General features: G+C 35.3%; 3 protein-coding genes and 1 long non-coding RNA gene across 7 annotated transcripts in view; 2 read left to right on the forward strand and 2 right to left on the reverse strand.

The window, feature by feature from the left end:
- Positions 1-3,539: 3,539 nt before the first annotated feature.
- Positions 3,540-31,711, reverse strand: LOC100372129 (uncharacterized). The gene is given in 43 exon segments (XM_085498399.1): positions 3,540-3,872; positions 4,670-4,732; positions 5,643-5,808; positions 5,933-5,947; positions 6,229-6,399; positions 6,650-6,796; positions 7,898-8,134; positions 8,498-8,641; positions 9,386-9,532; positions 11,728-11,868; positions 12,333-12,473; positions 13,395-13,535; positions 13,874-14,014; positions 14,474-14,614; positions 15,083-15,223; positions 15,378-15,518; positions 15,899-16,039; positions 16,499-16,639; positions 16,906-16,909; positions 17,055-17,213; positions 17,215-17,228; positions 17,564-17,704; positions 18,043-18,183; positions 18,643-18,783; positions 19,251-19,391; positions 19,546-19,686; positions 20,146-20,286; positions 20,748-20,888; positions 21,348-21,488; positions 21,957-22,058; positions 22,414-22,554; positions 22,892-23,032; positions 23,492-23,632; positions 24,100-24,240; positions 24,702-24,842; positions 25,355-25,495; positions 25,961-26,062; positions 26,374-26,514; positions 27,274-27,426; positions 27,936-27,989; positions 29,823-29,957; positions 31,137-31,400; positions 31,642-31,711. Coding segments are annotated over 43 exon segments (5,538 nt in total). The 3' UTR covers positions 3,540-3,865.
- Positions 31,712-34,738: 3,027 nt separating this feature from the next.
- On the reverse strand, positions 34,739-42,491 carry LOC100371462 (CMP-N-acetylneuraminate-beta-1,4-galactoside alpha-2,3-sialyltransferase-like). The gene is made up of 9 exons (XM_006816640.3): positions 42,351-42,491; positions 41,916-42,099; positions 40,717-40,794; positions 40,365-40,465; positions 39,791-39,854; positions 37,082-37,177; positions 36,441-36,618; positions 35,636-35,758; positions 34,739-35,220 (listed from the first exon to the last, which is right to left on the reverse strand). The coding sequence occupies exons 2-9, from the start codon at positions 42,095-42,097 to the stop codon at positions 34,978-34,980; spliced, it is 1,065 nt and encodes a 354-aa protein (XP_006816703.2). The 5' UTR covers positions 42,098-42,099; positions 42,351-42,491; the 3' UTR covers positions 34,739-34,977.
- Positions 42,492-53,997: 11,506 nt separating this feature from the next.
- Positions 53,998-56,348, forward strand: LOC146747366 (uncharacterized). Its single transcript, XR_014929218.1, has 2 exons — positions 53,998-54,595; positions 55,119-56,348. It is a non-coding gene; the product is annotated as an uncharacterized LOC146747366 (long non-coding RNA).
- A 12,672-nt stretch (positions 56,349-69,020) lies between these two features.
- LOC100371617 (protein mesh-like) overlaps positions 69,021-72,089 on the forward strand; it is a 219,881-nt gene continuing 216,812 nt past the window's right edge. For 3 of the 4 annotated variants that reach the window (XR_014929109.1, XM_085498086.1, XM_085498087.1), the window contains exons 1-2: positions 69,021-69,219; positions 71,612-71,823. Coding sequence is in view for 2 of the 4 variants with exons in the window: in XM_085498086.1 (XP_085354212.1) it covers positions 69,135-69,219; positions 71,612-71,823 (297 nt within the window). In the remaining 2 variants the exon portion in view is untranslated. Of the gene's footprint in view, positions 69,220-71,611; positions 71,824-72,089 lie in introns of those variants that run through there. The other variant, XM_085498088.1, reaches the window with a different exon arrangement.

Raw genomic sequence — 72,089 nt, forward strand, 5'->3', positions numbered from 1 at the left:
TTGAGAGAAGACTTGTATGCAAGATATATAGGCTTTGTAGTTAGGGTACTCTTATATACAATACTCAGATTCTGCACTGGTGTTGAGAGAGGACTTGTATACAAGATATATAAGCCTTGTAGTTAGGGTACTCGTATATACAATATTTGACTCTGCAATGGGGTTGAGAGAGAACTTGTATACAAGATATATAGGAATTGTAGTTAGGGTACTCGTATATACAATACACAGATTCTGCATTTGTGTTGAGAAAGACTTGTATATAAGGTATATAGGTCTTGTAGTTAGCTTACTCGTATATACAATACTCAGACTCTGCTTTGGTGTTGAGAGAGGACTTGTATACAAGATATATAGGCATTGTAGTTAGGGTACTCGTATATACAATACTCAGATTCTGCATTGGTGTTGAGAGAGGACTTGTATATAAGGCATATAGGCCTTGTAGTTAGGGTACTCGTATATACAATACTCAGACTCTGTATTGGAGTTGAGAGAGAACTTGTATATATGATATATGGGCCTTGTAGTAAGGGTACTCGTATATACAATACTCAGATTCTGCATTGGTGTTGAGAGAGGACTTGTATATAAGTTATATATGCCTTGTAGTTAGGGTACTCGTGTATACAATATTTGACTCTGCATTGGGGTTGAGAGAGAACTTGTATACAAGATACATAGGCCCTGTAGTTAGGGTACTCGTATATACAATACTCAGACTCTACATTGGTGTTGAGAGAGGACTTGTATACAAGATATATAGGTCTTGTAGATAGGGTACTCGTATATACAATACTCAGACTCTGCATTGGTGTTAAGAGAGGACTTGTATACAAGATATATATGCCTTGTAGTTAGGGTACTCTTGTATACAATACTCAGATTCTGCATTGGTGTTGAGAGATGACTTGTATATAACATATATATGCCTTGTAGTTAGGGTACTCGTATATACAATACTCAGACTCTGCATTGGGGTTGAGAGAGAACTTGTATACAAGATACATAGGCCTTGTAGTTAGGGTACTCTTATATACAATACTCAGACTCTGCATTGGTGTTGAGAGGTGACTTGTATATATGATATATAGGCCTTGTAGTTAGGGTACTCGTATATACAATATTTGACTCTGCTTTGGTGTTGAGAGAGGAATTGTATATATGATATATAGGCATTGTAGTTAGGGTACTCGTATAAAAAGTACTCAAGTTCTGCATTGGTGTTGAGAGATGACTTGTATATAAGATATATAGGCCTTGTATTTAGGGTACTCGTATATGCAATATTTGACTCTACATTGGTGTTGAGAGAGGACTTCTATATATGATATATAGGCCTTGTAGTTAGGGTACTCGTATATACAATACTCATATTCTGTATTGGTGTTGAGAGAGAACTTGTATATATGATATATAGGCCTTGTAGTTAGGGGACTCCTATATATAATACTCAGATTCTGCATTAGTGTTGAGAGATGACTTATATATAGTATATATAGGCCTTGTAGTTAGGGTACTCGTATATACAATACACAGATTCTGTATTGGTGTTGAGAGAGGAATTGTATATATGATATATAGGCATTGTAGTTAGCGTACTCCTATATATAATACTCAGATTCTGCATTAGTGTTGAGAGAGGACTTGTATACAATATATATATGCCTTGTAGTTAGGGTACTCGTATATACAATATTTGATTCTGCATTGTGTTGAGAGAGGACTTGAATATATGATATATAGGCCTTGTATTAGGGTACTCGTATAAACTATACTCAGGTTCTGCATTGGTGTTGAGAGATGACTTATATATAGTATATATAGGCCTTGTAGTTAGGGTACTCCCATATATAATACTCAGATTCTGAATTAGTGTTGAGAGGGGACTTGTATACAATATATATATGCCTTGTAGTTAGGGTACTCGTATATACACTAATCAGACTCTGCATTGGTGTTGAGAGAGGACTTGTATACAAGATATATAGGCCTTGTAGTTAGGGTACTCGTATATACAATACTTAGACTCTGCATTGGTGTTAAGAGAGGACTTGTATATAAGATATATATGCCTTGTAGTTAGGGTACTCGTATATACAATACTCAGATTCTGCATTGGTGTTGAGAGAGGACTTGTATATAAGATATATATGCCTTGTAGTTAGGGTACTCGTATATACAATACTCAGACTCTGCATTGGTGTTGAGAGAGGACTTTTATATATCATATATAGGCCTTGTAGTTAGGGTACTCGTATATACAATACTCAGACTCTGCATTGGTGTTGAGAGAGGACTTGTATATATGATATATAGGCCTTGTAGTCAGGGTACTCGTATATACAATACTCAGACACTGCATTGGTGTTGAGAGATGACTTTTATATATGATATATAGGCATTGTAGTTAGGGTACTCGTATATACAATACTCAGACTCTGCATTGGTGTTGAGAGATGACTTGTATATATGATATATAGGCCTTGTAGTCAGGGTACTCGTATATACAATACTCAAGTTCTGCATTGGTGTTGGGAGATGACTTATATATAGTATATATAGGCCTTGTAGTTAGGGTACTCGTATATACAATACACAGATTCTGTATTGGTGTTGAGAGAGGAATTGTATATATGATATATAGGCCTTGTAGTTAGGGTACTTGTATATACAATACTCGGACTATGCATTGGTGTTGGAAGAAGACTTGTGTATAAGATATATAGGCCTTATAGTTATAGTACTCGTATATACAATACTCAGATTCTGCATTGGTGTTGAGAGAGGACTTGTATATATGATATATATGCATGGTTGTTAGAGTACTCGTAGTTATATACAATATAATATATAGGTCTGTATTGGTGTTGGGAGAGGAATGCTGTGAACGGCATACCTCACACCGATAACATCGTCGTTGCGAACAGCATCACTCACACCCATCACATAAACGCTGTGAACAGCATCACTCACACCCATAATATGAACGTTGTGAACTACATCACTCACACCTATTACATCATCGCTGTGAATGGCTTCAATTACACCCATAATATCAACCTTGTGTACGTCATCACTCAAACCCATAATATCAACGTTGTGAACGACATCACTCACACCCATAACATCAAGGCTGTGAACGGCATCACTCACACTATAACATCAACGCTGGAGCGGCATACCTCACACCGATAACATCGTCGTTGTGAATGGCATCACTCACACCCATTACATCGACGCTGTGAACAGCATCACTCACACCCATAATATGAACGTTGTGAACGACATCACTCACACCTATTACATCAACCCTGTGAGCGGCTTCACTCACACCTATAATATCATCGCTGTGAATGCCATCACTCACACCTACTACATCAACGTTGTGAACGGCATCACTCATACCCATTTCATTAACGCTGTGAATGGCATCACTCACACCCATAATGATGTTAGCTTTACACATATACCGTCAACACGTGCTGTAATGGTTTCATTAGAATTATTGTCAGTTATGAAACAAATAATAGCCAATGTTCATGTGATTATTGAAAGTGTATTTAATGCTCAATTGTGCTACAACGTCATTATCATTACCAGGTTATTATTATTGGAATTATATTTAATTGACATGTGGTATAAGCTCGCAATTCAATAACAATACATATGTTATGTTTTTGATTTTTTTTTTAAACTTAGACTATATCTACCCTCCGAAAAATAACAAAATTGTAATAAGACTTCATGTGGGTAAATTCCCACAAGGAAAAGAGTGAAGAAAAATTATTATTATTTTCAGCACAACATTTGGTGCCATTTTCCTTATTACACGATGTAAACATCATACTCGGGGTCCATGAATTCAATAACTGAAACATACAAACAAAAATTATAGGTATATTATAGATACAGTCGTATGGCAAACATTAACATAATAAATGTTCACTTCATGTCTAATTAATGGTGATTTTAGTATTAGCAGTAAAAGTCTACATCAAAAGTATAATTACAATCTTTTTTTAAATGGTCCCTACAAAATAGCATTCATTCAATTATTTTGGATACTCATAATAAAAACACTTAACAATAGAATAGAATACTTTTTGTTGAGAAAGTGAAAAAAAATACAATAAATAAAAATGCTAGTTTGATCTTTATAACATAGAAAACTAAAAATTGAAATTATAGTATATTGTCATAAATAAACATAGACGTTACACATACTTTCTTTTGGTAATGGGATTTTAGAATATATTTTAGGCTGAGGTTAATATCGGAAAGAACAAACTGTCAAAAATATATTTATTTTGGTTTTTCAAAGAATTTGAATTTAATATTACAGAGTGCAAATTCTACGGAAAGGTTAATTCCTTTCTCCTTCTCCTTCCTTGAACTGAGAGTCCAAGCCAAGGCGCACTGACAATTTAAATCTATACATGGCCAAAGTGGATGGACTTGATCAAGACATGGGAGATATATTTCATATCGACATGTAATTAGTTAAGATGATGCACGTGAGACGGATTGTTAATCTCGAATTTCTAGATCAGAACATACTTGACATTCCTATGTTGCTAACTATACTAAACATCAACACACTTTGCCCTATTGTAACATATGGCTTTATAGCAGGAACATTATACTAGAAATTTCACAGAATACGCACCTGTCACATGCCATGTTTTCAATTCCTTCATCATCAGTGACAGTCCAAAATACGTTTTCCATGCTTAAAAACAAAATAGAACTTCAATTAGACAAGGGGCATTTAATAAATGGTTTGCAACTTGTTTACGCTACTACCAAAATGCTGAAAAAATATAACACGACAATAAGTTCGTGGCAGTAAGAGATATTAGAAATAGCATCGTAGATGACTATCAACTTTATTGATCATGCTATTTAAGGTATAAACAGAAGAAAGCTAGTTAACAATTCTGTGATTCAGACATTCTCTAAACGTTATGCTATTACGACAACTTATACAACATCTGAAAGGTTAACTGTGTCTGAAAACGGCAGTGCGTATGCTTTAACAAGATTTGTTTCAGAGATTTTCCAACTGACAATTTTGTGACCATTCAAAACGTAGTTGTCAAACACGTGAAGTACCAGTAAATTGCAGAAGCTGTTCGTAACGATGTATTATAGACGATTACAAGGGACTGTTAATGATACGTATGTAGTTATCTGGTCGTACCTAGAACAGAAAACGCCATCGTCTAGTCTATAAAGTAACGAACATCCAGGACAATTCAAAGGTCAATCGCGTGAAAGTAAAAGTTAAAAATGTTTCATTGGTTAATCCCTTGAACACACATTGGCATGCTCTATGCATTACCCATTCGGTTACATCCACGATTTCGATATTTAAGTTGCCATATTAGCATGCTGAGCGCCTTCCAGAGAATATCTGAATCACAGATCGATTACACCGCGTTTTAATCCGTTGTAATCTTAATTATGTTACCCCATTCACCTGTTCCATTGCATCCAAATTCATATCGGCTGCACGTCGATGTACTAAGAAGAAATATCATTTGCCTACGATATTACTTAAGATATAATTGCTTATCCTAAAAATACTAAACAGTATATCCACATAGGTGACTAATGACTACAATGGAAATATAAGATACCTGTATTCGTCATTTGCAGACCGTCTTGCTCTTCTTTTCCATTGCAGTCGAGCAAAATATACGACGACACTGGCTGCAATAATCAGTGCAATTGTACCAAATAAAGCAACGAGGAAATACACGTGCAACCCCACTTCCCCGGCAGACACAGCAGAGTGACTAAAATCTGTAGTGAACAAAATTTGTAATGTAATTCAAATTGCAAAAATTACAAATATTGCTACGATTCAAGTTCGTATTGCTTATATAAACCCACAGTATAAGAAATATACATTAAAAAGATAACATACCTGCAACTGTAAAAACTGCAATATAAAAAGATAGAAGTAGTATAACATGCAATTACATCTATAATGTAAAACATATATATATATATATATATATATGTACCAGTGCTACAGTCCAAAGGGACATACACATATACACATATATGGTTGATATATCAACATCACTGGACGACATATTTGTTTATATTCATTTGTTGTAGTTGAACATAATGGTGCTCAAAATGTAAATGCCATTGTATAGATACAGTTACTTGTTGATTTAAAATCGACAAAAATAATCATTATCGGTAGTCTTATACCTGGGGACAAACATGCGTAGCCAGTTGTGGGACAGCCAGTAGGGCAACATTTTGCCTGATCTTCGCAATCAAAGTCATTTGAGCACAATACTTCACATATATCACTCCGTCCTTCGCCAGTTGTGGGACAATATCCCTCTTTTTCTTCAGAAACAAGTATTATCTCCATGACTTGGTGGTAAAACAAATCACGTGAAGTAAAAAAATAAATACCCAATGCACACATTCACGTTATGATTGTTATGGCCTTATCCCGTAATTTCACACATTCTTTGATTGAACGTCTAAAGGTGTTTAAAGTTATATTTAGCAAAAGAGAATAGAATTTTCACAAAAGCAATTACCGGAATTCAGTTGAATACTTCTGTCCATACTATACCTTCCCTTGCTGCGTGTTTTGGTAGTATAAACTGATGCTTACCTGGTAAAACGCATGTGTAACCACATCCATTGTAACAGCATTTCAAATCATCACCGCAATCCTCATCAGCCGTGCAATTGTGTTGACAAACTCCTACTTCCTCAGAGTTTGCAGGACAAGTCCCAGCTTTGGGAATATATACCCTAACTGCAAATAGGAAACGCGATGATGGTAACCAATCACAATATAGTAATAACCATATATAGAAATATCATTATATTAGTATGCATAAGACTAGTATATATTCAACTTATATATATTCAATATTTGTACCTTTGTTTGCAGGTACAATTGTCTAAATAGTTTACGCAAAAGAATGTCATATATGTTTTAATATGTCCCTAAACTATACAAATTATATACCATATTGCTTACGTCATATTTCAATTTCGCAAAGAAAATCTTTCGATAACCCGATAAGGATAAACCATTAAAAATAACATAAATGTTAGTAACTCTGAGCTGTGTATTGAGTCAATGACATCATATGATTGTTTTTATTATTTCTCAAACACACATAGTATAATGTGAGTATACTGTTTATGTGTACTATTTGTCGATATTTATTATGATGGTATTTAAAAACATGTATTGCATACGTGTCACCAAATACTTTAACTACTTTCCATGTTGCGATCAAACATACAGCAATAGTTTAAATAACCGATATATGCGATATGTGCAAATTGATTTAAATAATCCCAATATGCAATATCTAAAGTATGATTACTCATAATAATAATAATGAATTTATTGCATCCTTAGAAATAATTTCCATTGGTTGAACAGCAATAAAATGTTAGTAATAAAGTACAATACATATAATGTTAACAAGTAAATACCTCGATGTTGAAAAGTGTGTCAAGAGCTAATTAAACAACATTTGTTATCGCCCTCATATCTTCGCAGAACAACGCATGTTTATGTACACATATGTCCGTGTTTCCCTACCAAAACATTGACATTATTTAGATCCAGATACGCTATGACCAGCATGACCGTGCACTACGCCGTAGCGTCTGCTGCACAATGGTACCGTCTTAAATAAAAACATGATTTACTACAAATGTATCAACTCATTAAGCGCATAGTGGGCAAAACCGTACAAATTGGTCAATACATCATTAGTATACCCAACCAATACAATTGCGTACAGTTTGTTTGTATCATGAGCAATTATTTCTACCTCTACGCATGCTGGTTATCCGTGTGCTTAATAGAATATACAATTCAAAAAATGTATATTACCTGGACCCTGACAAGTATGACCACAGCCAGTTGAACAGCATTTATTCTCACCATTGCAGTCGCTGTCAGTCTGGCAGTTGTGTACACATGCACCAGATGTGCCTTCCTCTATGACTGGACATTGCCATGACGTGGATGAACCCATAGCATCACCACGGTCAGTACCTCTCTCGCCAACAACTTCACGTCCTCTCCCTGAATCTGCCTCATCTCGTCCTACACCACCGCGACCTCTGCCTAATCAAATAAATTACAATCGTTATGGAAATGGGAAATGGTGAAACAAAATAGCTTGGGAAGACTATACAAATATGTAACAGTCAATGCCACGTGCATATCGTTAACAAAAATGCAATTAATACTTGTCTGGGAACTATAATTTAAAATATATACAGATGAGCGTCGTGTGTTTGACCAAGTCGAATCTAAGAAACATTACCAAATTATTTATATTATCTTATTTTATTTATATCAATTGTTAATGTCTCCGCCTAATCAAAAACTGATGTCAGTGTGTTTAGAAAATTTAAAGTTGATGAAGAAAAAAAATAGTTCATTTCACGCGTGTTAAGATAAACTGTCAATATATTGAGTAAATACCTGGTGCTATGCAGGTTAAACCACATCCGTTAAAGCAGCATTTGTAGTTTCCTGTACAGTCATCGTCATGGTAGCACTCACTTACACAGGAACCCACTACTCCATCGTCTATGGCTGGACACCAACCAAGTTTTGTACCACGTGCTTATGCAATGAACATACAAGAGTGTTAATGATTCGAACTATAATAATACGTATAAGATATATAACGTCTGACTCAAGTTAAAGCGTCGAAACCACAGTTCGATGAACTATATTGCGGAATGGTTTTCTAGTACACATAGTGATTGTTTAATGTGGTTTCGAGTCAAAAAGATTTTATTTCAAAAAGCACTTTGTGAACAGTGTGCAATTTAGAATAACTGAGTAATATAATACCCGTTCCATCCACTGTATGCAATTATTTATTTAACAAGGATTGCCATTTGTTTCCCTTAATTACAGTACCAAGATTGTCAATGTTGTTTTGTACTTTCATGATTTCAAATGGTGCCTCGCACTTTCTGTACGTTCTAGTTCTTTTGTAATCTGCTATTTATTGCTAATATTAAATCTGAGAGCTAATGTCCACTGTCACATGTGTTTGACAGTTTAACATGCCCTCCGACTGGACGCCATATTCTCTATTCCAAATGCCACGAACCAGCCAAGTTGGCAGCATTATTAATTACAAGAAACGAGTTCGAATTCATGACCATGGCTTCGTTACGCTATATGTGTGACTGTGATGTACAAGCGCGATGTGAAAATATGACGTCACATACAACATGCAAAATACATGTTGCCCGTGTTTTTTTTCAGTACACTCAAACAATAATGACATTCTCCAATATAAATAGTTTATTTGTTGACTCGTATTTTCTTAACTAAACATTTAATTTTCAATACCTGGATTCATGCAAACATGTCCACATCCAGTTGAGCAACACTTCTGCTCATCTTGGCAATCACTGTCGATTGTACAGGTCTCTATACATTGTTCGGCATATGGATGTACTGTCGGGCAAGTCCCTGGTTTTTGTATTAAAGGCTCAACTACGAGAAGTCAATGGTAATCGTAAGCAAATTAATGAATACTAAATTAACGACCACGGCGACTGTGATCATAATACGATCAATGAAATAAACGCACCATACGTCACATATTCATCGTTTCTTATTTTCGCTGCGTAGATTTACGTTTTGCGTTCTGTATTTATGTGTGTTATGGTATGTGTGCAGCATGATACATTGAAATCCACATACAATAAAAGAAAATTGTCACATACATTATACATTTTCGTATAACGTTCTGGATATACTCTCATAAAATGTTATTTTAATCGATGATTTGTAAATTCTTTTTTTTTTCTTATGCCATTATGCTTACATGATTTGGTGATAAGTACAATTTTATTTATACAATTTTATAATTCTATCAAATCCTTTTCGTAAAAGTATGGTCTTGTATTTTGATTGAGGCCCTCTAGGTGAGATAAGTTTCTTTACTTTCCCTTCGTTTCGTGTCGACGAGGACGCTATTACAAGAGTAATGGTTACTGATTGGCCTGTTCGGTATGTATTCAAATGAGTCTATTATCAGCTGTCTGGTGTATTAGGCAGCATTAAAAATGTTGTTGAAAGATAATTACAGTGTAGCTGACATTCTTGGCTGGACAGCCACAATGTGGTTTTGGTGCTACTGATCTGTACCATTGTGTTCAAACAACTGTGGTTTTATTGTTCCTGGGTTTGAATATGAGAATTGATTTCTGATCTATGTTCGCTGTTGTATGGTCAAAATGGTTTAACGTCATGCTGGCGAGATGTATAATAATAACAGTATTTTGGCAAGTTTCGCTGTTATATATTTGACTTAAACTACCGGTTTATTGAATACTTTTGGAATTAGTTTGAGGCGTCTTTTTCTGTTTATTATGTATATGGTGCACCGAAGAGTCATTGTCATACTGACCGGGGATTAAAAACAGAACTCTGATGGCCTTTTGCAATATACTATATTGACTGCACTGAATGGCATTTATCCTGTCTACAATACTTTCACACGCAACGTAACATTACCGTAATTGGTATAGTACAGGTGTGATGGTTCAAATACCAAAATGGCAACAGTAACAGAAAGACTTCCCTGGCGGCGATGATAACATACGAACGCGGAGCCAACAGATGAGGTTTCAACTGGTACTGGTATTATTATACTCTGCAAACATCAAGTACAATAACGCAGTAAAACTCCACTACTTCAATAACTAGATACTTAAACTCCAATGCAATTCAACGAGATCTCCGACCTGAACACAGTGCTGAACAACTCCCCTATATATACTCCCACTGTCTATAAATATACCATTACATCAGCATACATAATGAGTCTGGAACTTACTACAAATTTCTAGAATGTTCCATTACCTTCTATTGCCTTCTACAGTGTTCTATTACCTATTCAACCAGTTTCTAAAATCTAGAATATTCCACCCAGATACAGTACGGTTCTAGAACATTCTCAGTGACACGGAAGTGGTAAACAAGTCGTACGCGACAAATACCTGATATATAGAAATCCAACAAAGCAAAGGAAAAAGCTGAAATTCTGAATTTATTTACACAGACCTTGAATTTGACAAACAACGTCAGTAAACGAAACAAGTGGCATACATATGTATCAATCAGAAAAGACGTTAAAATACTAGCACATGTCACTGAAAATGATATCGAACATGCGCAAACTATATAAAGTAAAACTCACGGTTATTTAAGTTATGATTATGGTTTATAGGAGTTTCATTGATTATTGAGCAATGAAGATCGAGGCAGCAAAAAAGTTCACGCTTGATACATCGATCATTGGCGCAAATTCGCAAAAACTTCGCTGCTCTTTTTTACAATTACGCCATACAAAACTGTCCCGATAAAATCATTACAGCAACTGTAAGATATTATAAAATTTTCAGACAACGTTTTCGGTGTCATCAAAAACTCATTATTAAAACTATGACACAAATTTCAATTGGGGTGGAATATTTCTCTGGCGCAGTACAAATATTTTCAAAATATACATTTTCTAATCAACATGAAAGATTACTCAGACCAACCATTAATTTATTTGTATTGTTATTGGTAGTATTAAAACTTACAAAATCAGAGAGAAAAGGGTGACATGATGCACAATTACAAATAATGTAGAATTATACTTTATACTTGATATCGTTTATTATTGGGTCTACCCTTACCTGGAGTCATGCATATATGCCCACAACCATTGGAGCAGCATTTAGTGTCTCCTTCACAGTCATAATCATTTCCACAACCCTCTAAGCATATTCCGGTGCCACCTTCAAGCTCAGGACAATTTCCTGGTTTAACATCAGAAACTAAAGCAAACGAAATGTACTCCTTGTTTAGACAGTCATTTGGACGGTACTTTTATACATTGCACAAAACAACTGATTTTTCATTCTGTATTCTTGTAATAACAGCTAAATTATCCACGTATGTGTCAATAAGCTATGTGTCTATACACTATTACTACTGCCTCGGCTAGCCAATTCAATAAGCTTGTCATTCGAAACTCATGGATAAGACTAGGACACGAATTTTAACTAGGGGGTAGAATATTTCTCTGGCGCAGTACAAACATTTAATGATCAAAAAAAAAACAAATGAATGCATAGAGTGATCATTCATTTATTTGTGTTGTAATTGGCAGTAATAAAACTTACATAATCATGAGAGAAAAGGGCGACACGAAGTACAATTACTGCAACATCTGTAAAATAAATGTAAAATTATACTTTAAAAATCGTTTATATTTTCATATTAATGAGTCTACACTTACCCGGAGTCATACATGTATGCCCACAACCATTGGAGCAGCATTTAGTGTTTCCTTCACAGTCATAATCATTCCCACATCCCTCTAAGCATATTCCGGTGCCACCTTCAAGTTCGGGGCAATGTCCTGGTTTAACATCAGGAACTGAAGCAAACGAAACATATTACTTGTTAGGACAGTCATTTGTACGGTACATTTAGACATGGCACTATAATAAGTGATCTTTCATCGTTTATTCTTGTTATAGAAGCCCAATATTCTACGTATGTGTCAATAAACTATTACTACTGTTTCGGCAAGCTGATATCATAAGCTGGTCATTAGAAACTCAATGATAAGACTAGATTACGAATTTCAGTTAGGGGTGGAGAATATTTCTCTAGCTCTGTACAAATATTTTCAAAATATACATTTATTGATCAAAAAGAAATGAATGTATAGAGTGACCATTAATAGATTTTACTAAGACTAGTACACGAATTTCAATTGGGGAGGGGTGGAATATTAATCTGGCGCAGTACAAATATTTTCAAAACAAAAAATAAATCTAGTATTATACTTTAAAATCGTTTTTATTTTTATTTTTATATTGATGTCCTACATTACACTTACCTGCTATACATGTATGCCCACAACCATTGGAGCAGCATTTCGTGTCGTTTTCACAGTCATGATTATTCCCACATCCCTCCAAGCATGTTCCGATACCACCTTTATATCTCAGGACAATTTCAAGGTTTAACATCAGGAACTGATGTTTGGACATTCATTCGGACGGTACTTTTAATCATTGCACAAATACAACTGATTTTTCATTTCATAGATATGACTAGGACACTCTGGCGAAGTACAAATATTTCCAAAATATATATTTTGTAATCAAAACGAAAAAACTGCACAGAGCAGACATTTATATATTTGTATTGTTATTGGCAGTATTTAAACTTACAAAATCATGACAGAAAAGGACGTCAGGATGTACAATTACTGCAATATCTGTAAAATTTATGTAGAATTATACTTTAAAAATCGTTTATATTTTCATATTAACGGGTCTATTTTTACCTGGAGTTATACATATATGTCCACAGCCATTGGAGCAGCATTTAGTGTCTCCTTCACAGTCATAATCATTCACACATCCCTCTAAGCATATTCCTGTGCCACCTTCAAGATCGGGACAATGTCCTGATTTAACATCAGGAACTGAAGGAAAAGAAATGTATTTCGTGTTTGGACAGTCATTTAGATAGTACATTTAGACATGGTACTATAATAACTGATCTTTCCTTGGTTATTCTTGCAATAGCAGCGATATAATCTACGTATGTGTCAATAAATTGTTACTACTGTCTCAGCAAGCTGATATCATAAGCTGGCCATTAGAAACTCAGTGATAAGACTAGGACACGAATTTCAATTAGGGAGGGGTAGCATACTTCTCTAGCGCAGTGCAAATATTTTCAAAATATACATTTCTTGATCAAAAAGAAATAAATCTAGGATATTGATATTTTTATATTCATGTTCTACATTGCACTTACCCGGAGTCATACATGTATGCCCACAACCATTGGAGCAGCATTTCGTGTCTCCTTCACAGTCATAATCATTCCCACATCCCTCTAAGCATATTCCGGTGCCACCTTCAAGCTCAGGACAATTTCCTGGTTTAACATCAGAAACTAAAGCAAACGAAATGTACTCCTTGTTTAGACAGTCATTTGGACGGTACTTTTATATATTGCACAAAACAACTGATTTTTCATTCTTTATTTTTGTATTAACAGCTAAATTATCTACATACTTGTCAATAAACTTTTACTACTGCCTCGCCTAGACAATTCAATAAGCTTGTCATTCGAAACTCATTGATAAGACTAGGACACAAATTTTAACTAGGGAATGGAATATTTCATTGGCGCAGTACAAACATTTTCAAAATAAACATTTAGTGATCAAAATGAAATGAATGCATAGAGTGACCATTAATCTATTTGTGCTGTAATTGGCAGTATTAAAACTTACAAAATCATGAGAGAAAAGGGCGACACGAAGTACAATTACTGAGATATATGAAAAATAAATGTAGAATTATACTTTGAAAATCGTTTATATTTTCATATTGATAAATCTACACTTACCCGGAGTCATGCATATATGCCCACAACCATTGGAGCAGCATTTAGTGTCTCCTTCACAGTCATAATCATTCCCACATCCCTCTAAGCATATTCCGGTGCCATCTTCAAGCTCGGGACAATGTCCTGGTTTAACATCAGGAACTTAAGCAAACGAAATATATTACTTGTTAGGACAGTCATTTGTACGGTACATTTAGACATGGCACTATAATAAGTGATCTTTCATTGTTTATTCTTGTCATAGAAGCCCAATAATTTACGTATGTGTCAATAAACTATTACTACTGTCTCGGCAAGCTGATATCATAAGCCGGTCATTAGACACTCAATGATAAGACTAGGACACGAATTTCAATTAGGGAGGGGTAGCATACTCCTCTAGCGCAGTACAAATATTTTAAAAATATACATTTATTGATAAAAAAGGAATGAATGTATAGAGTGACCATTAATAGATTTTACTAAGACTAGCACACGAATTTCAATTGGGGAGGGGTGGAATATTAATTTGGCGCAGTACAAATATTTTCAAAACAAAAAAATAAATCTAGGTTTCTACTTTAAAAATCGTTTTTTTATTTTTATATTGATGTTCTACATTGCATTTACCTGGAGCCATACATGTATGCCCACAACCATTGGAGCAGCATTTCGTGTCTCCTTCACAGTCATAATCATTCTCACATTCCTCCAAGCATATTCCGATGACACCTACAAGCTCGGGACAATGTCCTGGTTTAACATCAGGAACTGAAGCAAACGAAATGTACTCCTTGTTAGTACATTCATTTGGATAGTACATTTAGACAATGCACTAAGTGATCCTACATTGTTTATTCTTGTTATAGAAGCCTAATAATCTACGTATGTGTCACTAAACTATAATGTTTTACATTACACTTACCCGGAGTCATACATATATGCCCACAACCATTGGAGCAGCATTTCGTGTCTCCTTCACAGTCATAATCATTTCCACATCCCTCTAAACATATTCCGATATCACCTTCAAGCTCGGGACAATTTCCTGGTTTAACATCAGGAACTGAAGCAAACGAAATGTATCACTTGTTAGGACAGTCATTTGGACGGTACATTTATACATTGCACAAAACGGCTAGCCAATTCAATAAGCTTGTCATTCGAAACTCATTGATACGACTCGGACACGAATTTTAACTAGGGGATGGAATATTTCTCTGGCGCAGTACAACCATTTTCAAAATAAACATTTAGTGATCAAAATGAAATGAATGCATAGAGTGACCATTAATTTATTTGTGTTGTAATTGGCAATATTATAACTTGCAAAATCATTAGAGAAAAGGGCGACACGAAGTACAATTACTGCAATATCCGAAAAATAAATGCAAAATTATACTTCAAAAATCGTTTATATTTTCATATTATTGGGTCTACACTTACCCGGAGTCATGCATATATGCCCACAACCATTGGAGCAGCATTTAGTGTCTCCTTCACAGTCATAATCATTCCCACATCCCTCTAAGCATATTCCTGTACCACCTTCTAACTCAGGACAATTTCCTGGTTTAACATCAGGAACTGAAGCGAACGAAATATATTACTTGTTTAGACAGTCATTTGGACGGTACTTTTATACATTGCACAAAACAACTGATTTTTCATTTTGTATTCTTGTAATAACAGCTAAATTATCTACATATGTGTCAATAAACTGTTACTACTGCCTCGGCTGGCCAATTCAATGAGCTTGTCATTCGAAACTCATTGATGAGACTAGGACACGAATTTTAACTTGGAAATGGAATATTTCTCTGGCGCAGTACAAACATTTTCAAAATAAACATTTAGTGATCAAAATGAAATTAATGCATAGAGTGACCATTAGTCTATTTGTGCTGTAATTGGCAGTATTAAAACTTACATAATCATGAGAGAAAAGGGCGACACAAAATACAATTACTGCAATATCTGAAAAATAAATCTGGAATTATACTTCAAAAATCGTTCATATTTTCATATTAATGAGTCTACACTTACCCGGAGTCATGCATATATGCCCACAACCATTGGAGCAGCACTTCGTGCCTCCTTCACAGTCATAATCATTCCCACATCCCTCCAAGCATATCCCTGTACCACCTTCTAGCTCAGGACATTTTCCTGGTTTAACATCAGGAACTGAAGTAAACGAAATATATTACTTGTTAGGACAGTCATTTGGACGGTACATTTAGACATGGCACTATAATAAGTGATCTTTCATTGTTTATTCTTGTCATATGAGCCCAATATTCTACGTATGTGTCAATAAACTATTACTACTGTTTCGGCAAGCTGATATCATAAGCTGGCCATTAGAAACTCAATGATAAGACTAGATTACGAATTTCAGTTAGGGGTGGAGAATATTTCTCCTGCTCTGTACAAATATTTTCAAAATATACATTTCTTGATCAAAAAGAAATGAATGTATAGAGTGACCATTAATAGATTTTACTAAGACTAGAACACGAATTTCAATTGGGGAGGGGTGGAATATTAATCTGGCCCAGTACAAATATTTTCAAAGCAAAACATAAATCTAGTATTATACTTTAAAATCGTTTTTATTTTTATTTTTGTATTGATGTTCTACATTACACTTACCTGGAGCTATACATGTATGCCCACAACCATTGGAGCAGCATTTCGTGTCTTTTTCACAGTCATAATTATTCCCACATACTTCCAAGCATGTTCCGATACCACCTTTATATCTCAGGACAATTTCAAGGTTTAACATCAGGAACTGATGTTTGGACATTCATTCGGACGGTACTTTTAATCATTGCACAAATACAACTGATTTTTCATTTCATAGATATGACTAGCACACTCTGGCGTAGTACAAATATTTCCAAAATATATATTTTGTAATCAAAACGAAAAAACTGCACAGAGCAGACATTTATATATTTGTATTGTTATTGGCAGTATTTAAACTTACAAAATCATGACAGAAAAGGACGTCAGGATGTACAAATACTGCAATATCTGTAAAATTTATGTAGAATTATACTTTAAAAATCGTTTATATTTTCATATTAACGGGTCTATTTTTACCTGGAGTTATACATATATGTCCACAGCCATTGGAGCAGCATTTAGTGTCTCCTTCACAGTCATAATCATTCCCACATTCCTCTAAGCATATTCCTGTGCCACCTTCAAGCTCGGGACAATGTCCTGGTTTAACATCAGGAACTGAAGGAAAAGAAATGTATTTCGTGTTTGGACAGTCATTTAGATAGTACATTTAGACATGGTACTATAATAACTGATGTTTCCTTGGTTATTCTCGCAATAGCAGCGATATAATCTACGTATGTGTCAATAAATTGTTACTACTGTCTCAGCAAGCTGATATCATAAGCTGGCCATTAGAAACTCAATGATAAGACTAGGACACGAATTTCAATTAGGGATGGGTAGCATACTTCTCTAGCGCTGTACAAATATTTTCAAAATATACATTTCGTGATCAAAAAGAAATAAATCTAGGATATTTATATTTCTATATTCATGTTCTACATTGCACTTACCCGGAGTCATACATGTATGCCCACAACCATTGGAGCAGCATTTCGTGTCACCTTCACAGTCATAATCATTCCCACATCCCTCTAAACATATTCCGATATCACCTTCAAGCTCGGGACAATCTCCTGGTTTAACATCAGGAACTGAAGCAAACGAAATGTATCACTTGTTTACACAGTCATTTGGACGGTACTTTTATATATTGCACAAAACAACTGATTTTTCATTCTTTATTTTTGTATTAACAGCTAAATTATCTACATAATTGTCAATAAACTTTTACTACTGCCTCGCCTAGACAATTCAATAAGCTTGTCATTCGAAACTCATTGATAAGACTAGGACACAAATTTTAACTTGGGAATGGAATATTTCATTGGCGCAGTACAAACATTTTCAAAATAAACATTTAGTGATCAAAATGAAATGAATGCATAGAGTGACCATTAATCTATTTGTGTTGTAATTGGCAGTATTAAAACTTAAAAAATCATGAGAGAAAAGGGCGACACGAAGTACAATTACTGAGATATATGAAAATTAAATGTAGAATTATACTTTGAAAATCGTTTATATTTTCATATTGATGAATCTACACTTACCCGGAGTCATGCATATATGCCCACAACCATTGGAGCAGCATTTAGTGTCTCCTTCACAGTCATAATCATTCCCACATCCCTCTAAGCATATTCCGGTGCCATCTTCAAGCTCGGGACAATGTCCTGGTTTAACATCAGGAACTGAAGCAAACGAAATATATTACTTGTTAGGACAGTCATTTGGATAGTACATTTAGACATGGCACTATAATAAGTGATCTTTCATTGTTTATTCTTGTCATAGAAGCCCAATAATCTACGTATGTGTCAATAAACTATTACTACTGTCTCGGCAAGCTGATATCATAATCTGGCCATTAGAAACTCAATGATAAGACTAGGACACGAATTTCAATTAGGGAGGGGTAGCATACTTCTCTAGCGCAGTACAAATATTTTAAAAACATACATTTATTGATAAAAAAGGAATGAATGTATAGAGTGACCATTAATATATTTTACTAAGACTAGAACACGAATTTCAATTGGGGAGGTGTGGAATATTAATTTGGCGCAGTACAAATATTTTCAAAACAAAAAAATAAATCTAGGTTTCTACTTTAAAAATCGTTTTTTATGTTTATATTGATGTTCTACATTGCATTTACCTGGAGCCATACATGTATGCCCACAACCATTGGAGCAGCATTTCGTGTCCCCTTCACAGTCATAATCATTCCCACATCCCTCCAAGCATATTCCGATGACACCTACAAGCTCGGGACAATGTCCTGGTTTAACATCAGGAACTGAAGCAAACGAAATGCACTCCTTGTTAGTACATTCATTTGGATAGTACATTTAGACAATGCACTAAGTGATCTTACATTGTTTTTTCTTGTTATAGAAGCCTAATAATCTACGTATATGTCACTAAACTATTATGGTTTACATTACACTTACCCGGAGTCATACATATATGCCCACAACCATTGGAGCAGCATTTCGTGTCTCCTTCACAGTCATAATCATTCCCACATCCCTCTAAACATATTCCGATATCACCTTCAAGCTCTGGACAATCTCCTGGTTTAACATCAGGAACTGAAGCAAACGAAATGTATCACTTGTTAGGACAGTCATTTGGACGGTACATTTATACATTGCACAAAACAACTGATTTTTCATTTTGTATTTTTGCAATAACAGCTAAATTATCTACATATGTGTCAATAAACTATTACTACTGCCTCGGCTGGCCAATTCAATAAGCTTGTCATTCGAAACTCATTGATACGACTAGGACACGAATTTTAACTAGGGGGTGGAATATTTCTCTGCTGCAGTACAAACATTTATAAAATAAACATTTAGTGATCAAAATGAAATGAATGCATAGAGTGACCATTAATTTATTTGTGTTGTAATTGGCAGTATTAAAACTTACAAAATCATGATAGAAAGGGGAAACACGAAGTACAATTACTGAAATGTCTGAAAAATAAATGCAGAATTATACTTTGAAAATTGTTTATATTTTCATATTATTGGGTCTACACTTACCCGGAGTCATGCATATATGCCCACAACCATTGGAGCAGCATTTAGTGTCTCCTTCACAGTCATAATCATTCCCACATCCCTCTAAGCATATTCCTGTGCCACTTTCAAGCGCGGGACAATGTCCTGGTTTAACATAAGGAACTGAAGGAAAAGAAATGTATTTTCTTGTTTGACAGTAATTTGAATGGTACTTTAAGACATTGCCCCTAAACAGCTGATTTTTCATTATTTATTCATGTAATATCATCTAAATTATCTACCTATGTGTCAATACACTATTACTACTGCCTCAGCTAGCCAATTCAATAAGCTTGTCATTCGAAACTCATTGATAAGACTAGAACACGAATTTTAACTAGGGGGTAGAATATTTCTCTGGCGCAGTAAAAACATTTTAAAAATAAACATTTAGTGATCAAAAAAGAAATGAATGCATAGAGTGACCATTAATCTATTTGTGCTGTAATTGGCAGTATTAAAACTTACAGAATCATGAGAGAAAAGGGCGACACGAAGTACAATTTCTGCAACATCTGTAAAATAAATGTAAAATTATACTTTAAAAATCGTTTATGTTTTCATATTATTGAGTCTACACTTACCCGGGGTCATGCATATATGCCCACAACCATTGGAGCAGCATTTAGTGTCTCCTTCACAGTCATAATCATTCCCACATCCCTCTAAGCATATTCCTGTACCACCTTCTAACTCAGGACAATCTCCTGGTTTAACATCAGGAACTGAAGCAAACGAAATATATTACTTGTTTAGACAGTCATTTGGACGGTACTTTTATACATTGCACAACACAACTGATTTTTCATTTTGTATTCTTGTAATAACAGCTAAATTATCTACATATGTGTCAATAAACTGTTACTACTGCCTCGGCTGGCCAATTCAATAAGCTTGTCATTCGAAACTCATTGATGAGACTAGAACACGAATTTTAACTTGGGAATGGAATATTTCTCTGGCGCAGTACAAACATTTTCAAAATAAACATTTAGTGATCAAAATGAAATGAATGCATAGAGTGACCATTAGTCTATTTGTGCTGTAATTGCCAGTATTAAAACTTACATAATCATGAGAGAAAAGGGTGACACAAAATACAATTACTGCAATATCTGAAAAATAAATCTGGAATTATACTTCAAAAATCGTTCATATTTTCATATTAATGAGTCTACACTTACCCGGAGTCATGCATATATGCCCACAACCATTGGAGCAGCACTTCGTGCCTCCTTCACAGTCATAATCATTCCCACATCCCTCCAAGCATATCCCTGTACCACCTTCTAGCTCAGGACATTTTCCTGGTTTAACATCAGGAACTGAAGTAAACGAAATATATTACTTGTTAGGACAGTCATTTTGACGGTACATTTAGACATGGCACTATAATAAGTGATCTTTCATTGTTTATTCTTGTTATAGAAGCCCAATATTCTACGTATGTGTCAATAAACTATTACTACTGTCTCGGCAAGCTGATATCATAAGCCAGTCAATAGAAACTCAATGATAAGACTAGGACACGAATTTCAGTTAGGGGTGGAGAATAATTCTCTAGCTCTGTACAAATATTTTCAAAATATACATTTATTGATCAAAAAGAAATGAATGTATAGAGTGACCATTAATAGATTTTACTAAGACTAGTACACGAATTTCAATTGGGGAGGGGTGGAATATTAATCTGGCGCAGTACAAATATTTTCAAAACAAAAAATAAATCTAGTATTATACTTCAAAATCGTTTTTATTTTTATTATTGTATTGATGTTCTACATTACACTTACCTTGAGCTATATATGTATGCCCACAACCATTGGAGCAGCATTTCGTGTATTTTTCACAGTCATAATTATTCCCACATACTTCCAAGCATGTTCCGATACCACCTTTATATCTCAGGACAATTTCAAGTTTTAACATCAGGAACTGATGTTTGGACATTCATTCGGACGGTACTTTTAATCATTGCACAAATACAACTGATTTTTCATTTCATAGATATGACTAGGACACTCTGGCGTAGTACAAATATTTCCAAAATATATATTTTGTCATCAAAACGAAAAAAACTGCACAGAGCAGACATGTATATATTTGTATTGTTATTGGCAGTATTTAAACTTACAAAATCATGACAGAAAAGGACGTCAGGATGTACAATTACTGCAATATCTGTAAAATTTATGTAGAATTATACTTTAAAAATCGTTTATATTTTCATATTAACGGGTCTATTGTTACCTGGAGTCATACATATATGTCCACAGCCATTGGAGCAGCATTTAGTGTCTCCTTCACAGTCATAATCATTCCCACATTCCTCTAAGCATATTCCTGTGCCACCTTCAAGCTCGGGACAATGTCCTGGTTTAACATCAGGAACTGAAGGAAAAGAAATGTATTTCGTGTTTGACAGTCATTTAGATAGTACATTTAGACATGGTACTATAATAACTGATCTTTCCTTGGTTATTCTTGCAATAGCAGCGATATAATCTACGTATGTGTCAATAAATTGTTACTACTGTCTCAGCAAGCTGATATCATAAGCTGGCCATTAGAAACTCAATGATAAGACTAGGACACGAATTTCAATTAGGGAGGGGTAGCATACTTCTCTAGCGCAGTACAAATATTTTCAAAATATACATTTCTTGATCAAAAAGAAATAAATCTAGGATATTTATATTTCTATATTCATGTTCTACATTGCACTTACCCGGAGTCATACATGTATGCCCACAACCATTGGAGCAGCATTTCGTGTCTCCTTCACAGTCATAATCATTCCCACATCCCTCTAAGCATATTCCGGTGCCACCTTCATTCTCAGGACAATTTCCTGCTTTAACATCAGAAACTAAAGCAAACGAAATGTACTCCTTGTTTAGACAGTCATTTGGACGGTACTTTTATATATTGCACAAAACAACTGATTTTTCATTCTTTATTTTTGTATTAACAGCTAAATTATCTACATAATTGTCAATAAACTTTTACTACTGCCTCGCCTAGACAATTCAATAAGCTTGTCATTCGAAACTCATTGATAAGACTAGGACACAAATTTTAACTTGGGAATGGAATATTTCATTGGCGCAGTACAAACATTTTCAAAATAAACATTTAGTGATCAAAATGAAATGAATGTATAGAGTGACCATTAATCTATTTGTGCTGTAATTGGCAGTATTAAAACTTACAAAATCATGAGAGAAAAGGGCGACACGAAGTACAATTACTGAGATATATGAAAATTAAATGTAGAATTATACTTTGAAAATCGTTTATATTTTCATATTGATGAATCTACACTTACCCGGAGTCATGCATATATGCCCACAACCATTGGAGCAGCATTTAGTGTCTCCTTCACAGTCATAATCATTCCCACATCCCTCTAAGCATATTCCGGTGCCATCTTCAAGCTCGGGACAATGTCCTGGTTTAACATCAGGAACTGAAGCAAACGAAATATATTACTTGTTAGGACAGTCATTTGTACGGTACATTTAGACATGGCACTATAATAAGTGATCTTTCATTGTTTATTCTTGTCATAGAAGCCCAATAATCTACGTATGTGTCAATAAACTATTACTACTGTCTCGGCAAGCTGATATCATAAGCCGGTCATTAGAAACTCAATGATAAGACTAGGACACGAATTTCAATTAGGGAGGGGTAGCATACTTCTCTAGCGCAGTACAAATATATTAAAAATATACATTTATTGATAAAAAAGGAATGAATGTATAGAGTGACCATTAATAGATTTTACTAAGACTAGAACACGAATTTCAATTAGGGAGGGGTGGAATATTAATTTGGCGCAGTACAAATATTTTCAAAACAAAAAAATAAATCTAGGTTTCTACTTTAAAAATCGTTTTTTATTTTTATATTGATGTTCTACATTGCATTTACCTGGAGCCATACATGTATGCCCACAACCATTGGAGCAGCATTTCGTGTCTCCGTCACAGTCATAATCATTCCCACATCCCTCCAAGCATATTCCGATGACACCTACAAGCTCGGGACAATGTCCTGGTTTAACATAAGGAACTGAAGGAAAAGAAATGTATTTTCTTGTTTGACAGTAATTTGAATGGTACTTTAAGACAATGCCCCTAAACAGCTGATTTTTCATTCTTTATTCATGTAATATCATCTAAATTATCTACCTATGTGTCAATATACTATTACTACTGCCTCAGCTAGCCAATTCAATAAGCTTGTCATTCGAAACTCATTGATAAGACTAGAACACGAATTTTAACTAGGGGGTAGAATATTTCTCTGGCACAGCAAAAACATGTTAAAAAAATACATTTAGTGATCAAAAAAGAAATGAATGCATAGAGTGACCATTAATCTATTTGTGCTGTAATTGGCAGTATTAAAACTTACAGAATCATTAGAGAAAAGGGCGACACGAAGTACAATTACTGCAACATCTGTAAAATAAATGTAAAATAATACTTTAAAAATCGTTTATATTTTCATATTATTGAGTCTACACTTACCCGGAGTCATGCATATATGCCCACAACCATTGGAGCAGCATTTAGTGTCTCCTTCACAGTCATAATCATTCCCGCATCCCTCTAAGCATATTCCTGTACCACCTTCTAACTCAGGACAATTTCCTGGTTTAACATCAGGAACTGAAGTAAACGAAATATATTACTTGTTAGGACAGTCATTTGGACGGTACTTTTATACATTTCACAAAACAACTGATTTTTCATTCTTTATTCTTGTAATAACAGCTAAATTATCCACGTATGTGTCAATAAGCTATTACTACTTTCTCGGCAAGCTGGCCATTAGAAACTCAATGATAAGACTAGAACACGAATTTTAATTAGGAAGGGGTAGCATACTTCTCTAGCGCAATACAATTATTTAAAAAAAATACATTTATTGATTAGGGAGGGGTAGCATACTTCTCTGGCGCTGTACAAATATTTTCAAAATATACATTGATTGATAAAAAGGAGTGAATGTATAGAGTGACCATTAATATATTTTACTAAGACTAGTAAACGAATTTCAATTGGGGAGGGGTGGAATATTAATCTGGCGCAGTACAAATATTTTCAAAACAAAAAATAAATCTAGTATTATACTTTAAAATCATTTTTATTTTCATATTGATGTTCTACATTACACTTACCTGGAGCCATACATGTATGCCCACAACAATTGGAGCAGCACTTCGTGCCTCCTTCACAGTCATAATCATTCCCACATCCCTCCAAGCATATTCCTGTACCACCTTCTAGCTCAGGACAATTTCCTGGTTTAACATCAGGAACTGAAGTAAACGAATTATATTACTTGTTAGGACAGTCATTTGTACGGTACACTTAGACATGGCACTATAATAAGTGATCTTTCATTGTTTATTCTTGTCATAGAAGCCCAATATTCTACGTATGTGTCAATAAATTGTTACTACTGTCTCAGCAAGCTGATATCATAAGCTGGCCATTAGAAACTCAATGATAAGACTAGGACACGAATTTCAATTAGGGATGGGTAGCATACTTCTCTAGCGCAGTACAAATATTTTAAAAATATACATTTATTGATAAAAAAGGAATGAATGTATAGAGTGACCATAATATATTTTACTAAGACTAGTACACGAATTTCAATTGGGGAGGGGTGGAAAATTAATCTGGCGCAGTACAAATATTTTCAAAACAAAAAAATAAATCTAGGTTTCTACTTTAAAAATCGTTTTTATTTTTATATTGATGTTCTACATTGCATTTACCTGTAGCCATACATGTATGCCCACAACCATTAGAGCAGCATTTCGTGTCTCCTTCACAGTCATAATCATTCCCACATCCCTGCAAGCATATTCCGATGACACCTCGGATAGCCAATTCAATAAGCTTGTCATTCGAAACTCATTGATATGACTAGGACACGAATGTTAACTAGGGTGTGGAATATTTCTCTGGCGCAGTACAAATATTTTCAAAATATATATTTTGTAATCAAAATGAAAAACTGCACAGAGCAAAAATTTATATATTTGTATTGTTATTGGCAGTATTTAAACTTACAAAATCATGGCAAAAAAGGGTGTCAGGGTGTAAAATTACTGCAATGTCTGTAAAATTATTGTAGAATTATACTTTATAATTATTTATATTTTCATATTATTGAGTCTACACTTACCCGGAGTCATGCATATATGCCCACAACCATTGGAGCAGCATTTAGTGTCTCCTTCACAGTCATAATCATTCCCACATCCCTCAAAACATACTCCTGTGCCATCTTCAAGCTCGGGACAATTTCCTGGTTTAACATCAGGAACTGAAATACATGGTCGTAAGTATCATGTTGTCTTTTGTATCTAACCTCGTAGACTATTTTTTTTCGTAAACACGGACTGTTCGTAAGAATAACTGGCCGTCCATTAATTATAATTACACGCGATGGGATTATATTTCATAAATTTCATTATACATACATACACTATTCATACTAACATGATTTTGGGACATGGGAAGGGCATTTCCTTCAACACAGTATGAAGACAATCTTATCCGTCGCATTGCCGATACATCACACATACATACTCCCCCCCCCAACTCGCACCAGCCATAAACAAACAACACAAAATAGGGACGTCATCAAAACAAACCTTGCAATATTTGCTAAAATCGGATATTTTGTTCAAAGCATCAATGAAAGATTAGACACCTATAAAATATGTGTATAACTGAACACATACATTTATATTCCGATGCTAACTTCTAGTTCAAGATAATTTCCTTGCTTTGATTATGTTGAGCTAAAAGACACAAAAATGTGCCTTATATATCTTGTTTTACATATTGTCTGAACCCGTATGTACATTGGATAATATTATACAATTCCAGAGAAACAATAATCTCAGAATCGGTTTTAAACTCAAATAATTTGCCACCTAACACCTAAGACATGATCAATATGTTAGTGATATCAGATTCAATATAATTCTAAGAAGAACCCTAATAGGCCTGCTATATTACACAACAAGTAATTCGATAAATGAATACTAGTAGCTCAAAAGTTGATGTATAACTCTACCTGGGTCTGTACAAACACGTCCACATCCGTTAGAGCAACATAGTCGACCTTCATCGCAGTCTGAATGTTCTGAGCAAAATACAGTACAAATGGCGAAATCAAACGAATCACTGCTGGGACATAACCTTGGCGTTTGTGTTGGCGTTGCGAGTACTGTAGGGCAATATTCAAACAATTATCAGTTATTTGAATGAATAACATATAGCAACCATGCCGTGCAACAAATGTTATGTACAGAATGTATTATTTACCAGGTTATATGCATGTGTGTTCACATTTATTGTGAAAACATTTGCCCCTCACAAGCATTATCGTAAGCACATTCATCTACACAAATGCCGAAAAGCATCGGACATACAGTCTCCAATTGTCTCAGGGAGGGATCTAGAAACAACATAATATTACTTGAAATCATGACATATGAGTGATTCGAAATCCTTTTTATGCTGTATATACTCAACCAAATTTAAGTTATATGGTGAAATGTACAATTGCGTAATCCATATTCAGGTAATAATCGCTAGTATGAATTAAAGTTATTTAACTAGATAAATACTTAGCAGAGCTTAATTAATTCATGTAATTATAGATTTTTAATTTATAGGTTTTTCTGGAAGTGAGTGTAAACAAATATACATAAATATTGAAATATGGGTACTGACCAACACTTTCAACAAGTACTTCTTCTTGTTGTACTCCTTTTTCTGTTTCGGTCACTTGAATAAAAAGGGAGAGAAATCAATGTACAATTATAATGATTGCTACAAACAACGTGAGTATACAAGAACCGTCGGTAATTGCCATGACAACAGTCATGCCTAAATGGGAGTACCGGGAGTACAATAACCGACAAAGATATGCCAAAGATAGTACTTTAACAAATGCTTTCTACATAACAGGATTAAAAATGCGAGATGATCATCAAACTTTGAGACTACCTGGTTGAGTGCAAACATGACCGCACCCATTGTAACAGCACAGACTACTACCATCACAATCGTCGTTGTCAGAACAAAGATCAGCACAGAACGCAAACTGGAATGAATCTGGGCTGGGACACCTTCCTACACTTGGCGGTGGTTCGGCTGTTTTGAACGAAAACAGATGAAAATGAGCTCGATGCTAAGTTTATGATTTACAAAATACTGTTCGGCCCTCTGATCTGGTTGCTGTTTAAGGAGTAATAAAACTAGGTATTATAACTATATTTTAGCAATAACCCCCCCCCCCCCCGCCGAAGGTGGGTATATCGCGAGATGTTAAACAATTCATACATATATGTCGTGAATTGTGCAATATCAACTTCGGCAGGGGGTTATTGCTATTATAGTATGCCAATATATTGACAATTGAATAAAACTAGTAAAAAATGTTTACTTGCATATTATAAGATCATTATTGTGGCCCTTGAACATGAATATTTATAAAAGCAGTATATAGCTGTACACTGAATGCACACACAACACAGTTTACATTGAATACAGACTTCTTTTATTCCGCGTGAAAACGAAACATATCTACAATGAATATAACAGCGTAAACACAAAAATTAGCATAACAAAAATGACGATTGATGATTTTCTACGTTTTAATTCTGGTTTTTGTACAATTTGGACTGTATGTTGGTGATCGTCGCTGTGTCTGCGGAAGTACTATGGGTGATTGCATGATGGGAGTGACAAGCCTTTTGATCAGTAAAATAATTTAAGAAAAGTGAAAACTAGAGTGACTGTGAAATGAAGGTTGGTTTTGAATATCATGAAATCTGGATGAAATAATGAAAGAAAATTGAACTGGTATGAAAAGGCAATATATGTATCCCGTATGCAAGGTCAGTATCCGGGGTCCAAAATACGCCACTGTACATCCATCATGGCGGCTGCAAAGTATCAACAACTATGAATGTGGTAATCGATTTGCAGTGTGCGTGAATGGCCGGGGGTACATGACAATTCTGTGATTCTGTAAAAGTATTTGCTGCTTTTTTGTGCAATGGAAATTAATATACGGAATGCTTTCAAAAGACATTTTCTTCTAGTATACAAAACAACCTTGGGAAATGGAGAAGACGAAAATACATTGGAACAGTCGTTCTTGTAAAACAATTGACATACTTTTCCAGAATATCAAGGGTATTTTTATTATAAGTACACATTGAACTATGTTGTATAGAAACTGTTTATTTTGGTGGTTTCCCTGCGCATTACAGGGGCATGAAAGGGGAGGCTTGAGGGGGGGGGAGTAAATTGCACTAAACATATATTCCACCACTTTCAACTTAGCTTAACAGATCTATCAATCTATACTCGGGCCAAAACAGTGAAAAGTATTAGAAATGTTTGTCAGCAAATTCATTTGTGAACTCACTTCATTCCACCATCAGTTTATATTTATCTGACAGGAACAGTTACCACATATCTAGTCTAACTAATATTGCAAATAACAAATCAAATCACCTGATAACATGTTTAATTTGCATATGTAACACTGACCTATTTCAGTACACACGTGACCACATCCATTCGAACAACACTTCGCGGTTCCAGTACAGTCTGTGTCCAGCAAGCAATCTTCGGTGCAGGTTCCTGTTATGCCATCGACGTTTGGACATTGACCCGGTTTGTCAAATGTTACCTCAACTTCTTCTTGCCAATCTTCTTTTTCCACTGGCATTGGCGTTGAAACTGATAAAACAATGAAATCGTGGTTTTCACTCAGACTGGTATAATTCACATTCACTATTAATGCAAACGAAAAAGCAACCAAACCAGTTGTTTGCAATATAGCTCACTGTATTGAAAAGTAGCAGCATTGACATCAACTTCAAAATGAAATTATAGTTTCCTGATGAAACATATGTCCAATCTTATGTGCTTAAACAATACCATTTTCCAGCGTAATATGAAAGACATCTGAATCGATAAATCGGGGTGGTAATAAACAAAACAGTGCCTAGTAGTTTCGATGTTTCTTGTTCATTGATATTTTCTACCCCTGGTATTATCATCTGGTTATCCACTGACGAATAAACCTTTTGACCGTTATCCTTGACAGCTGTTTAGATGAGCCTTTCAATGCAATTGTCTTGACTGTCTATTACTTTACACAAACTAATGTAAATACACATACCTCATTCGCATCAACTAACGACTTTGAGAGTCGTGACAATTATTTCTTCAAAACAACATTGTCTACTTCACGGCGATCAAACAAAAACTATAAACTATCAAGAGTCAGTTCACAGCTGTTGGCAGTAAATTATCACCACATCGTGTAATCTGACTACACGCGATGTCAGCATAGATTTACGACCAGAGGCTGAATTAATCTATCGTATATCGACGTTTTACTTTGTAAACAACAAATGTTTTACTTGACAATATAACGCATATTCTCTTGACGAGTGCAAGCGCTTCTTCTACTGTACACACTTAGTCATGTCACTGTACCTTACATACTAAACGATCTTTCTACTATAATGATTTGTATTAAAGTTGCGTGCATGGGCCAAGGTATATATAATGTGACCAATGTATGTACATCAGCCTTCCTGCCTGAGTTAAAAAATGCTGTCCAGACAACAAACATACCGTTGTGTGTGGTCGATGTCACACATAATCCAAATGTTATATAAATATCACTTGAGTATTACGAGGAAGGTGTACACAGTCCATAAATACAAAAATAGTATTCGTGGCTGTAAGACATGTTTCAATCGCATATTTACGACATCCGTCTGAAGAGCAGTACCTACTTTTAGGGTCCTTCAAACGCGCTTCCTCCATCCTTGTTTACTAATCACAATGAATTAGATATGAGTGAAAACATATAAGTTTTAAACCTAGGTATATGTAAGTACTCACGGTCACAAAACTCTCCAGGCTTGCCAATATCGCATACTTCACTTCTTGTATCAGGGTCCATAGTGTAACACCATGCGCTATGGTGTCCGTCAGGATTGCGACAGTAACCGTGCATTCCAAGGCCGGCATCGGGATAATTCCATGGGGTACGATCGTGTAAATGCGGGATTAGCCACGTCCAGTGTTGACACCGTTTGCCGCTCACTGTGCTGGATACGGTACCTCTGTAGTCAGCCCCCGATTCGTCGTAATAGCATTCCGATGCTAGTAAAATGTGCGGATTTTAATAAAATGTGTTCAATTAACCAGTATTAATATCGTCCCGTCTATGATATTTATTGTATTATTTTACTCACAGAGAAGGTGTATCTCAAACGCAGGACTTTCAGCTTGTAATTAAAGTTGCATAGTTTCAAAAAAAAACATATCGCATTATCCTGAATATATATAGTATGGGAATAACTATTACAATGTAGCATATTGACATCTAGATCAAATCACTTACCGTTTACTGTAACGAAGACCAACGAATAGATGCATAGAATTTGAGAGACGATAAGCTCCCATGCAGCCATGGTGTTACTACGATCCGGGTTTTCTTAATGACCACCCGATACGCTTGTCTGATGGTAATAGCACAACCATGTGGGTATGTTAACTCCATTCACATGCGGAGTCATGTTACAATGTTTAGACCATATCAAATATTATTTCCCTTTACGTGTATTTCACTTTCTGCGATGTTGTGTTGTATTTGATTAATGAAATTGTAATACATTGTCAAATCTCAATCAGCCCGAGCTGTTTCAGTTCTAAAAAATAACAAAACACTATAAGACGCAACGCGCTTATGTACGTACGGCTTGCCGTTGATGCACTATCTATGTCGGTCATCAAAATAAATCAGACTATCTGTCACATAACACGAAGGGGATTAAAATATATATCTCATAGATACTCAGATACTTAGAATGACTGTAAACCTGTTCAACATAGCGTTTAAATCAGACTGGTCATGTGACCAAATAACGTCGGTCATGTCCGCTGCCTGTACTCGGAAGATATGTTGTATACGTTGGCACGACAATTATTGTTTGTGTACTGTCGTCCGGCATGAAACTAGAAACATTCATTTTCGATTTACTGATCAGAATGTAACCACTAGAATCTCGAATGAAGAGTTAATGAAGATGGTCAACGTGGAAAAATAGATAACAATAAAAATAAAAATAAATCTTAGCGGAAAATTACATGAATAAAGGAAAAAAAATAACAGCTGTAGAACTAGTTATGCTAGTCGAAGTATTTGTTCATTCTTTGAATTATTTTAATTATAGGGCACAAACGATACAGTATTATGATATACTAGCATATGGTTTCGTTATACAAAAACATTGTGTTACACTAGTGGATGATTCAAGAGTGTACATAACTCGATACATTTCTGTTAAAATGCATTTAAATGCACTTTGAAGATTGCAGTCAACTCTGTGACACTAAAGCATTTATCAACTCTCAGAAATTATCAAAACGATTCAATACAAACTGTATTAATAGTGTTGTAAATATTGAGCATTATATCGCATATATCGGATTAGAAGAATGGGCTTAAAAGGCACTACGCCAGATTTATCTAAGAATGCGATGTATGATAACCATGTAATTAATTAAAGGACGTTTAGAATTTATGAGAAAGGGAACAGTAAAATTTGTAAAACGAAAGGTTACTTGTCTGATCATCACAAAATAGGGGTTATCATCCAGGTCATGGAAATGTTCAACTTGATCACGTGCATATTATGTTCAGGAATCAGTTAGAAATCACCAATATTGTACCTGCTATGAATATAGTGCAATGGGAATCAAATAATAACATCATCATATGTCACTCTATAAGTTAATGCTGCTACTTTGTTTGTAGCCAGTGAGCTCCCGGATAGTGTTCAGCATAATGTCTTACATAGTTTACCTATAACTTGCTTACATAAAGTCTAAAGCATGTTTTATTATCTGCCTCTTACAACACCTGAACACTCATCCCAATGTGTTGTTTGTACCAGTCCCTGGCGTGAATAACACTATCTAAATGTATATTATCTGCTCATTACATCCGCCTGAACTTTTTTTACTGAGCCTTATTTGAAAAATTATGCCCATCTTGTGTATTAATTATGTGCATCTTACTACAAATCAATACCCACTCTACTGTTTTATATCTGTTCTTTGCTTGCTTTCTTACAACAGCCACGTTGCACAGTGTGTTCGTTATGTGCCCTCTGCATTATATCCAAAGAACTAGACTATAATATTGTGTCTTTGTTTTATTGTTCAGTATTATTACGATTCCTACTTCAAGCAATGAGATGAACATAACGCTAAACTTTTTTGCACCACACTATTTAAAATTTTAAGATTTAAAATATACAACAATCTGTGTTGTGAGTATTTTCTTATTTCATACAGTCATTTGCAATTATGGTGGATTCAGGTAAGCAGCAAGATTATTTGTTAAGTATGCATAGCACATAAAGTGGTGAAACAATTGAATAAGAAGTTTTTTTTAATTGAGGTACAGTTAATTGTACATTGATGATATTCGGCGATCGTATACATGGAAAGAAATTACCGTGTCTGCGGATGGAAATTCATTAGACTGTTTGTAATTCCATGTGTTGATATATGAGCTGCAGTCTGTATATGTTGTGGATGCTTATCCACTTGTGTTTTTCCTCATTGATTCATATTTGTTGTTGTTTATTCAGTTTCATTCTTTCGTATTCGTAACTTAGTTATATTATTAGATCATGTTTTACTGTATCTTTTCGTCCTTATTTTATACAATTCCAGGCTATATTAGCTGAGATACAACAATTGAAAGTTGTTACATGCCTGAAACTATACCGTGATGCATGTATCTCTATTGTAAAGAAACACAGATTCGGTTTATACAAGCCAATTAATAATAATCAACAGACAGCACGAACGCAATAGGAATCAGTTGCAAGGTCGATTTTAAGCTGATGTGCCAATATTGAAATCCAATCACTGTGTCTCACTCCAATTTTAATCCATAGGTGTGAATCCTGCTCAACCCTATAAAAAGGGCATTCTATCGTGTATTTATCAGTTGCCTTCTTGTTACATTGTAGTTTCTTTGTTGTAACATTTCCATAATAAACAGTGTAAGGTTTAAATGTACATTACGCTTCCTTTATTGTAACTCTACGATCCAATGCATGCAGTTTGAACCTAATCGAATGTGAGCGAATATCATCCACAGTATATGCGATGAACCGTTTGATATGTTGGGATGCGGTAATTTAAGATGAACCTTTGCTATGGGTTGAGAGTAAACCAATCTTTCGTGTGGATTTTGTAATGATGAACACAGTTTATAATGTCAACTACACATTGGCCAATGATTTTATATTAACAGTATTACTGTTCATAACTGCGTATGTTACTGACGTGTAATTAAAATACATTTTTACTTTATGGTCAACTTGTTAACTTGTGGAGCAGTTGGTACCAAGTTATACCTAATAAATCAGTAAATGTATTACTTGAAACAATAATATCATCAGAATTTTATAACAGAGGGATAATCTAGACAAAAGCATATTTATATTACTTCAGAAAGTGTGCATAATATAAAGACTACAGTTACAGAATTTACCGACTATCTTGACTATATGGGTGTAGGAATTGACATCATTACTTATGCATAAACACAACTCCCATAGATCTGCTTTGAATAATTGATATGACGACATGGTGTAATGAACAACGCGGAAGTCTACTCTACCACACTATTCAAAAAAGTCTCGCTTTTTGTATCTACCTAGTTATCCCTCTTTATGAAACCAGTCAAGTCATTTCCAATCACACCCGCTGTTAGTAATCTTTTTAAATATGTTATTTCGGTGTCCCAGTTATGACCGTAGATCATGGGAGATTTCTTCACTAATCTCGTTGAATAGTAGTGGTATGGCATATTTGGATCATGACCAAATCCGACGATATCAACATGGTCACAATAGTGTAGAGCAAACACCAGAGTTACGATTCCCATTGACGCTCTAATCTGCAAACACAATTATACAAAATACTACCGGTAACACGTGAGTGGAGCGAGACGACTAAATTGTCTGTAGTGACAAGGCTTGCTAGAACGATATTCTCTCCCAAGCTGATTCACGCGCATTTCCACGATTGGATTTCACTGAAGTTCTGTATGGAATTACAATGTTAGCTGCGCCGTGCATACCAACGAAACACTCATAATATTATTACCCTACATTCACTGCAACTGTCATTTGTGACAACGCCGATCGAGAGTATCTTTTCGTTCCGCCCTGGTACTAAATCATTTGAAGTATTAGTTCTTTTGACATAAAAATATAATTTACTTCTTATACGGTGCGTTTCTTTCTAATATTTGTAGGTAATCCCACGTGTCGTAGTTATGAGTATTAATAATGTGTGTAACATATACTTACGGGTATGTGAAGATGGTCCCTGGCTAATATTGGTATATGTGGATGCAGCAACCTGACATTTTCAGGGGATTTAGGGAAGTTTGTTGATACTTTCTTCCAGAAACTTCCGCCTTGAAGTGGTACCTGGTAAAAAATAAGGCAGAAACGATCATTTTCTATAACATTAACATTAACTACTAACCTACGGTACAACAATGTATATAACTATTTTGTAGATGGCGGGTTTGACGATGTAGACATTATATCACAAATATCACATTACCTCACATTACCTCACGTATGGGTGTTATTTTCATACAATGTTATAAAGTTATCCATTGGCAGCAATTTTTACATATATGTTATGTTTTTATACTATATGTATTATGTGGTATGAATTTGCCAGCCTACATTATGACTCAAGACCTGTACATCACATTATCCGTCAATAGGTTACACCGTTAGCATCTATAAATTTGACAGAAGTGTAAGACATTTCTGACAATTCAGTGGACATGGCGACACCTCTGCTGTAGGACTGATTAGTAATAAAGGAGAACTACATGTGAGGAACCTCTGATGTACTTACTTTGGGTCGATTCTTCCAGTATCCCTACAGTGTATAGTGTAGTATGATTTTTCTCACGTCCCTTAATGTCTACAAGTTTCATTTGTAGCATTATAATATACCCACAAAATGTCTATGGAGTAAAATTCATGGCCGACTTACATTGCAGCATACAATCATGTTGCATATTGGTAATGTTCTAATGCATAGTAAATACGTACCGGTGTTCTTAAGATTTACGTAAATCATTGATCGTACCTTTTTCAATACGGCATATAACCATTCATAGTCGGACCGTTTATGGGCGACTAAGACGACGTCAGAGTCCAGGTTATACTCCCTCGCATCGAAAAAAGCTGATTCAGGGAAGATAAATCGGAAAGAAGTTTTGGTTCCAACATCGAGGTTGAAGTGACTGGTTGGGGCGTTGTTCATTCTGTTGTAAATAAAGATATTATTATTCCCATGATGCAATTCACGTACGAAATGATTTGATGATTATTATGTCAAATTATTGAGCAATCTTACTGTACAAGTAATAATGAATCAACAGGGAGTGTTATTTACATATATTCGATGATTGTGAATTGTTCATAACATGTTACTATGTTACTAATAAATAACTACGCAAACAAACAAGCAGTTGCTTGCAATATTACTTTCAATTGTATAATATGATACGGTATACGACTTCATTTATTTTCTAAGTAGGTTACGTAATGATAGTGATGAATACAGTGCGTCGCGCTGATGTGGTAGCGGTTGTAGGTAGAGGGGCTTCTACTCGAACAGCTTTCAACTTGAATGATGTTAAGTGAGCTTGTCGTGATATCGACTCATGGTAATGTATCAATTAATTAACTCGAATTTCGTCTGTCGCTTCTCAACTGTGATCGTACCTCATAACTACGTCGTAGCTATCAATAACTGAACCCAGGCGTCTTCCCCGAAGGATTCCAGAATTTCCGACTATGATGCACCTCTTACAGCTATTGCTATAATTGCAAATATAGATGTGAGATTGATAGAGAATATTTAAGCATGTCTAAATCCATGCCATTGTCACCTTCCAATCACACTTGATACAGCGAACATACTGTAATATTGCAGGTGGTAAAGTAAGTGGTGTTTATTGTTCCTCGTCATATTTCAAAGACAAAATATACGTAGAAGACCGCTGTATTGTAAATTTCATGGTATCCACTGGTTTCATCCCCCTAATCACTGAATAGTTTAAATTCAGTAGGTCTTATGTTAACTGCCAACTACTATGTACTGCCTCTTTCAGCAACATATATAACATGTGATTACATATCCTCCCCAGTCAAACACAATCGTGTCATGTATTGGCTAGGCACTTTTCCCCGAAATGGAAACAAGGAGAAAAATATACAAATTAGAATAAACTACAGTGCTTAATATTTTGAAAATCTCCCAAAGAGCATCTGCCAATCAGACACATTTATCGAACGAGATCTACATTTATCTTACGGTCTGAAAAATTTGAGGAGGGGAGAATACGTGACCGATAGTGGTAAAGGTGTTACAAATATAGAAAATTTATATTACGTTGTAAAAGATTGCCCAATACATTCAATACATTGGCAAATATTTTCGTTACATTGTCAATACATCCAAAAAATGGTCAATACATTTAGCACATTAGTTAATACATTAGTCAAATCATTGTTCAATACTTTCAATGCATTGGTCAATTCATTGATCAGTACAATGGTCAATACTTCCAATATATTGACAATACATTCGGCACATTGGTCAATACATTCAACACATTGGTGATTACATTTGAAAATATACCACGAGTTTGTACTTTTTGAACACTGGCAACTATAGGCCAATGTAGTAGACTAAGATACGTATGGCATTACTGTTCGCTGCAGACAGCGATGGATGAATACAGCCGGGACAAAGTGACATTTTCTGTTGTGATTTATTCTGACACATACCATATAGAGTGTCACTCTATACAAAGTTTCTGCGCTCTAAAATCTGTTTTGCACTGAAGTTTTTTTCAAGGTTGCACAGACACATATGCTTAAATTATGTTACAGTTTTGGACTGGGTATTTTAACCATTTTAATTTATACAGAAGTTCAGATGAGGCAGTGAATCTAAAGCAAAAATATCAGCTAATGAGACCAAGACAGTCTCCAGTATTATGGAACTTCACGTTCATATTTTGTTGTCTAATCATTTTTATCTATTCTACGGTCACGCGCCTCGTTTTTTTGTTGTTACGACCTAAAACATTAAAACAGATTACTAAGCTGTGTCATTACTCGATTGTAATTGTTTGTATTTTGTTACACGTACTATGAGTTTACCAGACTTGTAACACATTCGTCAATGCAGGCTATCTTAGAATATTAAGTTACTAAACTAAACTGTGTATTGACATTTGCTATTTTCTATACATTACAGTGACCCCATTTTCTAAGTTTGTGTATTGTTTAGTGATCACAAGATGCCAAGTATCGCGGGGCATATGAGTCTGTGCGAATTCTAAAAAACGACCTAATAGGCGAAATAGCTCCGCAGTTTTCGTAGGTAGTCTTCCTTAAAACAAGATTGATAATGTTCTGTATGATAAGATATTTATTATTTGCCATGGTTATTAGTTTTCCCACAATGTTCTTGCTGTATCATAGAAATGGCAGTTTATTTGGCTGTTGCCATTTAGCAATTACAATTGCTTTTGCTATAAATTTCATAGAAGTTAACCCATGGACCCTACATACCAAGTACCAAAGCAATTGAGCAGGTAGTTTTTAAGAAGAAGTCGAAAAAACAGTTTTTACCAAAAATGACAAAAACATTCAGCGAAAATAGAGAATTGAAGATATCGTCACGAAATCAACTAAACTGACAGAGGTTCGCCCGAGGATCAACCCAGTTGAAATGGTAGTTTTCAAGAAAAAGTCGAAATTAGCATTAACAAACATATTCGCCAAATAGATATTTCAGAATATCGTAACGAAAAGAACGAGTCTGACAGAGGTTCACCCAAAGTATCTACATACCAATTATTAAAACAATTGAGCGAGTAATTTTCAATAGAAGTCGACAATATCATATTTTACAAAAACAAAGCAAAAATATTATATATTGTCACAAAATGAACAAATCTGACAAAGGCCCACCCAGGGTACCCACATATTAAGTATCAAGTTATTTTGCCCCTCGTAGTTTTCGGAAAGAAGTCAAAAATAGAATTGTTGGCGGGTGATGGACAATCACCTAAGTATATGGAGCTATGAGAAAGATTCTAGGGCGATGCTGTGAAAACTTTATGACTTTTGAAACCACTAAAAATATGGACTCAGCTTCCTATCAAACTTAGTCATGCAGTGAATAAAAAAATGGCAAAAGACTGAAGCTAAATCAAATTGAATGTGATCAAGATATTGTTATTTTACTGTGTGAAGAGACGTGAATATGTGGGAATAATGATTTTATGTTCTTTGTCGATTGCAGCGTTTGGTATTCTATAAAATGATAAAGTAAAAGTAAGGTAATAAGAAGACAATACGCTAGACCTGAAGCTGTCAACATTCTAAGAATATTGCGTGTAAGCGTGACGTTTTTACCCAAATCTGTCTTCTTTATTCGTGCTTGGTATCATCTTCAGCAAGTCGTCTATTACACCAAGGTCTGTGTGGAAAGACAATGTAATGTGTAAGTCTTGGTTGTACAAAATAACATTGCTTATTTCATGTATCACAAGTCACTGTTAATGACCTAGTTCCCACCTTTGACATCTGCTATTTATTCGCTACGACACGGCGGACATACTGAAAAGTACCATGGAATAACAATATTGTGAATCATTTACTCATTGCCATTAACTCTTGTGATATATAAATAAAAGTCGAAATTTAAACAGCAAATTAAATAATGTAAAAGTACACCTGCAACCAAGAACCACACACATAATTTTTCATTGGACATAGATTGGATATATACATAAATAGGACCCCATGTTAGCAAGTGGAAAGGCAATATCCATTTAGTGTGTATTTCATGTTTTCATTCAAACAATAATGTCATGTCCTAATATATTGGGTATACTGAATTAATCATGGGTTGACAAAATAACGTTTATTAATAATATTTAATCATAACTATCTCTCGATAACACCGGATTATATTGGTAATGCTTACTGTCTCCACTAGTTTCCATCAGTTTTAGAAGTGAAAAGAAGCGTTCATCTCGTATTTTATTATATCCATGTTGGATGAATAAAGTCTCGTTGGAATCGAACCTGCAATACAAATGAGATAACGTCATTCTAATAGTAGTAGCTGTCATTGCTGTTTGTTTAGGGAGATAGCATCATTTGTAAGTACTGGTTTCCTGATATATATTGTTAAAGATTGTTCGAAATGTATTACGTTAAGTTATTTCATAGCTGGGTGTTTAGGTTTGCTATGATAGTTGTGGATTTGAGTGTCTTGACGCACAAAATGTCGCTACTACTTTAAATGTTAGCAAAAGGTATACAATATTACTCACGATGGGATGACAAGCTTTATTTTGTGCTGTATGTGATGACGTTCACAATGCCTCACTTTGATTTCCACATGCTCAGTACTGCAATACATAAAAACAAATATTCCTATTAACGTGTCTGGCTAATGCTGCTTTTAATGGTTTCATGGCAATAGTGTTATTCCACTTCAACCATATTTTTTTCGATTGGAATTGTTGTTAGTGAAGTTCAAATACATGTTCAAATAATTCTCAATAAAACAGTCAGATGACATAAATTAAGTTTGAGAGATCTGTCAAAGTCACATGTACTCTTAAATAAACCTATTATACTTGGCGCTATCCTGCAATCTGTCACTTTTTATGTGCTTGCTGGAGCGTGTGACGATTATTTTCACAAGAAAATAATTTACGATATGTACCGGTAACTTATTATGTCCATCGTGTCTAGATTTTACGATGTTTTGAATGAAACGTCGCAGAATTGGGAATGTTACTGTAAAACGCCCTATAAAAGCGTGAGCAATAATTATTTCACCAGCCAGCACAACACGTATGCATAACTATTTTAACCACTGACGGGTTAAAGTGATTGTGGTTGGATAGAGCATGCCCGTAGTGTCGCGGTATATATTGTCCTGCTATGTGATGGTACTGTGTGTTTATTTATACAAATTCGAAGCCTTTGACATTAGAGGGTTTTGCATTTGATAATAATACAGGCTCACTTTGACTTGCAGTGTATAAATTTCGAAAGCCGATTTACCCCGAAATTAAGTTCGAGGCTTTCGCCATTTACCTTCTCCCATGATATTTTATTTTATTGGACAAACACACACAAAATATATAAACACTGTATGCTAGTTAAGGTATTTATTTATTTATTTATTTATTTATTTATTTATTTATTTATTTATTTATTTATTTATTTATTTATTCACTCACTCGCTCACCCACTCATTCACTCATTATGCATTATTTATTTATTTATTTATTTATTTATTTATTTATTTATTTATTTATTTATTTATTTATTTATTTATTTATTTATTTATTCGTTGTTTGTTTGTTTGTTTGATTTTGTTTACTTTGTTTGTTTGTTTATTTTATTTAATTGTGGGATTTTTTGTGAGTGAGGAAAGACCAATTTTGTTGTTAGCCGTCAACTTTAATTGCACATAACACTAAAAATTAAATGATGACACCATTAGTCACGTACGTACCTGTTCATAAGAATTCTCATCTTGTATAACGCGATGTCTACGTCTCCTACCAATGAAGCAATACGTTGATGTACTTGATCTTGATCGACTAGATTGGTGACCATCAACAGATATATAAGGGAACACGCAAGTCCCATAAATAACATGGAGCGGTATTTCCATCGAAGTATGTGATATCGCATCGCTAATAATATAATAGTCATATAGTATAGAGATAATTGGTTTAGATAACACGTATATAATTAATAGGATGTATGCATTGTATAGTGTCGTAACGCCTTGTCTACGTCATTCTCCGAAGACCGTCGTTGATTAGCTTTCAGAAAGGCGTTTGTTTAGAATAGAAATTACTGAAATCTTATGATGTGGATATTGTTGAGAAGCCCACCATGTGTGTTGAAAGGGTGGCGAGAGGTCAAGGTTCAAAAAGCGTACCTTTGCGAAATAACGTAACGGGTCAACAAGTCGCTACGAAGTAAGGGTTGTATAACTTAACGTTATTTCCATTACTGAATATTCGATGGTCGTTGTCCTGACTGTATCGACGAACATACAATTCAGTACGCTGCGTGTGATTAAAGTTATAGCTTCCCTGGTGACATGATGATAGAATGCACAAATGTGGGGTCCAAAGGTCGTGAATGCTATGAAGCATTGCATTGTGGGAACCGAGTTTTATTATAATATAACAACCCTTTGTTGTTTCGACAAAAATGTTTACACTTAAAATACGTCACTGGTAGTCGGAATGGATAACACTTCAACATATGTAACCAGGTCCGTGACTATAGTTGTTTTAACGCGGTTTATATGACGATAGGAGCCGTCTGGGACACCAGATTTTGGGCATCAACAACGTACAACGGTGTTTTTCAAGGTAATAAAGGCGACGCAACAGTGCGCTAACCTAAACCACGTTATACGGAAGCAGTCAACGAAGCTGTTCGTGTGAAAAGCTGTTCGAGTAAGGTTTTGTGAGCGGGCGGGGAAATACTTTATAGAGGAGTGGGCGGGGAGATTTTTCGGATTTGGGAGGGCAATTTCACTTCTATGCAAATAGTACAGTGGGTAAAATAAATTTTGGTGAGAGGGCGGGTAATATTTTTCTCGGTTGGAGGGGTGTGTTTTTTTCATGTAGTTTACAATAAGCCACTAAACAAGTCCAACAAGTCCCAACAAATCACTTTCGCAAATGTATTTGTTGTCAACGTTCGGTAACCCGCATAGCTAGAAATCCCTCAGCGAGTATGGCTCCATTTCTCTTTATCCACCGTAACCAGTGGCGGATCCAGAGGGGGAGAAAGGGGCCATGTCCACCCGAACGCATGACGATTCATATCATCTGGATTACCTTCTCTGCGATTTACGCTCCGTAATTTTAACGGTGTTTTAAGCGAAGCTTAACCCCCCCACCCCCCCCCCCACCGTAACGGCCGTTATTCAGCGGTAACCCGGCTTTCATCATTAATACACACATGCAATTTTACTTTATGAAAAAACACCAAAAAACAAACAAGCAACGTACTAGTAATACTAAAAATAAGTACTAGTACGTAACTCGTTACTGCGTTTCAGGTGACATTTGCTATTGTACATTAACCCAAAAACACGAAATGGGCAAGTAATCCAAATACTAGTATTCTACACTTATAGTCTTGCTATTATAATATATATATATATACTACGCATTATTATCCAATGCCTATGGGAACAAACCCGACATACACACATAACCCGTTGTAAAATGTCGGAGACTAACCACGTTCTTTTCCTTCCTGGCTGAATTACTTTTTTTTTCAAGTTGGACTGTTTTTCTGTCCGTCCCGCCTAGTTTCTCGGACACTTCAAGCAGTGGTGACCATGATAATAACTTCCCGGATGGGAGACTAGATACCGCCTATGATATAGGCCTGTTTATACAATTTCCCGAAAAGAGGAGAGAGAATGATTGGATTCCCGACTACCTAGACTGTGATCAGAACTATGATGTCATGCGATAAGATACCTAGGTGCGATGTTTCAATATTTCTATTTTTCGAAGAGAACGGGCGCCATTACTTTAGTGTTAAGTTCGCTACTATAAAAATAACGCATTACTATAAATCTTTCAACAGTTGTTGTACAATGATTCACATCGCCCTGGCAACACGACATATATTTTTTTATTTAAGAATTGGGAAAAAATAAAGTAACCTAAACAAACCCCTTCAGGGAATTCAAATAAATATGAACAAAATAATATTGCCCGTGATAAATATGGTGGTAAACAACATGTACGTAAAGATACGACGCATGCGATGTTGATCACAGCGCGGTATTTCAGACCAACGACGAGCGCTGAATAAAAAACTGTCTCTGGAACTCAAGGCGGTCCTAATGAATATGCAAATTTGTCATGGATCGATAGCACGCGCTGGACAAACGCAAAGAACTCTGGGACTGTGAAGAAGAGTGGCGCGCAATATCAGCTGACGTATCCCTGCAGTCAAGGAGTGATCAAATCGGCTCTGTATTGTCACTAGTTTTCCGGTTTTTCTCTACCATGGTTAATTTTGTCGAAGGTAAGTTCATTTTTGTGTTTTCATAGATGGGTGTGAGTGTTTTCGTTTCTCGAGTGTCTGTGAACTGCACGACCAAACAACTACCGCCAAAAACGCACAATTTTCTGCGTTCCACCAATTGTAGTTTTTTATCGTTGTTCAGACGCTCTTTGGTATAAAACCTATACTCTGATCCCGAGGTGGAAATTCTTATATCCCGTGTCGCTAAATTACGGTCAGATCTCCGGCGTCCGCCTTGTCAAACTGACGGTAAACTTAGAATCACAGAGTTTTACTCTAACATCCTGTTGTATAATTTCTCATCTTGACCATCAGCCTTGTTATCATTTCTTTTCTTGCAAATTAAATCATACTTATGCACAAATTATCCAATCTGAGATTTAATGTGACATATTCTTACACGTTTAAATAATTGATCGAAATCAACTTTTGGCGCCATCCTCAAAATATTGTCATAAATCTGCTCATCTCCAGTAGGCCACTAAGCCTGGAATCCAGAAATTCCTGAATTATTCGTAGATTTTTAGATTTCACAATCATAGACAGCATCTAATTGATTCATATAGTTTGACGTTAGATTCAAAATTTGTGAAATGTGTACACTGAATTGTTGGCGGTTAAAATATATGATGGTCAAATGGTTTCGCTTGATCATTTTTTTATGGATTTGGTATACAACATTAGATTTTAAAGAAACTATAATTATATACATTTATCCTAGAGGAGATACAAATTGTAATTTGTATGCGAACTTTGAAGGAAATTTTGTTTGCTGTAAGAGCAATTATGAACAGAAAAAAAGTTTGAACAAACAACGTGCAGACGAGGGGGTGTCCCCCAACAACTTCGCTGTGCCCCTCAGAACATCAACTGAGCCACCCATTATGAAGTTATTCATACATAAAACAGCGATGTTTAAATTTCTTTGAAAGCACAAAAATGGCAAGATTACAATCAACAATTTAACTGATCCTTTTTTAAAGTGTACTGTTTTTTTTCAACTTTCACAACTCCACTAGAGTTACAGGAATATCCTGCTTAGTACCATAAATCTTATAAAGAGCTACTTAAAACATTGATAATATAAGCATTCCTTTGCCCACCGTTTTATGGTTCTTATCTGTCATCACCAGTCACTTCTATCAAGATTCTAATCATGATAAAGGGTGAGGTCCCACTAATTTAAAAGAACCTGGTGAGGCTGAAAAAAATCCACTTCTCTGTGAGTCCCAACTATATTTTCAATCAGGTCAAATACAAATAAAAGTACACTGCCATAAAGCACAGAGAAATTTCAAAATCTACCTCAGGGCAAATGAGTTGTGAAAATATTTCTCTAGACCTGTTGACTCGCATTTTGTGCTGAGCTGTGCCTTCTGGCTAGAAAAAAATTATAAATAAAATAAACAAAAGATAACACATTATACATCTGGAACTGAATACAATAGAAACTCGGTTACTCTAAAAAACTGTACATAATGTCAATGCTAATGCTGCAACATTTCCGTCACTGTGTTTATAGAAGTGTATGAAAAAGTCTCATTCAGTCATCCAAAATTTGCCAAAATTAGTTTGAAGATGTATAACTGTAATAAAGTTATCACAAGAATGCGGCAAAACAGGACTGCAGCTGCATCAACATTCGCATCAGTTGATTACAGCTGCAGCCCTGTTATGACATAATGTGCATATTTTGTCATATCCTCACAATCTGTGTCATTTTGTTATGTAAAATAATAAAGTCACATTTGAATCTGTTGATTTTGAGTTTATTGTAACTGACGATTAGTTTATACAGAAATACTGTACTCTGACTCAACTTTATTGTTGTTGTAATACATACTTCCTATAACCTGGTTGGGACCTTCCATCCTCACATTGAGACCATTGAAATTTATTTTTTAGAACACCTCAATGGACAATAGGGAAAAAAGTTAATTTCGAGCCCCGAAATGACTATTTTTTGCCCAAATTTTGACCATTTTTTGAGTCATTTAAGAGATAATTTTGCTCACTTCCAAACATGGATAGACAATGTTCTAATGTGTTTGTATGTGCCTGGGTTCAGCCAATATATGAAAATATGTGGCGTGAAAAAATCGTGAAAGTTTTTTTACCCATTTTTCATCTAATTTTCAACAAAATATAATATTTTACAAATCATTCGCGATGGGAATATTATTTCCATACTTCGATTTTGCTGTAGATCATATATATGTGGTCAAAATTTCATTTCAATCAGACATTTCATTTTGTTAAAAAAGCTATTGAAAGTCAACGATGTGCTGTCATAATGCCTTATAACATTACTTTTTCCGTACATGTGAAACCATGTCATATTTGTGTAATATTTTGCAACATATTTGTGTAATATTTTGTGCAAAAAGTGTCAAATGAATCAGCTTTTATGCCATAACACTGCAATTCAGTTAATTATATGTGAACTCTGAACAGTTGGTATCGCACAAATGATGTATTTGCAGCATCCTCGCATGGCAGAATAAATTGTTTGAGGGAACTCAGAAAATGTCAATTACTTCAAAATACACTTTTTTTTTTGCTTTGATTTTTGTCTATTGTTAAACAAACATATTATCTCTAGCAGTTCAATTATGGTGTGATCAGTACCAGGTGTTTTTAAAATAAAAGCCCAACTAAATTGTAAAAAAAAGTTTAATCAGAAAAACTCTGTGAAACAAAAAAAAAATTATGAATTTTTATGAATTATAAATTCCTGAAAATGACATTTTATTCCACAAGCTCACTGCTATATTACAATATAGTTAAATACAATTTCAAAACACTTATCTTCTACCTAATGTTCTTCTAATTGAGAGAGTGCAGTCTTATAATAAACATGACAGTGGCGAGTTTTGTAATAATGCATGTATTTTTCTTCTTCTTTCAAACGTAGGTTTTTTTCACTCAAGGTATAATAATGGAGGAACATATTCATGTGGCAGAGCAAGTTAAGTAATGTTTTATAAAATAATTTTAGTTATCAGTGTTCTTATTGGTAATATTTTGCATGTTAATTCTATATCAATCATGGATTTCATGCTATTTGGTACTTGAAATTTTGGTCAAGTTCTACTATTGCCCTTAGTGATAAGTAGTAGAACAAACATTACACTCCTGTCAGTTACATTCACATGTGGAAGTCATTGGATGTGGATATGATCACATATAGACTATCACATTTCACTGTGAAGTAGATAGTGGATGACTTGAGAAACAGCATTGTAGATCATGTCACTTGTCTGTAAGTGCTGAAACTTAGGGACTACGTCAAAAGATCGATGTCGGATAAAAAACTTAATTCCTTTAGTTTTTTTCCAAACCCCCCTACCCCCCACTGAAACTTAATTGATAAATATTGGTCATGGCGTTAAACTACATTCACCATTAAATACAAATTTATAATCGAACAGTAGTATTGCATAGCAGTTGGTTGTCGGGTGGGTGTAAAAAGATTTTACAAATGCACCTCATTTGACGCACAGATTTACACTCGAACCAAACCATTTTCTCGTCTTGGATGTGTTTTTTTTCCTTTTCGGTTATTTCTATCCATGATTGGATAGTAGAAAGAAAAAAAAACTACAAATACTCCAAGATTTTTTTGACTTCATTAAAAAATAAAATCGTTTTTTTAGGATGGAAACTTTTTGAGGTCAAAACCCTCCACCCCCAAACTAAAGGAAATAAGTTTTTTATCCAACATCGATCTTTTGACGTCGTCCCTTAGTGGGTTCTTAGAAAGAAAGAATATTATTTATTGTTCTTCAAATATTTTAGTATAAGGTAGTAATCAGATAAGAGTGTCATTTTTATTTTGTTTTATGTGTTATATTTCAAAAACCTTTTTATTGACTATTGTGAAATTTTATCTGACTGTATTTGCTCTATAACAAACCCATCTAAACGAGCATTGCATTTACTGCAGGGATGTTTTTAAACAAGGGAACAGGGTGCAGTGCCATGGCCATGTGCCCCTTACCCTGAGGAGCAGATCCTCTGGCAGCCATAAAATACTGATTGACCAGGGATCACATGGCCACAGTCTTCAACTTTGACCTGTCTGATAGTAATTTTGGCCACAAGGAAGCCATAGAATGCTCCATTTTAACTTAGAATTATCAAAAACTACACACCCTGGTAGAGAGAACCCTATCTCTCACACTTGGTAGCGCGCTGAATTGCAGTGCTCCCTCTTTCAGTTTTTTTTCTAGAAAAAAATATATTGTATACTGTATGGTTATTTTTACCATACGATCACTTCATTCATGCATTTCTAATTTAGTAAGTTAGTTAACTTTGTTTTGACAATAAGCTGTTATCACCATAAAAAGTGTTAAATTCTGATTGAATGCTCTGGATGAGCCAGAGTTGCTTTATTTACATGCGTGGATGTGGTGGACTGTCACTAGTTATGATATCCCTGTCCATGTCCGCCACCAAGAAAAAACAGAAGTAAAAACCCTCTGGAAACCTGTGTCCGAATGCAATGCACTACATAGTAGAGGGAAAGTGTTGGACTACATAAAGGTGAAACTAAGTGAACTTTTAAATATTTGTGGTACCGGTAACTGAACTTGAACGTCTGTGAGTTGCTGACTAGACTGACTACCACTATTCCCTATCTGGGAAAGAATATCTCTTCACTATACTCTCATTCCACTGAATAAATTCCATTACACTTCATTCATTCAATAATGATGGATGAGCCAGAGATGCAACAGCTTTAGATTCCACTAAAGAAGGGAGGGTTGTCAAGCTATCTGATTACAGACTAAGGTTTTGGGATACAAGCAGTTAAGATTCCAGTGAATCATCAAGATGTCCAGTGTTCTCCACAATCCAAATTAGCTGGTGGGCGACCTAATTAGCATAAATTTGCATATTAATTTGCATATCATTTACATACAGCATTCTCGCATTTATGACATGAACTGCAATACACACTAAGTTATTTACTATTCTCTTTTTAATTTAATTTAATTGGAACATGTTACAATTTTTTGAAATACAAACAGATTGGTCACTATCAATATTTACGAAATGCAAAAAGTTTGAAATTTGTGATTTATGCGTTCGCAAATTATTCTGCGTTCATGAAATGCAATTCGAGTAACCAAGAGCAAGTACAAAACATAATTGAGTTATAAGGTAGAAAATATACGAGATGATTTGCCCACGAAGCCAAAACAGACAATTTGTCAAAACAAAATCCATAACATTTTTATTTGTGGCATCAGTACTCACCCTTGCCGACGGACGGTAAGATGCATTTACGCATGTACGGCCACGATACGTTGCGTTTTCACACATTGTTTTGGAATTCAATAAAAAAATGCTAGCAATCGGCAAAATAAAAGAATCTGATATGTTCTCGAAAGATTAGACATAAAAAATAGATAAATTGAAAAAAGTACGTGGAAAAGATAACTAAAATATTATTCAATTACAAATACTCGCGGTAAACTAATCCAGCAGCCATGTTTGATGTTTATTACCGCTTTCCGAATTCAGTACACGAACACCCAGAATGCGCTGTTCCCCTATGCAACTTTGATACTAAATCGTTACAGCGCCAACAGCGGTGGGTAGCAGACGGTCGTTGAATGGGGTAGGCCAAAAGGTCATCAGTTTGCCTTCTCCATGCTGTTTTCACAATGAAAATCGAGCGAACGTTGTAAATACGGCTAGAATTTAAATTTTTTTTCGAGTTTACATGCAATCTGCTAATATATTTGTTTATTTTCTGTGCATATACATTTCGTTCGTATTTACTTCTTTCTTTCGTGATCGGAAGACGATTATTAAAAATACAGCTGTAAATTGAAACCACTGTAGTTGCATATCGTGAGCAATAAGTGGCAACAATGTCTGGCGACAATGAATTCAAGCGATTGACACATTGCCATGAATACACTTGATAACTGCTTGCAGACTTCCAATGGACATTGTTTATGTTTGGACTGTTGAAACAATAGCAAAATAAAGGGTTGGAAAACTACTCTTTTGTTTAGGCTTGGGAAGAACAATGTAAGCTTTTTACAAATAATTTCAGCTGGATGTACGTTGGTGGGCGGGTGTTGAGAGTTACTGGGCGGCCGTAAAACTTGATGGGCGGGCCGCCCGCCTAAAACCCCTTGTGGAGAACACTGATGTCCTTTGCAGTTTAGAATTTCCATCTATCATGTTCAAAACCTATTTCATTGATGTTGACATAAGCAGCAGATGTTGTTCCCATGCACTGTAATGAGTGAAACGCTATCAGGGCAATCTGTTTCAATCTAGTCACAAGAGTTTCCAGTGCCCTGGTATAACTTGAAGGATTGTTTTGAAATACACTTTACAGAATCCAAGCAAATACTCAAAAAGTCTATCTCAAAGCGAGGCATCTACATTTTGTATCAGACAGCTCTGTCATCTGTACATTGTATGTAGATAGCAGCATCCAAATACTCAAAAAGTCTATTTCAAAATAAGGCATCTACACTTTGTATCACAGGGCTCGAAATTAACTTTTTTTTCTGGTAGTCCATCTGGGCTACCACTTTTTAAATCTGGTAGCCCAAGATCAATCCCTGGTAGCCCAATATTTTTAGAGCAGTATTTATGCCGTAAAAATAAAAAAAGAATATTTTTTTTATAAACAAATGTCATGTTCAGTACATTATTTTGACAGGTAGATAATGTTTCATATATTTGAATGTATCGGTACTAATTTCCTATAGACAGGAGAACCTAACTGAAATAAAGAGTTCATGTTTTATAGTTTCACTGCTTTCACTCATTGTGCATTGTGAAATACTACAAATTCTAAGTTTAAAGTTTTAATGTTATAGTATTCAATTTTATTGTCACAAAACTTAAATTGCCACACAAAAAATTATCTTGATTGTACCGTATAATACCTCATATAGGCGCCACTTTGATACATTTTCATTTCTGTTTGGCGCTAATTTGAGGTCACATTTTGACAACTTTATTGCAAATGGCGCTTAATTGAACTAACACTCAGAACTAACACCACTGTAACGTAATCCTGTCTATGCAATGTACTTGATTCTGTTTGGTTTTTAAAATAAAAGAAATCAGGTTTTTTCATTAAATATTTTGGCGTACTAGTAATTGGACATTTAAATTATTCCGGACGCCTAATATAGTCTAATCATAGACTTTTTAAGGTCTATGGTCTAATTTAAGTTTTACCGTAGTCATTGATGCCTATTCAAGAGTATGATTTTTATGGTGACTAGCGTGAATGGGTAAGCTTTGTTTCAACAATGAGCTGGTATCACTATAAACAATGTTAAATTATTCTTCAAATGCTCAGTTTATCGTTTGAAAACAACTAATTTTTTGTTTTAAAAAAAACCCATCCCATTTTCCCATCTAAATCCAAGCCAAAAGATCATACTACAATATCGGCAAATCTCTTCCGTGATGCGTTCAATAACATTAACTTATTTATAAAATGAGCTATGAGCACGTTGGCATCATCCCATCATTTTGATTGGTTAATTTGTGATTATCAGGTCAAAGAACTCTGTCCCAGGTCAAAGCATTGCTGATATTCTCCAGCATCAAGTGTTTAATATGCGTTTGGAATCATTCGCTTACGATGAAACTAAGTTGCATTTCATAACAATTCAACGAATTTATTTTTTATACGTTAATATAATCACTACTGAGTAATAATAAAAAATTGGACGAGCAAAATAATTAATTAAATCACGCAACAAGCGGGAAGAACAATGCATTGTTGCCTCGGCAAGTTGCTTAACGCGTCATCCTGATATACCCGAAGAAGGTAATGTTTTTTAAATATAAGGACGCACAATTTTAAACGAAATATATGGGAGGGTGATTGTTATTTGTATCATACACGCATAGGCCATCATAAAAAGAATTCAATGGGCAGTGAGGAAAAGGGCGATTTTTGCCCTCGGAGAATTTTTTAAGGGCGTGTGTAGTAGGCGGGCAATCACGCATCCTAGAGTAAACACTGTCTCATCCCGGATTTTTGGTAGCCCAGTTGGGCTACCAAATTTGAAAAGTGGTAGCCCCAAGAAAGAAACTGGTAGTCTGTGGACACGGGGCTACCACTAATTTCGAGCCCTGTATCAGATAGCTATATCATCTGTACATTGTTTGTAGATAGCAGCATCCAAGTACTCAAAAAGTCTATTTCAAAATAAGGCATCTGCACTTTGTAGCAGATAGCTCTGTCATCTGTACATTGTATGTAGATAGCAGCATCCAAGTACTCAAAAAGTCTATTTCAAAATAAGGCATCTACACTTTGTATCAGATAGCTCTGTCATCTGTACATTGTATGTAGATAGCAGCATCCAAGTACTCAAAAAGTCTATTTCAAAATAAGGCATCTACACTTTGTATCAGATAGCTCTGTCATCTGTACATTGTATGTAGATGGCAGCATCCAAGTACTCAAAAAGTCTATTTCAAAATAAGGCATATACACTTTGTATCAGATAGCTATGTCATCTGTACATCGTATGTAGATAGCAGCATCCAAGTACTCAAAAAGTCTATTTCAAAATAAGGCATCTACACTTTGTATCAGATAGCTCTGTCATCTGTACATTGTATGTAGATAGCAGCATCCAAGTACTCAAAAAGTCTATTTCAAAATAAGGCATCTGCACTTTGTATCAGATAGCTCTGTCATCTGTACATTGTATGTAGATAGCAGCATCCAAGTACTCAAAAAGTCTATTTCAAAATAAGGCATCTACACTTTGTATCAGATAGCTCTGTCATCTGTACATTGTATGTAGATAGCAGCATCCAAATACTCAAAAAGTCTATTTCAAAATAAGGCATATACACTTTGTATCAGATAGCTATGTCATCTGTACATCGTATGTAGATAGCAGCATCCAAGTACTCAAAGTCTATTTCAAAATAAGGCATCTACACTTTGTATCAGATAGCTCTGTCATCTGTACATTGTATGTAGATAGCAGCATCCAAGTACTCAAAAAGTCTATTTCAAAATAAGGCATCTACACTTTGTATCAGATAGCTCTGTCATCTGTACATTGTATGTAGATAGCAGCATCCAAATACTCAAAAAGTCTATTTCAAAATAAGGCATCTACACTTTGTATCAGATAGCTCTGTCATCTGTACATTGTATGTAGATAGCAGCATCCAAGTACTCAAAAAGTCTATTTCAAAATAAGGCATCTACACTTTGTATCAGATAGCTCTGTCATCTGTACATTGTATGTAGATAGCAGCATCCAAGTACACAAAAGTCTATTTCAAAATAAGGCATCTACACTTTGTATCAGATAGCTCTGTCATCTGTACATTGTATGTAGATAGCAGCATCCAAGTACTCAAAAAGTCTATTTCAAAATAAGGCATCTGCACTTTGTAGCAGATAGCTCTGTCATCTGTACATTGTATGTAGATGGCAGCATCCAAATACTCAAAAAGTCTATTTCAAAATAAGGCATCTACACTTTGTATCAGATAGCTCTGTCATCTGTACATTGTATGTAGATGGCAGCATCCAAATACTCAAAAAGTCTATTTCAAAATAAGGCATATACACTTTGTATCAGATAGCTCTGTCATCTGTACATTGTATATAATAATAATAATAATAATAATACACTTTATTATACCTTAATAAATAATGACAGTTCATCTTAAGTTGAGGTAATAAAATATATATAAAGTATATATTTGTTGGATGTGAAAATTACCCTAAATACTAAAAAGTATGTCTCTACACTTAGTGGCTGATAACCGTGTCACTTTTACACTGTATGTTGATAGCTATCATTACTTAAAGTTTCACAGTTAGTTTCACCTTTATTTTATTGAAATGAAACGACCCTTAGAATGTGCAAGTTAAAAATGTGTTGCACTTATAATGTACCGTACTATTTATTCTTATGTTAGATCTGTCTTGTTATTTCTGTAGGTAACTCAACACTGGTCTATGGGCAAATCTCTCAGTAATGATAAAAGGCGTTAAAAAAACAGTAACTTTGTGCCCACACTCAAGCTGAATAGAATGAGCTATGTCCGAGCTTTTCAATCCTGGAATTGTAAGAGGAGATACATTAGGTGCGAAGCTATTCAAAAAATAGTTTTTTGGTTGTTGCTTTGGCAACAGTGGCCCGATATTTTGTTATATTTTACCACCTAACCAGATTGAAAGTTTGAATTCATGCCGACTATTTATAAGTTTAGTTGCAATAAATTACTAATTGTCATAAAAATTTATATTTATGGTGAATCGAATGTCATAAATACTTTCGTAAAGAATAAAAACTCATTCACAGGAAACTAGGTTATTGCAAGAATACTAAAATTAAAGTATGCCATGAAAAAACCATGAGTGTAACAGTTTCTTAGGTGCTGCTCCACTCGTAAACCCAATCTAGGTGAGAATACTGACGCACCAAACCCTGATGCATACACCTATAAAATTGCTACTTCTCTGAATATGGCAGTCCACCAAATTGTCTAAAATATAACTGCTGTCATTGTTTTGAAATGTCGTCTCTTAATATGTTGATCCCATAGATGATCATAGCTTATGTCATGTACAAAATATGACTTTAATTATTGATCTTTTTTTTGACAGGATCTGCCATTAAATGAAATATTACACAATCCAGTATGGATAGATGACTACCATCTTCATGAATCTGATAGAACTGAATTACTGACTCCTGGGACTGTTATCTGATCTTCATGTAAATGCTGCTCAGAAGCTATTACAGCAGCAGTTTCCTTCTATTAGTGGATTTCAAGATACTTTACTTTCTCAGAACAATCAATTCTTTCCTATTACCTCAGAGTCTGTCCAAATACTATTCACTTGTTCAGCACATTGGGTTGCTGTGTCTAGTGTAGGGAATGAAATCTCATACTATGACAGCACACCATCTAGTGCTCCAGCAGTAGAAGTACAGAACCAAATTGCTTGTATATATCGCTTCTTTGAAACTGAAAATTACATTAAGGTATGCATGCCACAAACCCAACAACTGTTAAGAGGTTCTAACAACTTTGGTATTTTTGCCGTTGCCAATTCATTAGAGTTATGTCTTGGAAACAAAACAAAATTACCATATATGAATTTTGATCAAAATAAAATGCGACAGCATGTTGTCTCATGCCTTGAGGCCAAACAATTCCAAGCATTTCCAAAGCTTCAAAATGTAACACGCTCCAGCAAAAAGGTAAAGTTTTTATAATAAAGCTCTACTGTTCCTGTCGTTGGCCATACAATGATGGTATGATACATTATTGTCAATGTTTACAGTGGTATCACAATAGGTGCATAGGTACTGTTCACAGGAGTTGCAAGGACTGTTTACAAAAATGCATCTCAAAGATTTACAAGCATTAATACTAATAATTTAGCTTCTACTTGATCCCTGTATAGCAGTCAACAATTTTGACTGAAGCTTGAATAAAATTAATTTTCTATAATTAGTATCACTTTTTACCTTTTTCTGTACAAATACAGAGGAGCTATTTATACCATGAGGTAGTTTGTTTATTTGCTGCTTTCCTGAGGATTGTAGACAAGATATATTGAATTTCAGAGCAACAAGTACATTGTTTTATGATTACTAGTATATAGCTGAAGTGATTCTGTCAAAAAGTTACTTGTATAAAAACATGTTTTTTAGAATGTTGCCAGATGTGCTTTATTTAAAATGAATGCTAGTACCCTAATAGTATTGTAATTGTTTTGGTGTTTTAGCTTTTCTGGTTAAGGGGTTCATTAAGAGAGCCACAATATATGATGTGTTTTTGAAGCCTGTTTTATGTAATTAAACATTTTCCAGTGATTTTCAACAAATGCGATTGCCAATTCTTGCGACTACATACATATCACATGTCATATTTTATGAAAATGTATATTCAGCAGCCATTTACTGTGTGCCTAATAGAATCATAATTAAGTAATAAACCACCGCCGGAGGTGGGTATACCATGAGATATTGCACAATTCACTCCATATATGGAGTGAATTGTGTAATATCGAGTGGTATATCTGACTCCAGCGGTGGTTTATTGCTATTATATTATACCAACTTCATTTCTGTAGCATTTTCGACACTCTCGGCCTTTTTACAAAATAAGAAAGTCGTTTTCGATCGACGTGTAATGAGCATCGGCTGGTAGACACGGTGATCAGATGAAATGGGCCCTGGAACCAGTATTTAATCTCTCATCACACACTCGCGCTCAGTACACAAACGCACAGAAGAGCAAGTTTAGATATCATCACAATCAAAGGGAGTTTATTTCTACAACGCAAGAAACTAGCAAATAATTAGAAATTGAATAAACTGAACAAGCTGAAAGCTAAATTTACATATGAATAGCTGTGAATAAAGTATCATCAGCAGAAATTACCGGCAGCGCGCACTGCGCTCCATTTTTGAAAACATGTGCTGTGGACTTAATATCGTTGTCGAATTTTCTATTTTGTGTTTGTTATGCTGACATTAATCGGTCCATTAAAGGTGCAGTTATGGAACAAAGCAGATGCTGCATGTGTACTTTGATTGTGGGTATTAGAAATAGAAGCGGTGCCAGATTCTGCGGGAGTTGCTCCAGACGCCTACTATGCTGGTGTTTTCTGGGGTACGGATGACGTTGTCGGAAAACCGGCTTTGATAGCTACGGTCACTTCTCTATCAGAGGATTTGTTTTTATACCAAAAACTGCAAGACAGGATACTGGATGTCCCTTGACTCTGATTATTGGTGACTTTGTTAGTGTAGGACCGAACACTGAAATACATAATTGTGTCTGGTTTCAACTCCTGCCGAACACAGTGCACTCAGTGGATGTGTATGAATTGTCAACAAATTTGCTGCTATCAAAATCTCTTTCATCATAGATTCCAATTTATTTTCATGAATACCAGACTATGTCAGTGTGTGTTACATTTACATGGGGTCCCTGAAACAACACATTTTGCAATTTGGACAAATACATTTTGAAATACTTCAACGGGACAATTTTCGCCGCTGGTAGCATACATTTTAGCCTGCGTTTCCAGCTCCCGAACATGATACTCTGCCATGTCTATGTTGCAGACAACGAAAACATGTCGCAAAGAATAGCCTGCAAAAATTGTAGGTTGTACAATTTTTATTTTATTTAACCACTGCCAAAATGAAATATGTATATAATATCTTCAAATCATGCTATCAATATTACCCCAAATTTCCCTAAAATTTAAATGCCTTTCCCTTTATTTGTTTACAAATTGAACTTGTATTCATATTCTGGGGCCTTATTTGGAACACCATAACTGTGCATTATGTTCTATTTAACCATGGCTTGCATAAATTAAAACAGTCTCCCAACCAATCACATTGATGGCAGTGATACACTGGTATAATATAATTAATAGTAATGTTTATGTATGACAATTTTTGTGTAAATATAGAAATTAAATTTTTATTTACACTTGTTTGCCTACTGAGTCTATGCATATATCTGTGTCTGTATGTCCCCCTGGTTGATTGTGCAGTATTGCAGATAGTATTAATTATGGTATTTCTATGCCTCTAGGATATTGAAATAAAAATGCAGTAAATACTGATCTGCTCTTTTAAAAGATAACTTTGTGAAAATGGGAAGTGACATTTTGTTGTGAATCATTAAAAGCTATTTTCAGCCCAATCCTTCCAGACAACTTAAATGTGTATGTCTTAACAGAAGGATGGGAGGGAGAGAAAAAAATGGTCACCATCTCTTGATTCCAAAATGGAGCTCAAATTTTGTACAAATTCTCATCACCGTGGAATTAAGTATTGCCACACCCAATTTTTTTTTCACATCTTTGTTTGGCATATTTCTTAACATATCTGTATTGGATTCACTAGTTCTGCCAAATTGTACCCAGTTTTGTGCAAAATTTATTAGGCATGATTCTATGAGAAAAAAAATAGTAAAATCAATTTCTGTGGAAACGAGTTCCCCTAATATCTATATATATATATTTTTGTTTTCACATATAAAATTCTCTCTACAATTAAAGCCAATGTTCAGCATGGTAAATAAGAGTGGCTTAGCCATCTTAAAATCACCTTTCATCCACCTTCATAAACTTCTACAATTTATAACACACATAATGGCAAAGTACATAATTTCATTCACGATTGTGATTAAGTACTTCAATGCAATGTGTTATAGATCGGGTGTATTTTAGGTTTCTGCAGCTATAAAATGGTGTTACAGTTTGGACGAATCAGTTGAGCATTTTCGGGTTTGTGCACTATTCAATAGTTCAGTAGTGAATGACTTGTTTGTTAATGGTATTGTAATGTTGGATATTGCTATTCAGCTTGCTTCGCCATCCAACTTCCATCCAGTGTCCCTTAAGGTCTCATGCCACTAATCAACCAATGGCTGCTCGTAGCCCAATTTAAATGTCTTGCAAGAACCAATGATTTTTTTTAAATATTTGTTTTTCTTAGGTGCTCTCTGTTTCAGGGCGTAATCACCTGGGTCAAGGGTGAGACCAACATGTGGTCCTTTGTTTACTACTTAGCGGCTGTGTACCTGTGGGTATATTCTGTGTGTATTTGGATGTTCTAATCTTGGTGTTTTTCCGGTGATTTCTCTTGGTGCAATCCAAATACAAAATGTACAGTAGATTTGTCTTGTTTACCTGAGATTTGCAAGAGTTTGAGCCAACATGTTAGTTTTTTTCATATGGTTGATTACTGGCATGTTGATTTCCCATTTTTGAGCCATATTTTCAACTTTCTTCGTCATTTTCATATAGCAATCTCGTCATATGTTAACATTGTCGTCTATGGAAATTCAATTAGTGGTATGAGCCCATAAGTCTTGTTTCATAATTACCACTAGAGGGCGTTATTTTTTGAAGAAAAATAGTGTTCATGAAATTGTTTGATTTTTTATGTGTAATGTGTATGGTGATACTACTTTGGATACATTTTAATTACAGAAGCTGTTCGACCAAAAATGTTCGTTAGTGGGAGGGGAACACATAATTTTATGCAGTGGGGAAAGGGGAGGCAGAAAATGAAAAGGGCGGGCAGAGTTTCAATTCCACAATGGGAGGGCACTTTCTGAAAGGAGTAGAGGGAGGGCACAACCCGAACAGCTTTGGGGTACCCTAATTTTCGTGAATGACATTTAAAATCGATAGGAACAACTACATGGGCTTTTCCTAATAATTTGAATGGAAATTTGTAAAATCGTTCGTTGGCTGCTTCTGGTTATACGAGATTAACTTGTCCGTATAGGTATTCCTCACTATGTATGAGAAGTTATACAACGAATATGTAGTTAGAAGTATTTGTATCGTCAGATCCGTCGTTCATGCCTGTCCCTACGAGGCGATAAACTTGCTGGCAGTGTTGGGTCCTTGCTGTAAAGCATAATATGGAAAATAAAGACTGGGTTATAGCACATATTACTTGACTGCTATGCATTACGTAATACCAGTTGGTTGGCCTCCTGTCGCTAGTTTTAACACTATTTGGTTGAACATATGCAGCTTAATATTTATATATTCGTAACTGAGTAGACACGATGCCAACGCGTCGACCATTATTCCCTCGTCAAGACTGAGAGTTGAATTCATGTATACAGGCACGTAAATGTCAGTTCCATATAGCAAATGTAATAATTATTTGCTATGACACACATTCTAGATAGTGGAACTCACGTGACAGTACAACAAATTGCGCTAAATAAATTTGATTCGAGATATAGCCGTTATAATTCGTTTTATGCTTGATTTCACCTCACAATACATGAATTTCTATTACAAAGAGTCACAACTCAGGTTACATAAGCCGTCTATGTAATGGCCACAGGGATACTATTATCACTGCGAACGCAAGATAAATAAAACAGCTATGTATACATAATAATGACTTTCTCACATGGAAATCCGATTAACTCTATAAAAAGGGTGTTTCAGTGTGTATTTTTGTTGATTGTACCTTGATGCCAGACTTCCCCTTTGAAATAAACGGCGTACTAATTCATCACAGTCTACCATAGTTGTGTTACCACTACACAAAGAAAGAGCTTGCAGCTTTTGGAGCTGAACGAATGTGTGCGATAGACAACCACAACAATTAGTTCGGACTGAGGGCTAAAACACCATTGTACATCATTTGCCCATTTGAACGATTTAATATTATATATTCATAACTATTCATTTCGGTAAGCCGTTTCGGACATGACAATCATTGCTAACTCACCTAGGGAAATTGTTCACGAGAAAAATTAGCTGACGATGAGACTTCCTGCTATTTTCAATCTGGTCTTTCTGAATTTGCTTTGGTATAAATCATAGAACCAACTGGTATACTCCCTAGTTACTGGACTGAGTGGTCATAGTCAAAAAGGGCTGACGATTTGTATAACAAGTTGGCCGTTACTTATCCCGTGCTAACCGCAGTTTCCTGTCGTACGTGGACGTCGATATGGAAAGATTAGTTTAAGTCTTATCCCGTACTTGGTGTAGCCTAAACACGGATATTGTTGTGTCATATTGTAATCTAGTTTACCTCTATATAACGTTAACGTTTAGTGTACAGAAGGTGAAACGCACACTTTTACCCTAAGAAACATTAGGAACTAAAATGAAGTTCTGTGGTTTGAGGGAGAACACATGGCAAAAAGAAAAATAAGGACAATTCAGTTCAGTTTAAAACAGGAAAAATAATTTTATGAATCATTGTTTTTATATAATAATAATAATAATAATAATAATAATAATAATAATAATAATAATAATAATAATAATAATAATAATAATAATTGAAACAGTATCCCATAGTGGGATCTTAGTTGAACATACTATAAAGTAACACAAAAAGTAACAAACAAAAAACATAAGACAATCACAGACATTTGAATGTAAAGAAAAGAAAAGAAAAGAAAAGAAAAAAATATTTGGTGGTTGGTTGAGGCATCTGACATTTTAGGATTTTATCTTGTCGTAATTTGAAAAAAATGTGGATGAATTTTCCTAGCCCAATGACTGTTTTGTCATTTTTACTTTTTAGTATATCAGTTCTGTAAGTTGTTTATCATTCGTCCCCTAGTTGATTTTATTGTATTTAATATTCTTGAAATTACTCCGGAGTTTGTTCACGTACAATTTCCTGTATCACGGTCGGACCAGCGCTACAAACGCCGATCCACTTCATGATGATTATAATCCCGGCATTTAAATTGATTAGTGGTATGAGACCTTAAGAGAATATTTAAGGTTTAATGAAGTTCTTATTCTTAAGCTTGATTCTTAGATGCAGTACTGAAGTGCTACGAGCGGCCATTGGTTGATTAGGGTAGGGGAGTATAGTTTATTATTTCTGGTTTTCGTTTGTGACTTTTCCTTTGCATCTCTAACATTTTCTCAGAAATTCTGCAGCAGGTATCGATGAAACTTGGCAGGTTGATGAATAAGTCTCTGTTCGTCAATATGCACGTAATTTCTTTTTCAGATCTGAAAATCCTAAGTGGGTCTTTTTCATGATTTTCATCAAAAATTACCTCTCCCAACAACACTGACAGAACAACTGAGCATGAATAATTAGCTTAGATTGTAATGCTTGGCTTTTCAGTGACGTCATGACCTTGATCTGAATCAGTGACAGAAATTAGCCACAGTCTGGTTTTTGTTTGGTTTTATAAAAAAATAACGCTGAAATATTGAAAAAAAACAGTCAGAAATGAGTTTGTATATTATATCTTTAAACTGTAAAAATTGCATTTCATTATAAAGAAATGCATCACTGAAATACCGGGTCATAGAGTTAAAGATCAGTGAAAACACTGACTGACACTGTTTATAAATCTTGGCCAGGCATGTAGACACGTGTGTTCTAAATATAGCTTCAGTTATCATCGGCTAGTGGATAAATGGGTCATACCATTACGAATCTCAGTGGAAAACTATAGAGGGGGGTCAGGGCTACATTTTGATGGGAATTATAGTGGTGATGCTGAAACAAACCCAGGTCCTGGTAAAGACCTGAACTAACAAATAAGTCTCATACATCAAGGTTTACTCAGATTATATGAATGCAGTTTCTTGAGCATGTATGAGACATAGTTTGGTTGCACTTGTGGACTCTGATATTTTGGACATGAGTCAATGTTTTCAGTTATCAGTACAATACTGGATTAACGAAAGTCACTTTATGATGAGTTGTACCCACATAAAGTACATATTAATTCAACTGTTTTCAGATTTTCCATGTGTTATTTTAACTTGAGTATTTTATAATTAAATGACTGTGACATTCATGTCTTGTTTTGTTTTGAACCTGCTAGTCTAAGACAATATTACTTAAATTCAGATGAAAGCAACAGTAAGGTAAAATCCAGTGCAGTCTGCTGTACTTATGGCGGCAGACAATGGTAGACACAAGTCATTAAACAAATACCCGATGGGATTAATATTCAGTGAGTATACAGGTATAAATACAACGAGTGTTTACTTTAACTTAATTTCTCAAAGCAAAATCAATTCTCAAAACAATAATTTACAAAACAACTGAAATTTAATTTTGGTCTCTCACAATAACACTTTTTTTGACAATACTTCTTAAACACATCTCGGATTTTACAAAAGACAATTTGTAATTTCTCAGAACAAAACTTGTTATGAGAACGAAGGTTGGTTATGTATCCCAGAACTCGTTGATTTTGATTTCTCATCTGTTCGATTGCTCATCTGTTCGATTTCTCATCTGTTCGATTTCTCATCTGTTCGATTGCTCATCAGTTCGATTGCTCATCTTTTCGATTTCTATTTAGCGGGTCTTGCAGGCAGATGTTCTACCCGTGGTTACATAGCTTCTTGGCTCTATTTTTGGACGAAAATTATTACGTGTAAGCACGGTTACTAAAAAAGTAACCGTGGTGTAAGGGTCTGGCACAATCCCGCGACATGGAGTCGCGGTACCATGGTTGGCGTCACTGCTTATTTAGATGGAAAATCATCACGTGTAACATCATGCAACGAGTTTTATCGTGATCGTCACCGTTCCCCGCACAATGACATGCACACCGGGTGTGGTCCCAATCTAGCAATTAGCGATCTCTGTACGAAGTTGCAGTTTAATCAGATCACGTGCTGCATTGTCGATATCATCCAATCAGTGCCTTTACCCTCTTAATATACACGTGATCGTAGGGTGGGGTCATGTCTCGCATTATAGACGCCATCCAATCAGTGCCTCCACCAATTAATATACACGAGTCCATTTAATCAGGTCGCGTGTTGCGTCCTAGATATCATCCAATCAGTACCTTCACCAACGTATATACATGTATGTGTGTCAATTTAATTTAAATACAGGCAGTACCGATAAAACATTGTTTAAATATGTGATGTAAACATTTGAAGCTTGGCAGCATGCAGAGCGCTTCCTGTTGTCGGGCCACTTTAACCCTTTCAATAGCTTACTTTTTGAACCAACACAAAAATTAGCATACCTATAGGTAAATTTGATTATCTACGCTGAATTACAAGGAGGTATGTATGACCTAAAAAAGTACCATATGCGAGTAGCAAGTAGCAAAATGTGCCGTATGCGAGTGGAAAAAATGGCCTATGCGAGGGGTCAAATGTATCATTTGCGAGTGGCAAAAAACGGCCTATGCGAGGGGTCAAATGTGTTTGCGAAGACAGGCGTATGCGAGGGTGAAATGAATCATTTGCGGGTGGTCTTGTCGTAAAATGGCTCTAGATCTAGTGGTGAAATGGCTCTAGTTCTAGTGAGAAAATGTACACAATGCGATGGCCATCATTATCGCAATGCCACGGCCAATGACGTATTGTCGTGTTTTTGTAGCACTGCGTAATTATTGTCTAATTATTGTTGCATCACAATAAATATTTACTTATAATAGTATCATTTATTCAAATGAAAAGAGTGTACGTTACTTATTTGTATTGTTATTTACCTCCATGTTACTCGTCTTTTTCTTTTAAATACGGGAGATTGGAATAAAATAAGACTGTGATTTCGAAAACGCGATCGGGAAATGTAAATGGTAAAATGCTACTCGGTCTAGCAAAGGCTGTGATTGTCGCCTATAGTGGTATTGGTCGATGACAAACAGTCCCCAAATTATTGCGAACGCTGAAAAGTAGTTGTGGAAATACTAGTATATCCTATTTAAGGGATAAATGTGTTAGCTGAAAAGGGTGTCCTCGGGGAATATAAAAAGAAAGTTTGCATCTTATTGGTATTTTTCAAATTTGGGAACAATGTAATACCTGAATGCGGGTTTTTCGGCAGCGTGGTTTGTTGTAATTCATAACAATCGTTTTTGAGTTGCAAGTGTTTGGTGGGGTGAGTTGGGATATGTCATACTAGATTACGTTGAAGCCAGCCATTGTACCCGTGTGTTGAGCGTTGGGTCGCACATGCTTGAGATTCTGTTTTTACCGATGATAACTTATTTTAACTTATTTTAACGAAACATAAAACTTATTGCTATTGGTTTATAATTTGTGCTGATCTTATTTAACGTTGTACAAGTTAAAACTAGTTAGGTCGAAGTGTTCAGGATATTAAGGCTAAGTCTTCTTCTATTTACCCGTAAACACAGTCCGTCCCTCTATCTCGGTCAAGCAACGGCACGTTTCTTTGTTTCAATCCGGGTTGCGGGTAAACAAGCTTCTTGTCCACCACATGCATAGAACGGCTGTGTCGTAAGCTCACTAAATATGCATTTCTTCACGTACGTTGTGTCGATGATTTATCTTGGAACTGTGTGCTAATTAATTCGTTTACCACACGAACTACAACAGTAACAATCATCGCAATTTTCATGTCCGTCGTGGAAAATTTACACCTTTACGAGTCGTGGCTACTTTTAAGCCTCCCATTGTCTTCGCGTAATCGCGTGACACAGAAATTCCTTATTATAGGCTAACCACGTGTTTTTACTGACGTAAAATAAAAATATTTACCATGGTTTGAAAATGGTGTGGGTATGGTTGGTTTAAGATGGCATGATGCCCAGGCCTGTAGTTTGGGGAGGTTCGGGGGGTTCGGTCGAACTCCCTAAATTTTGGAAGTGAATAGATTTATTATCGTAGATTAGAACATAATAAACAAACAGTATTAATTAAAATGATTATCATCGTTTAAATCACTTGACTCATTGAGGTAACTATCAGATTCAGCAGCTGATGTTAAATATTAAAACAACATTGAAACAATAATGTATTGGTAGTCACTCTCTGAAGGATGTGGTGGTCCTAAATAGGGCCGTTTGTCTTGTGTGAGTGTGTTCGCTCAGTTAGTGAAGTGTCGAACGGGATTGACACAACACGACACTGTTCTTTCCTAGTTTGGTTCATTAGTTTTGTATTTTTAAATAATGTCATATATACTTTTTTTGTTGTATCAGCCAAATGTAGTCAACTTATTGTATTAGTACGTGTAGCCTGTGTTATTGGACAATAGTGTATAGCTACGGATTCAACAGATCATTAAAAAAATGCTGAAGATTTATCATCACGAGTTGTATAGGTCGAAGAGCTCCTTGCAGCCAACAATTTACCCCACTGTGTTGCTTCAGCATCATATTTTTCAAACATATTTTTTTACACGTTTTTTGTTTTGATGTCTTAGAAAATTTACTATATTTTTAGTGGGTTCATAAAAAGGAGATGTAGTCATTGAAGTCTATTGAGACCGCTGCTAAACTGCCACTATATGTATATTATTTTACCGCTCTTTAAAAACAGATTTACAATGAACCAAAACATTTACATACTGTAAGAAACATATGTGGTATGCCATTGGTTAGTGCATTTAATTTGTTTGATGCAATCATTGTGCCAGCTATTTTTTATGGTAGCGATATGGGGGTACAAAAACTCGGAAATCGAGAGGGTACAGACAACATTTTGCAGATATCTACTTAGCGTGAATAGTTGTACAAACAATGTAGCGATGTTGGATGAATGTGGAAGGCTGCCATTATGCTGTGGTTATTTTAAGCGTTGTATCTCATATTGGTTAAAATTAGTTGAAGTAAAAAATAGCTGGAACCCCAAAATATGTTATATCATGCTTAAACGATTAGACAAAACAGGCAGACTTACTTGGGATACCCACATAAACATCGCCTGTTCAAATATGGTTTCGGTATTGTCTGGTTTGAAAAACAAGTTGGAGACACTGCAAATTTCTTAGAGATATTTACTCAAAGAATAAAAACAATTTGTCAGCAAGAATGGCATGCCTCAATTTCACAATCATCCAGACTGTGCACTTTCGGAAAAATCAAAGTAGTATTAAAACCTGGGAGATTTATTGGCAAGCAATTATAGACTAAAATATATACTGACGAGTTTTCGCTGTTTTGGCCATAAACAATGTTGAATTAGGTAGACACACAAAAGTATACTTAGATCAATAAATTTTTAGTTTTTGCAGTGATATGCTTGAATTTAGCATGGTAGAAAATGAAATTCACTTTGTTTTTATATGTCCATTTTAAATGATCTAAGGGTTGATTTTTTGTCAAATAATGCAATATGCAATTTTGCAAATACTGACAGTCTGGGCTTACTTCGTCGCCACACGATTTATCAACTAGTTCTGTATCTTATAAAAGTTTTCTAGCGACGAGATGAATATTAATCCAGCTTAACTTAGTACCATATGTTTATATGGATGTTGTATTGTTTTTTAAAACGTGCTATGCACTTTTCTACTCATTACATTTTCTACGATGGGCCCTGTACAGAAATAAAATTACATAATACAAAATTAACTAATACTAAAATGAATAATTGTAGAGAGATTTCGACATGAAATCGTGTCACTTTTATGTGCGCTAACATCTGCGAAGAGCGAAAAAAACTCGTGAGTAGCATTCAATCTTAAAATGCTTAGACAATAATGCTAAGATACGTATAGTCTTGTCTTTTTTGTGTACAACATTTTGCCGTAGTGGATCTATGGTGTGGGTGCGTTTGTCTGTGGGCGGGGAATGGCTCAGATCCCCTTCTCAAAAATAATATGGTAAAATAGTTCAATGATGTTATGTGAAATAACTTACCAACGTAACACAAAGTAAACCAATTGAATTTAAAACCGAGAATATCAAAATGCCTGTAACAGAGCTCAAAGAAACTTTTTTTAATATTGTAAAATTCACACGTTTCATGTCAAATATATTATTTTTGTTTTCGAACCCCCTACGGGTCTGATGCTGAGGCTTTTTTTCCTTATTCATTTAAGTGTGTATATCAAAAGGTTCCTTCAGTAGTTTGCATAGAACAGATGTGAGCTGTTCACATTTGAAGTGTTTTTCTATAGTACAATAATTTGATTAACAGCCATGAAGGTATCTTCATGAAACATCACACTCCACATAATATCTGAAAATTTTTTTTGTTTCAGTAAAATAAGTATGAACCTGGGATTGGAGAAAGTTACCCATGATAAATAAAACACACATGTGCATTATTTATGCAAGCGTTCACAGCCAGTCATGACGGACAATCTATATATGAACGATTCTCCGCCCTCGCTCTTTTTTACAAACGTTATTCTATATAAACAAATGAAAAATCTATATTGAAGTATGCTGCAGTCGACGTGTCGCGCATAATCGGCATTTGTGTTGATAAACGTTGGTTTTCCCACAATCCAATGCGCTCTTCCAGAGGAAATCACAAGTACGAGTTTTGACCTGGGACCAACGTGAACTAAGTACCGCCAGTGAATCTTCGATATCCTCCAATCACAAAGGAAGTTACCTAACTAGTTAAAGCTTGGTAACGTATCAGTTTGTACTCATTGGTCCGCCATTTTTGTTTATATATGAGACCCATATCTCGCGCATGCGTGGAGCGACGATCACCGCCCTTTTGTTTTGTTTCATAAATCAGAGTTTAGTTTTGTTTTGTGAATTAGAGGCATATGTCAAGTAGCTGCAAGTAGATATTGTCGATGTTGTTGATAAATTGATTATTGGGTATAACAAAAATAAACATATTTTTTATAATATACACAAAACCGTTCTTATTCGTATCGCGCATTGAATGGCTATTTGCGCCAAGAGTGAACAAACCTATCAATGCTCTCGGGCGTGAAAACTCGTACTATAGAACGAGGTGCAATCCGTTGGTCCGTCCACACACTTACGTAATTTGACAACTGATACTATGCACTCAACTCCATTCAAGCAAAACCCCGTAAATCAGATTCATTTCCTTCGTGACGCTGAATGACAATTGAAGCCCTAAATAAGTCCATTCGGAAATATATGAAATAAACTCATTCCTTGAGTGAGGCGGGTGTTGTAAAGTAAAGTAAAGTGCCATGTGTCATGCAACACCCTGTGTCGAAAAAAAACCTCTTCATTTCCATCGCAGTGTGGGAAGACGAGTCCCGGAAAAAGAAATTCATCCGCCCCTATAGTTCTGCAATACCGCTTGGCGGAAGGACACTTCATCGATACACAGACGTGTAACGCAAGTAAACAGTTTTGGTTTCACTCACAATGGTTCCCAATCACTAAAGTCAAAGAGCACATCGTTTTGTCAATCCACCGTGACGCCAGACGAAAATATCATTTATAGTGACGCCACGAAATGAAGCGAAATATGTATTTTTTATCCAAGATTCTTGTTGTATGTATCTTATATGCACTGACTTTAAAAGGAGTGACCATGCAAGGTAGGTTATTTGTTTCCGGGTGCCATTTTGTTTCGAGAACTTTTTCTCCTGTTGGGGAAACATTTAAAAGTTCTGAGATAGTTGTATAATGGCATATGGCGCACGTGTTAAATTTGTTTCCATTTGAACTAAAATGTAATGTGTATTATGAAGGAATGTTCGACCATTGCCGCATAATTCCTAAAAATAGCTGTCTGGGTAAATAATTTGACTGTATTTTGAAATAATGCGACAAGTTTATGAAAAAATTGTGTTCGTGCATGTTACTTTATTATTTCATTTTGTATTACCTTTGTAATGTAGGACGGTCTCGGTCGATTTACTGACAATGCTGTAATCACTCCGCGGGTCATACTTCATTTGTTTGACATAAAGCATTTGACTAGCTTTCATAGACATTGTAAGGTGGCAGTACACTAGTAGTCTTTTTGATCATTTTTGTGTTTTTTTTTTTCAAAAAAGAAAATTAAAAAAAAACTTTGGCATTTGCTATAATATGTACTGTCATATTATACTTTGTTAAAACATGTGTTTGTTTTTTTCGTATGACGTTTTTGTTTCCGCATGATACACGGTGTAATTACTTCTTCAATGTCATTCATGATTATCAAACATAACTACAACCATCCCAAGTTGGTTATAATAATATTTGTCGTCGTTTAGATTGCTTTTGCCAAATCGTATTTAGATTTCGTGAGAATGTGCTCCTATGTTCTCTAAATTATCTTCCGAAAAAAATATGTTACTTCACAGATATACTAAAATGTAAAGAAACAGTTACCATTTTAAAAATAATGGAAACAATAATTAGGAAAAAACAAAATACGTATTTATATTTAATAATGTATTTATTACAATGGTGTATTTTTTTGTTGACAGCAAGTACAGTAGATATGCTATTACCGTTGTTATTCACGTTACTCATTTATCGTTACTTTAAAACAAACACAGTCTACACGATAACGTGTTTTTTCGAAATTGTCAATCCAAATGCTTTCTGCATATTTATAGGATTTTGTTGTCTACGATACGATACTCAAGTCTTTATAAACCCAAGGACGGTCATGCGCAAGGCTTCAAAGGGGATTCCCCAGTCAACAGTATTATTATGCAAATACACTTTTTCATCGCAACGCTTAGCCAATGCGATTCTACGTGTCGGGGTGTATATTGAACGATATCATTTTCCACAGGGGTCGTCATTAAACTGAGGGTGAATACTTCTCTCTACTACTAGTAGTTATTATGCGCCAACGATAATGGTGCGATAATTTTTGACGAGGCTTATTACTATGCTGCTTCATTGAGACGAGGCTACGTTAGCTAGGATTATCTCGTTACTTTGATGTTACTTTAGTGATTTAAAGTTGTCGGATTATTTATTTAGATTAATCGGTTATTTTTATTGACGTGTCGCATTTTCCGATGATTTAAACGCAGAAGCATTGTTAATTGCATCCAAGTTGTTATATCATCGTTGTTCTCGGCATCAGTGCATTTTGTATAAGATTTACATTGAAATGATAGGATTTGGCACGATTTTCCATGCAAATCATTTATTGCTTGAAAAGTTGCAACAGTTTGATCCTTATTTGTTTAATCTATGGATTTGAACCCCGTTAATATGTGTGAGAAATGAAGTGACAATTTTTTGTTCCGACGTCCAGTTAGTTGTCACATTTCACACTAGTCTTCTCCGCAAGCTGGTGTACGAAATCCGACGACCAGTTAGTTGTCACATTTCTCACCAGTCTTCTCCGCAAGCTGGTGTACGAAATCCGACGTCCAGTAAATTGTCACATTTCTCATCAGTCTTCTCCACAAGCTGGTGTACGAAATCCGACGTCCAGGCAGTTGTCACATTTCTCATCAGTCTTCTCCGCAAACTGGTGTACGAAATCCGACGTCCAGTTAGTTGTCACATTTCTCATCAGTCTTCTCCACAAGCTGGTGTACGAAATCCGACGTCCAGGCAGTTGTCACATTTCTCATCAGTCTTCTCCACAAGCTGGTGTACGAAATCCGACGTCCAGGCAGTTGTCACATTTCTCACCAGTCTTCTCCGCAAGCTGGTGTACGAAATCCGACGTCCAGTAAATTGTCACATTTCTCATCAGTCTACTCCACAAGCTGGTGTACGAAATCCGACGTCCAGGCAGTTGTCACATTTCTCATCAGTCTTCTACGCAAACTGGTGTACGAAATTTCTTACAATCGAGCACAGTTCTAACATAGTTTATTGGAAATAAAAAAAAATATCAAATAAACCTAATCCTTTCAAAACAAGAACGCATTTGAGTTATTTAGACTGTGGGGGGGGGGAGGGGGTTCATAAAACATACTTGAGTATAATGTATGTTAAAATGTGAGACATAACCAATTTTTCTTTCAGGTGATTTAACAAACGAGGAGTTTGAGCATATCTTCCAATTTGTTGTCAACAACGAAGACCGCATTAATACTACAGTCAATTTTGTAATAGGAATTGGGTTTGACATGACACAGAGAGATGAGTTTGAGTTTGCGTTGCCAGGAGTAAATTATTACAATGTCCTCTACAGATTACGAAGTCTTTCCGACTTAGAAATCGATACACTCTTCAGGGTAAGTAAGAAACACCTTTTTGTTTAATTATTTAAATTTATTTCCAGAAATGTTTCGGTGAATTCATAAATCTGTCGGAGATTGTTTTAGCATCGAGCTTGGTGCAGATTTGGGATTGGGCCATTCCAGTTTATATCTGCACCCCCCTGTTGATGAGGTCGGATTTCCAGCACTGTATGATGGGGAAAATACCCCGAAATTCCAAATGTATATGGAGAAACAGAATTTGGAAATTCAGACGAGTGTGGAAAAAAAGTCTGGAAATT

This window comes from Saccoglossus kowalevskii, chromosome 4, assembly GCF_978046115.1.
Source record: "Saccoglossus kowalevskii chromosome 4, keSacKowa6.1, whole genome shotgun sequence".
Taxonomy (NCBI): domain Eukaryota; kingdom Metazoa; phylum Hemichordata; class Enteropneusta; family Harrimaniidae; genus Saccoglossus; species Saccoglossus kowalevskii.

Coding starts and splice junctions, on each gene's coding strand:
- LOC100371462 (XM_006816640.3), bottom strand. CDS start 42,097: ATGCGATATCACATACTTCGATGGAAATACCGCTCCATGTTATTTATG. Junction 40,795..41,915: donor ATGAGAATTCTTATGAACAG/GTACGTACGTGA, acceptor TATGTATTGCAG/TACTGAGCATGTGGAAATCA. Junction 36,619..37,081: donor AGCTACGACGTAGTTATGAG/GTACGATCACAG, acceptor TATTTACAACAG/AATGAACAACGCCCCAACCA.